General features: G+C 62.5%; 2 protein-coding genes across 3 annotated transcripts; both read right to left on the minus strand.

Annotated features, from left to right (window-relative positions):
• Positions 1 to 21,608: 21,608 nt before the first annotated feature.
• Positions 21,609 to 59,023, minus strand: LOC106500479 (zinc finger protein 91-like). The gene is made up of 10 exons (XM_067292239.1): positions 58,274 to 59,023; positions 57,506 to 57,619; positions 54,859 to 56,456; positions 48,389 to 48,515; positions 47,731 to 47,844; positions 46,298 to 47,333; positions 29,177 to 29,295; positions 28,359 to 28,463; positions 27,972 to 28,046; positions 21,609 to 25,556 (listed from the first exon to the last, which is right to left on the minus strand). Exons 1-10 carry the CDS (start codon positions 58,488 to 58,490, stop codon positions 24,151 to 24,153), a joined length of 4,911 nt encoding a protein of 1,636 aa, XP_067148340.1. The 5' UTR covers positions 58,491 to 59,023; the 3' UTR covers positions 21,609 to 24,150.
• LOC106500480 (uncharacterized) lies at positions 39,356 to 46,278 on the minus strand. 2 transcript variants are annotated; one of them, XM_067292107.1, is made up of 6 exons: positions 45,950 to 46,278; positions 43,924 to 44,050; positions 43,389 to 43,532; positions 42,517 to 42,636; positions 41,584 to 41,733; positions 39,356 to 40,972 (listed from the first exon to the last, which is right to left on the minus strand). In XM_067292107.1, exons 1-6 carry the CDS (start codon positions 46,043 to 46,045, stop codon positions 39,690 to 39,692), a joined length of 1,920 nt encoding a protein of 639 aa, XP_067148208.1. In that variant the 5' UTR covers positions 46,046 to 46,278; the 3' UTR covers positions 39,356 to 39,689. The 2 variants fall into 2 exon arrangements, with proteins under 2 accessions (XP_067148208.1, XP_067148209.1); XM_067292108.1 differs by lacking the exon at positions 45,950 to 46,278 and adding an exon at positions 44,583 to 44,621.
• Positions 59,024 to 68,193: the final 9,170 nt, after the last annotated feature.

The following is a 68,193-nucleotide window of genomic DNA, read 5'->3' on the forward strand; positions in this document are numbered from 1 at the left end:
GCTCTCCGCCGCCAGCACGGAGTCGAGCCAGGCCGCCACGGCGCGGGCCTCTCGCTTCCAGGCCGCCTTGCAGCCGTTGCGGGCGTCCTCGTCGGCCACGGCGTTGCCGGCGAAGAGGCCGGAGAGGTCGAACTGGAAGTGCACGGGGCGGCCGTCGGCGCCGTGGGGCACCGGCAGGTCCGCGCCCGCGACGGCCTCCAGGGCCGCGGGCGCCGGCCTCGGCGCGCCGGCAATCAGCACCTGGAGGATGCCCCTGACGTCCTTGCCGAGGAGGGAGAGCGCCGAGTCGAAGACGTAGGCCTGGGCGGGCGCGCGGCCGGCGAGCGAGGCCGGCACCACGAGGCCGACGGCGTCGAGGCGGTCGAAGCCGCCCGGGGCGGAGAAGAGCGCGTGGAGCTGCCGGGCGACCAGGCGGTCTTGCCGCACGCCCCGGGCGTCGCCGAGGCCCGGCGTGTCGATGAGGGTGAGGGCGCCGGGCGCCTCGGGGCCCTCGCGGCAGCGCAGCGTGTAGGCCCGCACCTCCGGCGTGCGGCTCTGGCCCGGGCGCCCGCCGGCGTCCTCGGGCAGCAGCGCGAACCTGAAGCCGTCTTCCCACTGCACGCCCAGCACGTGGTTGACCACGGCGTGCAGCAGGCTGGTCTTGCCGGCGCCGGCGGCCCCCAGCAGCAGCACCACCTTGCCGGGCGCCGGCGGGCTCTCGGCGCCCAGGCGGTAGGCGGCGAGGCCCTCCGCCTTCCGCAGCGGCAGGGCGTAGACGGCGGGCTGCCGCCCGGCCAGCGGCGCGCTGCCGGCCAGGTAGTCCCGCGTGGCGGCCGGCAGCGGCTCGCGGCCGGTGCAGAGCGAGGCCTCGGGGCCGCGGGCGCTCTCGCCGCCGGCCCCGCACAGCGCCGTCACGCGGAAGCGGTAGGGCGTCTGGGGCTCCAGCCCGTCCACCCGGCAGTGCGGGCTGGCGCCGCCCGTGCGGCGCTCCCGCCAGCCGCCCGCCGCCTCCGCGCCGCCCTCGGCCCGCTCCTCCCGGTACTCCACCCTGTAGGCCTCCACGCGGGCGCCCGGCCCCACGGCCGCCGGCGCCGCCCAGCTCAGGGCCACCGCGTGGGCCTCCTCGCCCGAGCGCACCGGCTGCCCCGGGGGGCTGGCCGGCAGCGTCTTCGTCGGCAGGCTCTCGTCGCTGCGGGCGCTGCAGCCCGCCCGGCTCCTGGCCGCGTAGCGGAACAGGTAGTAGGTGTTGGCCGCCAGGCCCGCCACCGTGAGCGTCTCCGCGCCGCCGCCGGCCTCCACGGCTCGCCAGTCCCTCTGCTCCGCCGTGCCGTACTCCACCCGGTAGCCGCAGACGGCGGCCCTGCCGAAAGCACCGGGGCACAGCGCGAGCCGCACGCTGTCGTGCCCCACGGGCTCGGGCTGGCAGGGCAGGGGCTTCGCCGGCGGCTCGAAGTCGCTGCTGACGAGCACGCCGGCCTCGTAGAGGTAGATGGTGGCGCCGGGGTGGCTTTTGTCCGGGACGGAGGAGACGACGAACTGCGTCTTCCCGTCGTCTTTGTTGACAGCAGCAAACTCGGAGAAGGCTTTTGCCAGCTCTCGTACCTTCGTGTAGATCTCAGTCTTCTCAAACCACTGTTTGGGGTCTCTTTCCTCGGGAGCTGGACCCGCTGATGGGGGGTTAACATGAGACTTGGTGTAACGAAGCCACTTATGTAAATCTAATAGATGTGGCTCTTCTTCCTCCAAGGAGGTGAATGTGAACGACGTGACAAAGTCTTTTGTCGGATCAAGCACTATTCTCTGCAACTCACTCCGTGAGGACACCAAAGACACATCCTTAAGGACAGCAGTGAATACCTTCATGAAATTCATCTCTTGCTCCTTCGCATCAAGGAATTCATTGAGTCTCTGAATGTTGAAGGGCGAGTTGCCGATATTGGTTAAGATCTCTGCCAGAGCCCCTTCTTCCTTGCCTCCTCCGCGGATGGAGGGCAAGACCCCGGCCAGCTCCTTTTGGAAAGCCTGTCGGTGCTGCTTGCAGAGATCTTTGAACTGCTGCAGTTTCCTCTTGATTTCGGGGAAGCTGGCGGCCACCGGGTTCCTCTGCAGGTCGTTGCACCGCATGTCCAGCTCTGTCAGTTGCTCCAGGGCAGTTTGGGCATCAAAGACCAGGGCCAAGCTGATCTCGCGGACCAGGCGCGCCGCTTTGGAGTCCAGCTTGGTCAGGGGGTACAGCCAGACTTTCACAGGCACGGCCTTCTCCCCGTTCGCTCCCAGCATCTTGGGGAGGGCAGCATAAACTCGCATGGCATCTTCGTAGGTAACTGGGTTGCTCTCAAGGGCAAAGTCACCGTGAAAACGGCAGCTAAATTTTTCAGTGAACGATTTGTCTTTTTCATCCATTTTGACTGATGCTTCCCCTTCTATTTTGGTCGCTGGTATACCACTAATGGTGAGCTTCAGCCTCCCCTGTATCTCTTGAATATTTTCATTTTCGGAAACTTCCCGATCAAACACAAAGAAAGCCTGTGCCCCATATAGCACCGCTATAACCACGTGGGTGGCTGTGCCTTGGTCAAACACATCAGGGTAAGAGATGTTTTGCCGCCCCAGTTGGTTCATCGTCAGCTGCTTGAACTGTGTCGTGGCTGAGTACTGGAGGGTGACCCGGGCCTGGCGCTTGGAGCTCCTGTTATCCCGTAAATACTCTGCTGAGCCACTCACTTCCACCAAGCCAGAGAGAAAACTGACTTGCAGGGATGCCTTGATATCGAGGGCAGAGGCCTTGTCCTCCATGGAATCAGATGCGATGATCTGAAACTCTGTCTTGTTCTGCGATCTCACATCCACGTAATTTCGGAGGGTGTCCAGATCCCACAGGGTGATACCTGGAATATGACAAACAGACACGTGCAAACACCTGCAGGAGCCAAAATGCAAGAAATGCTGGGATGATTAAGGGCCAAAGAGCTAAGGGTGGGATGTGTGCCAGGGATCTGGGTGGCTGCACAGCCCCAGGGTGCGTCCGGGCTGCTCATCCAGGGGAGGAACAGGGCCAGCTGGGTGATCGGAGCCTGCGCGGGACGAGGAGCTGCCTCCTGCTGCAGGGGCCGCGTATCCCTCAGCCACACGGGAGCAGAGGTGGCTTGGGGCAGTGTCCACGCAGTGCCATGCTGCCGCAGGGGCTCCCACTGGCAGCACCTCAGCCCCACATGCTCCTGCCTGGGGTGCCAGCAGCAGTGGGAATCACGCAGCCGGAGGGGCTGAGCACTCCGCTGGCACAGGAAGGGCCGGAGCCGTGGCGGCACCGCGACCTGGGTGATGCTGCGAAGGGGAACCGAGCGCCTGCCGTGGTGGAGGGGTGGGATCTGCTGCCGAGCAGCGGCCCTACCTGGGATGAGGAGCTCCTTGCGGCAGTCGTACAGCATGCCCAGCTGGAAGGGGCGTCCCAGCGTCGGCATCTCCACGGCGTCGTCTGCTTTGGCCATGGCTGGCGCCTAGTGCTCTCCGCGGGGCCTGTCGTATGCGAGAGCCGGGGTTGGATGCAGCCCTGCCAGCACAGAGAGCTGGCGTCAGCCCTGGCCGAGGAGCCGCTGTGCAGGGCGGTCGAGCAGGAGCTCATGCGGGGCCTGAGCGTGGCTGTTGGGTCCCCAGAGCTCTCCCTTTGCACCCACATCTCCTCCTGGCTCCCCTCAGGCCCTCCTCCCTCGTGCCTCCCAGGCACCAAAGTGCAGGTGCAGCAGTTTTCAGGGTGATTGGAGTAAATCTGGGGATGCTGCAGTCCTAGGGAAGTGTCTGATGAGTGGCAAGGGTTGTCCCCTTTGCCGATGGCCTTGATGTGCCCCTGCCTTGGTGTCCTCATGGGCCACTGCAGTTTGCGAGATGCACTGTGCCTTTGGGAGCTGTGCCTGTGCTGGTGCCCATCCTGCCCGGCGTGTCCCACTTCCTTCATGGCTCTTGGTGACGGGTCCAGTCCCCAAGGGTCTGCTCCCCCCTCTTGTCCCTCCTGAAATGCTGCTGCCTTTTCCTTCCCCTCCTGCAGTCCCAAACCTTCTCCTTTCCGCGGTCGCTTTGCTGACGGTTGAGGAAGGCTCTCAGTCAGGACACGGTTGCTGCATATAGCCCCATGCTCGTGACCCCAGTCCCGCAATCGTCCGGCTGACGGTCTCCCCCCAGGGACCCCTCTGCCCTGGTCTACATCCCTCCCCGACACCCTCAGACAACCGTTCCCACTAAGCCTGCAAGGCGCAGAGCCATCCTGGCAGAGCGCCGCGAGCCACTGCTGGAGCCGCCAGCTGCCCTTCGCCTCTGCAGCTGGTCACCAGCTCCATGTCCGGCACAGCCCCCTTTAGCTTGGCCGCCCCTCGCGCCAGCAGCCCCAGTTTCTCCTTGGGAGGTTCCCCAGGTGGGTTCATGTTATTTAACCTGGAGGGGAAAAGCCAGAGTACTAAAAGCCAGTGAGCAAAGGACAGTTTCAGTCCAGTCCTCACAACTGCAAGATATAAAGCCCCTTCCAGCTCTGCCGTCTGGGAGCCAAGCACAAGCATAGCTCGGTACCTTGCTGCTGCTGGAGGGTGGCAGGTCCACGCAACTTCTGCCTTCAGAGCGTGGGCTCTGCTCTCCGTGTGCTGCTGCTGTGGTCAGAGAGAAATTGGATTTATAGAGCAACCCCTCTATTTATAAACCAGTTTCGGAGTCTCTTGTACAGTCATGCAGTTTTCTATTTCAGTTCCCAAAAGGGCTAAATTTGAGGGGTTACAGCTTGCTTGCTCAGCAGAGACCATGCATAAGAATACAGGCTGGAATTTTTTTATTGGAGCTGTATGCTCCGGTCAGTGGTTTTCAAAGTACAGTGCAGCAGAAAACTGCCCTGCAGCATCTGCGTTACATGAAAAGAAATACAGGCAAAACTTGGTGAAGAGTCAGAGGACGCAACAATATACTGAAATTGGTGCTTTTCAATATTAGCCTGTTCCAGCTGGGATGGCAGCCCAGTGCTGGGACTCTGTCCCATGCCCTCGCAACGGTGCTGGGGCCCTTCGGGGTGCCCTGGCTCCCGGGCCGGGGGAGCACACCGAGGCTGTTGCTTGAGTGCATGCAGCCGTGAGGTGCGCTCAGCAATGCCCGGTGCATGCTGCGTGCTTGGAGCACACCTCCTGGCTCCAACCCCACAGGAACGTCAACCCCGGGTCTGCCTGCGCTGTGCAAGCAAGCCTGGAGAGGACACAGGCCAGCTGGCTTAGCAAAAACGGAGCCCATGGGTGCCGTAGCCCAGGAAGTGCATGAGTACACCAGAATGCATGAACACTATGAAGACCAAGCTCCTCGGTCTATGCAGAGACCAGCAGTGCTGTAGTGCCAGGCTCTGTTTCCTATTAATCCTTTGCATTTGGCTTCTTTGCCCACTACCAAGCAGGGAGCTGCTGGTGGGTGATGATCAGCTCAGAGTTCATCCTTCTGCACGCGAAGGTGGGATGAGCCCCCCTCATGCACCACCTCGCATTTCTCCGTGCTGGGGCCCATCTGCCATTCGAGTGATGCTCGGTCTTGTAGGGCCACTCTGCAAATCACCACGGTTGGTCCTCATCCTTGCCTTCGTTCTCCAGGCCACACCAGCAAACTTTCCTACCTCTTGCGAGGTCATTTAAGGAGATAGTTAGCAGCCCTGGCTCCTGCACCCACCACAGGATCCCAGGCACCCACCTCCCCAGTGTGAGAACTGGCCCCTTACACTTGTCCTCCATTTGCTGTTTATAACCAATCATTAATCCATACCTGGACCCATGACTTGTACCATGGTTGCTTAATTTCATTAAAAACTTTAGGCCAGAGATGACATTAAATACCTGTGGAAGTTCGAGCAATCTGCATCAGCTGGATCACACTGGTCTACACGTGTGTTGACCCTATGGAAAACGCCAAGAGATATGTAATGCAAAACTTCCCTTCCCCAATGCCATGCTGAGTGTTTCCAGGTAGACTGTATTTATCCAGGTACCTGCTAATCCTGCACATGATTATAGTTTCCACTGATGTGTCCCTCACAGAGGACAGGCTCATAGGATAGTAAGCAGGTTGCACACATATGCATTGACAGCAGGGGATAACCTGACTTTCCCATCACTCTGTAGCCAGCTTGTCCCGTATGTCGGTTGGTGGGCCAGGCGCGGGGTCTGACTATGCTGGGGATCCTGGTGCGGCCTTGCTCATGGGCCTCCAGGCATCATCGTGCGCCGTGACGTCTCCCTTTTGGGCAGGCAACAGGGTGACTGCGGTGCATCCCAGCCAGAGCTGGGAAGCCAGGGAGAGCCCAGGAGGGTGAGTGGGGTGGAGGGAGCGATTTGGAGAAGGGATCGGTGCTTGGCCCATGGAGGGTGGAAAAAGGCGACAACAGGGCGAGATGCAGAAAAGCTCATTTAGGATTAATGATGTGGATCTTGCGCAAGAGCTGAGGGGAGTTAGCAAGAGAGGACAGGGATAGAGAGTCCAAGAGAGATGAATGGGGAAGTGAAAATAAGAAATGAAATTCTGCACTAACCTTATCACATGAGCTGCTCACACATCCCCAAACCTTGCTCTGGTAACTGCAACATTAGCACTTCAGGATCTCCTCGCAGCCGAAGTGCAGGGGGCATCTTGGCAGGGCACCAACTGGACCGTGCCCATCTCCATCCCTTGCCTCCCTCCTTTCCCTCGGCAGGAGCTTTGCAACTTTTGAAAGTTCCCTTTAGTTTGGTCCTTTGGGTTTCCTTTCTTGCAAGAGACTTGCCTTTTCAAGTTATTTTCCAGGCAATTTAGTCCCAGAGTGCCCTACAACATCCTATTCCCTGAGTTGTTTCTGGCGTTGCGCTGGGATGTTCCACTGCCACAACCAACAACTTTCCAAGGAGCAAACGACAACTATTTCCCCCACAAACACAGCTTAGAATAACTTTTTGTATCAAAACCTCCAGCATGTCCCCTTGGTTATGGTCCCAAGAGAGGATAAATGTTTGGATGAAGATCTTCTCCAGGCCTTTGCCTCCCCTCCTTTGCCTTTATCTTCACTCAGCAATCTGAGCTCTGTTATCCCACCACAAGCCCAGCAAGCCTGCAATGCTGGAGAGGTGCCGGTGGTTGGGAGTCCCCTGGGAAATTGCACCACAGCACCTTTGCCAAGAAAATGAAATGCTGCAGGTAGCAGCCTGCCCTGTCTGTGGTGGCTCTGCGACATCGTGCATGCTCTGCCCTGGCTCGCTGGAGACTCTCTGCTGATCTGGCAGGGCTTTGGGGTCGTTGCACTCCAACGTCAGCTGCAGTGAGAAGAGCTGGAGGAGACAAAAAGGCCTGACTGGGGAGAAGGAACTGGGACATCTGCTCTTAGGACTCCCACCTTTGAAATGGTGGTGGCCTGAAATTTAAGAACAGACCCAGCTTCAGGAAAAAGTATTCTCCCTGGGTGGCACCAAAGCCTGCAGCGCTGCTCTAGCGCTGCTGGCCCCTTGGACCAGGTTGGTCCTGTGTGCACTGCACCAGGCTGCCCTCGCAGCCAGCGGCACCGTGGCACCACGCTGAGCTGTCACCGGAGCAGCTCAGAGGTCTGCGCTGCAGAAATCCCCTTCAGACAGAGCACTTCCCTTCCAAGGACTCAGGCAAACCCCACTGCCAACGGGCTCAGCGCCCCACAGCAGCCCGGCCTGCAGCACGTGGGACCGCGCTGCCGCGTCCCCGTGGGAAACCAGACCTCACCCTGGACATGCATCGCCGGCGGGGACAAAGGGACTTACCAAACCGCTGCTCCCCACTCGGGTCCCAGTGATGCTCGCTGGAGTTATGAATGGGGAGGTGCCCAGCTCCCAGGTTGTTCCAGTAACAGGAGAAAAAAAGAAAAGAAAAGGAAAAGAACAAATCAGGAGTAAGTGGAAAGTGGACCCTTCCTCTAGGAGCATTGCTCTCCCTGCCTTTACATCCCCATCCCCATCCGTCCTTCCCCTTGTGTTTTAGGCTGGTCTCAGACTGCCAGTTGCAGCTGGCTGCTAGCACATGTTTTTTTAATATTGTGTTGGAGCGGCTCCCAACAAATGCGAGCGGGCTGCATGTCCCGCTGCGCCGGGCGCTGTGCGAACACCAGAGGAGACGATGGGCCCTGAGGCATTGAGCTATTTGATGGGGGAGGAGAGGCGTCAAATAGATGTTTGAATAAAGTGACCATTTGTAAAGTTGTTAGTTTGTTAGATTTAAACGCTCACATACATGAGTTTACCTTGGGAATACTCTCTGGTTTTTCTCTGCAAACAAAATATCATCTGTCTTTATTGCCAAAATCAGAGCCAGTAGTGGCAAGCGAGCCCTCCTGTACCCACAACGAGCGCAGCAGAACGGGATGAACAGCCGGCACAGAAGCGGGCGCGGAGCAGCTCCGGGGGCATCACGATCCATCCTCGTCCTTTGCACCAAGTGTGCCTGCTGGTGATCCCAAGCAGACCTGGAGTGCCGGGCTGAGCCTGAAGCAGCTTCACCTGCACTGACATCTGCACACTTAACTATACACATGTATGCATTTAAACGCTGGAACAACTTGTTCCAAAGTGCCTTATCGGTTATACCTGGGTAAGTACTTCTGCTTTAGCCAAATCCTAACAAACTTTCCTCCCTACTTGAGGAGCTAGCACTCTGGTAAGCAGCACAGGCAGATTTTCCAAAAAGACCTAGTGAGAGTTTGCCCTCCCTGCATGGAGTGAGAGAAGGGGAAGGCTCTCCGGTAGATGTTTCAGCCAGCAGTTGCCAGTCTTGACGCAAGAATCAGAGACGTAACAAAATTTCCGGAGGCAGAGGAGAGGAGAGGAATCGTGTGTCCTCCTCTGCAACAGCCCCCAGGAACACAGAAGCTGCAGCGCCCAAGAGCAACCAGCAGCAGCCAGCACTTGACCCTACCCTTGCCTTTGTCATCCCATTTACTTATTTGCTGTCATGAAACGATCAAAGAGGGACATGTTTATTAACTTGAACTCTGGATGAAGGCCTGTCCTTGAGGAAAGCGTCCAGCTGCTGAATCTGGGAGCACAAATTTTACCTGTACGAAAGCAGAGTGTGGCCAGCACCCTCTGAGCAGGGTCTTCTCCTCTCTAGAGAGTGGCCCTGTGGGAATCGCAGTCAAACCCCGTGAAGGCTGTGCTCGCCGGCTCCTGAGCAGCACGCAGACGGGCGCCTGCTCTGCACTGGCCCCGGACGCAGGAGAACAGAGGCAGCACAGCAGGGCTGCATGAAAGCCCAACACGTGTCCTTTGCAGATGGGCAGATTTCTCCTGCCTTAGGGTCCACCACCATGGCTGATGTGCCTGGGGTTAAAGATGTTAATGGAAACCTGCTCACTGCAAACTCAGCAGTCCTGCTTGATGGACACCGGAGCTCAAGCTGAAGAGGGAACCTGAAACCTTAATGCAATGTTCAGGAAAACCTGACCTAACAGTACAGGGACATTTTAAGACCTTCACGTAAATTAGAAAGTAGAAGTTTATCATCAAAGAAGGAAGTTGCCAGAGATTGGAAGGAACTGGAGTTCATTATGGAAGAGCTGCAGAACAGGATCATGTAATTTACAAGAAGTGAGAAAAAAACCCAGCAAGAGGATGAAAAGGTGGCAGAAAAGACTCTGTGAGTGGAAAAATCAGCTCTAGTGAAGAAGCTTCTCTGGAGATGCCAGCAGAGATCTACTAGTGAGCAAGAAAGCTGGGCCACATTGGTGGGTGTGATGGGAACATCGAGTGCCTGTGGCTGGACGCTTTCCTCTTGTCCTGGAGGTTGCACACACATTTCCACGCTGACATACACATGGAAAAGGGTGGCCAGGTCCCCTGTAGCTGTGAGAAACATCCTATAGCCCCCATGAAGTTAACCAGCTATGCCTTCAAATCAGTGAGTAGGTTCCCTCCTCACACGTGCCAAATCCTACTGCAGGGTCCTGCAGACGGAGAGCACACGTGGGCGTGCAGGTCAGAGCACGGCTGGGCTCCACATGATCGTTTTCTGCTGCTGAAGATCTGAGGGAGAAACGATGTCCAAGGTTATCGAGTTGTGTGTGTGCATCTGCCTATGCACACATGTATGCTCATGCACTTTTGTGAGAAATTACTTTGAAGGTCAGCGAGCCCGGACCCAAACTGGAGGTTTGTGTGTGTCCATGCAGGGCCAACCAGCTCATCCCATGTCCTCAGGCTCTTCTCTGAACGTACAAGCAGAGCACAGCCAAAAGCAGCGGCCCAGACGGCTGGGTGCTACGGCGGCGCCAGGTCTCAGCACGGCAGCCAGCTCCGTGCTCAGCCACTGGCTCTGCAGCCGCCAGCCTGCGAGGGGCAGCCAGACCCCAAAGCTGCGTTTCCCAGCTCTGTGTCCCTTTGCCATAGCTCCTGTGGTGTCACCTTGCCTTGTTCACCCTGTCCCAGGACCAGCACTGAGCAGAAACAGCTCGTGAACACTGCCTGAATTCTTTACTTCTTTACCCCAGAGGAGAGTCTGGTCTCAGGTCTTCTGGGAATATGTTGATAGACCCAAACCTGTAATCAGCCCAGACAGGCACAAGAAGCTGCTCCCCGGACCCTTGGTTGGCAGGCAGGATGGACGTTGCTCCTCCTCCCCAGAGAGAGGACCGGGGTGTCCCCCCTGCCCCACGTGGTGAAGCTTTGCTCCAGAGTCCACGGCTGGACACCTGTGACCCAGGCGCAAGGCTCAGCCATGAAAGGAGGGCTGAGAGAGAGGATTCAGGAAAAGAAATGCTTCCTGGAAGCAGGGAGTGTTTCGCAGCAGCAGAGCTGCTCACAGCCTTTGAAGAACATCAGGCTCTGACCTGGAGAATTAACATTGAGAGCACTGGCACGTCGCAGCTTGGCCTAAAGCTATGGACAGCATAGCTCAAACACGCTATTTTTTCGTGCCAACCCTGGTTAACAGCACTGCTGGGCGTCGAACCGAAGGGTCAAATGCTGCATGACCGTTTCTGCAGCCTGGCCGTGTGACGGTGGTTGGGAAGCGCACGCGCTTCCAGTCTGCCATGCACCCAGGTGCAGGAAGGACCTGCATTGGAAACAAGCCTCCTCCTCTCGGAAAGCAGCACCTTTTCCTCCTTCCCCTGGCCCAAGCAGGGATGTTGCCTCGGTTCCCTCTGTGCCTCCTCGCTTCCTTCCAGCCCTCCCTGCAGCATGAGCCAGCCATGCCCGTGCAGACCCTGCTTTTATGGGCCTGGCCACCTCCTGGCCGGGCATCGGCAGCCAGCCAGCCACCACCTGGTTCTCCGTTCTGCGGGAATCACTGCCCTCCCACCAGGATTTCCTAGGCCAGCATCTCTACATTTTGGAGAAGTAAAGCTCTGGTATCTTCACTGAAAATGCTCACCGCTATAAATTTTGTTCTGATAAGTTGGTTACTTCTTTCTTTCTTTTTCATTCTGAAAAAGCAGCTCTTTGCTTGCTTAACTAGGACTAGATTTTTTTTAAGGCTCCCCCCACCCCATACACACACTCTTCTCTTTTTGACAACACCTGTATTCAGGAATTCAATTTTTGCCAAGTGCGGCCTCCTACTCACAAGGAGCAGCTCCAAAGTTCAGATATCTCATTTCAGTCCTCCCAGTTGTGAAGAGTCCTTAAAAAACTTTATGATGAGCTTTGGGCTGCCTCGGGACCTTGCTGCACCCCTGGTTTGCCTGTGACTGTGTGAGCCGCCAGGTCCTGGAATGGCAGGATACGATGCTTCCCCGGCACAGGGGCTCTGCTTGGCGTGAGCCCAAACCATGTCCCCAACGAGCAATGACTGCTGCACCCCGCCGTCTCTGGTGCTCCCCTATGTCCTCCTCCAGCAGCTCTGGGCTTTCTCATGCCCCAACCCTGCTGCTCCGGCAGGGTTGAGCGGGGAGAGCGGGAGGAGATGGACGATAACGCCGTGCTCCCAGGGGAAAGGCGCTGGGTCCTGCTCGCCCACGCCGTGGGTTTTCCTCCAGGGAGGCTTCAAACACACACAGAGGCTGGAGCCTTCTGCCATGCAGAAGGGCAGATGGGGAGAAAGGAGCTCTTGGCAGAGGCAACGAGAGAGGTACCGAGGCTCGCAGAGCCCTGGAAACCTTCTGGGAGTGAAGCTGGGAAATGGGCCGTTCCTGGGGCAGGGAGGGGAGCTGGACTTGTGTGGCTTCATGGACTGTCTCCTGGCAGCTGTGGCCTGATCACTGCATCATCCAGAGACTTGGCTCACAGCTTACGTCGACATCCCTGTCATGCTGCAGGGAATGCAGAGGCCCTGGCTCATGCTGCCACAGCGCTCCAGGGACAGCAGCTCTCCGACCAGGAGTTTGAGATTTAGGGGGGGTTGGGGGGGGTGAACCATTTCCACGCCTGGGTGCAGGTCTAATGGGGCATTTGTATTCGGGGAGCGAATTAACCATCTCCATAGACGCGGCCATGACCTGACTGTTAAGAAAAGCAATGTAAAAAAGATTCATACCCTGAAAAAAAAAAATCACACCTGTCTCTTGCCCGAGTCGCTGTTTTGCAGATACGAAGCTCCGAAGCTGCCTGTGGTACTTGCAGCCTTCCACCCACCCACATGACTGGCATGCAACCTGGGTGCCTCGTGCATGGCCGCTGGTCCGTGCAGCTGCCGGCGTGCGCTCGCTCCTCACCCTGCCTTGGTACGTGCCTGCCGCGGCTGGGTTTACTGCAGCTCATTGATGGGGAGGGAACGGGCTCAGCTGGGGAAGGAGTTTGCAGCCCGGCCCTGGCACCTGCCCATGCCCCTGCGGCCTCCAGCCCCTGGCTTTCCCATCGCAGCCCCGCTCATCTCCCTTGCAGACTGCAAACAAATGAATTGGGGCACAAGCTGAGCCCAGACGTCACCCAAGAGGTCATTCTGGTGGGAAGCGGGGTATTGCACCCGGGGACCCCTCAGCACATCGGTGGTGTGCACACCGGCCGGGCTCCGCGGGGTCCCACCGTGGGAGGTTACTCATCTGAGGGCTCATGTGCCTCCTGCCGAATCTGAAACGAGCCAGCTAAGCAACTTCCCTGCAAAATAGGATGTGAGCCTGGTTCCCAGTTGAGCAGTGTGTGCATAAGCGGAGTCTCTGTGGGAAGCTCTGCTGTGCAGCGGCAGCAAGGGGATCCAGGAGCCTGTCAGGGGGACGGGGACAGCACGCGGGTGCAGCGACGTGAGCGAGCAGACACAAGGTACGGTGCCATCCGCGTGTCCGAACTCAGCTGCGGGTCTGGGGGAGAGGCTCGTTAGACTGAGAAGGGCGCAGAGATGTCACCTGCTGGCGGTCCCGGCTGCCGGCAGGAACCGCTCTGGGAGCTCCATGTGAGAGCCGAGACTGTCTGAGACGACCGAAGGGTTTTTTGTGGCCAACCCCAGGTCTTCCAAGGAGCCCAAAGCTTTCCCAAAGGGCTGCACTTGGCTGCTGGGAAAGTCCTGGGATGCCGCTGGGGCCGCGGGGCTGCACAGCGCCCCTGGGGTGCAGCCGCGGGGGCTCTGCAGGGAGGGCAGCCATGGGGCAGGATGGCGCGGGGACCTGCAGGCGCGGCAGGAGTGCAGGGACCGCGCAGAGAGACGGGGAAAGAGGGACCAGGGGAGATGTTACAGACACGAAAGCAAGAGAGAGGGGGACAGAGGACTTAAATATCCCCACTGTGCTCCGGGCACTCGCCTGCTCCCACGAAGCTTGTGGTGCCGTTCGCTGCTGTGCAAAGGGGGAACCCCTGCCCGTTCCCCAGGGGGTCCCTACGGGGTGCAGGACCTGGGCAGGGACCAGCAGAGAGATCTGGCAAAGGAGCAAGGCCCTGTGAGGCATCGCCAGCTCCCTCCCAAGCCCTGGTGTCTGCCCCCAAGCCGTCTTCTGAACAGCTTGCCGATGGCAGGACACGGGGATGTTCCTCAATGGCAGCAGGGACTGCTGGCCCCTTGTCCATGGGGATGCAGGATCCTGCTCCCGCTTGGTCCCTGAGCTCTGCTCAGGGATGCTGCTGTCCTGCGGGTGGGTAGGAGCAGCCAGATGGGCAGGGGAGGCTCCCCCCAGCCTGCACCCGGCGTGGGACGTTCCCCAGGCAGGGGCAGAGCAGGGCCGGGAGCGTTCAGGCTCGGCAGGTCACTGAAATCGCTTCTCCCACCCAGGGGAGAGCTCAGGGCACGTGCACAGGCACCAGGCTCCAGCCTGAGCTTGCACCTTACAGGAATATGATCTGCAACAGCCACTGTGAAACCCCTCCACTCCTGCAAGGGACATGCTGGGCACAGCAAGGGACATCAGGCACTGACTAGTGCCTCTGGATGGGCCCATGAGGACACCAAGGCAGGGGCACATCAAGGCCATCAGCAAAGGGGACAACCCTTGCCGCTCATCAGACACTTCCCTAGGACTGCAGCATCCCCAGATTTACTCCAATCACCCTGAAAACTGCTGCACCTGCACTTTGGTGCCTGGGAGGCACGAGGGAGGAGGGCCTGAGGGGAGCCAGGAGGAGATGTGGGTGCAAAGGGAGAGCGCTGGGGACCCAACAGCCACGCTCAGGCCCCGCGTGAGCTCCTGCTCGACTGCCCTGCACAGCGGCTCCTCGGCCAGGGCTGACGCCAGCTCTCTGTGCCGGCAGGGCTGCATCCGACCCCGGATTTCGTGCACGACAGGCCCCACGGAGAGCACTAGGCAGCAATCATGGCCAAAGCGGATGACGCCATGGAGATGCCGGCACTGGGACGCCCCTTCCGGCTGGGGATGCTGTACGACTGCCGCAAGGAGAGCCTCGTCCCAGGTAGGGCTGCTGCTCGGCAGCAGATCCTGCTGACCACTGCCACGGGCGCTCGGTTCCCCTTTGTGGCATCACCCAGGTCGCGGTGCCGCTGCAGCTCCAGCCATTCCCGTGCCAGCGGAGCGCTCAGCCCCTCCAGCCGTGCAGCTCCTGCTGCTGCTGGCACCCCAGACAGGAGCACATGGGGCCAAGGTGCTGCCGGACGTGGCCCCTGCAGCCCCTGCAGCAGGAGGCAGCCCCTCATCCAGCACAGGCTCCGATCGCCTGGCCCAGCCCCGTTCCTCCCTGGGACGAGCAACCTGGATGCAGGCTGGGGCTGTGCAGCCGCCCAGGTCCCTGGCACATGTCCCGCCCTTAGCTCTTTGGCCCTTAGTCATCCCAGCATTTCTTGCATTTTGGTTCCTGCAGGTGTTTGCACGTGTCTGCTTGTCATATTCCAGGTATCACCCTGTGGGACCTGGACACCCTCCAGAAAAATGTGGACGTGAGATCACAGAACAACACGGAGTTTCAAATCCTCACATCTGACACCATTGAAGAAAAGGTCTCCACACTAAATATCAAGGCATCGCTGAAGGTCAGCATCCTCTTTGGTCTGTTTAAATTGGAGGGTTCGGCAGAATACCTGAACGATGCCAGGTGGTCCAGACACCTGGTGCGCGTCACCCTGCGGTACTCCACCACGACGCAGTTCAGGCAGCTGACGATGAGCCACATCAGCCGTCACAACATCTCTTACCCCGACGTGTTCGATCGTGGCACGGCCACCCATGTGGTCACAGCCGTGCTCTACGGGGCACAGGCTTTCTTCGTGTTTGACCAGGAAGTTTCTTCCTCAGAGAGTAGAGAAGAGACAAAGTCAAATATGAAGCTTTTGGCTGAAAAGTTACCGGAATTTAGCAAAAAGGGAGAAGGGTCTTTCCAAATGGATGGCCTACTAAGAAGACAAGCCAACCAATGTTCCTGTACATTTCATGGTGATTTTACTCTTGATAAAAAGCCCGTTACTTACCAAGAGGCTTTGGACGTGTACGCCGCCCTCCCCAAGATGCTGGGAGCGAACGGGGAGAAGGCCGTGCCCGTGAAAGTCTGGCTGTACCCCCTGACCAAGCTGAACGCCAAAGCGGCATGCCTGGTCCGCGAGATCAGCTTGGCACTGGTCAACGACGCTCAGTCCCTCATAGAGCAGCTGACAGAGCTGGACATGCGGTGCCACGACGTGCTGATGGACCCCGTGGCCGCCAGCTTCCCCGAAATCAAGGAGAAACTGCAGCAGTTCAAAGGCCTCTGCAAGCAGCACCGACAGGCTTTCCAAAAGGAGCTGGCCGGGGTCTTGCCCTCCATCCGCGGAGGAGGCAAGGAAGAAGGGGCTCTGGCAGAGATCTTAACCAAGATCGGCAACTCGCCCTTCAACATTCAGAGACTCAATGAATTCCTTGATGCGAAGGAGCAAGAGATGAACTCCGTTAATGCCATCATCTCCCTCTTCAAGGATGTGGTCCCTGTAGTCTCACAGAGCAAGTTACACGAGGCTGTGATCAACCCTCAGAGACAGTTCGTCGTCTCGTTCATGTTCACGTCCCTGCAGGACGAGGAGCCTTATCTTTCACATTTCAACGCCTGGCTTCGCTCACGGGGTTCCTGTCACGGTGTGAACACAGGCAACCGGGGCCCGGAGCAGCCGCGGCACAGAGAGTGGTACGAGCAGAGCGAGATCTACACAAAACTACGATGCCTGGCAAAAGCCTTCTCCAAGTTTGCTGCTGTCAACAAAGACGACGGGAAGACGCAGTTCGTCGTCTCCTCTGTCCCGGACAAAAGCCACCCCGGCGCCACCATCTACCTCTACGAGGCCGGCGTGCTCGTCAGCAGCGACTTCGAGCCGCCGGCGAAGCCCCTGCCCTGCCAGCCCGAGCCCGTGGGGCACGACAGCGTGCGGCTCGCGCTGTGCCCCGGTGCTTTCGGCAGGGCCGCCGTCTGCGGCTACCGGGTGGAGTACGGCACAGCGGAGCAGAGGGACTGGCGAGCCGTGGAGGCCGGCGGCGGCGCGGAGACGCTCACGGTGGCGGGCCTGGCGGCCAACACCTACTACCTGTTCCGCTACGCGGCCAGGAGCCGGGCGGGCTGCAGCGCCCGCAGCGACGAGAGCCTGCCGACGAAGACGCTGCCGGCCAGCCCCCCGGGGCAGCCGGTGCGCTCGGGCGAGGAGGCCCACGCGGTGGCCCTGAGCTGGGCGGCGCCGGCGGCCGTGGGGCCGGGCGCCCGCGTGGAGGCCTACAGGGTGGAGTACCGGGAGGAGCGGGCCGAGGGCGGCGCGGAGGCGGCGGGCGGCTGGCGGGAGCGCCGCACGGGCGGCGCCAGCCCGCACTGCCGGGTGGACGGGCTGGAGCCCCAGACGCCCTACCGCTTCCGCGTGACGGCGCTGTGCGGGGCCGGCGGCGAGAGCGCCCGCGGCCCCGAGGCCTCGCTGTGCACCGGCCGCGAGCCGCTGCCGGCCGCCACGCGGGACTACCTGGCCGGCAGCGCGCTGCTGGCCGGGCGGCAGCCCGCCGTCTACGCCCTGCCGCTGCGGAAGGCGGAGGGCCTCGCCGCCTACCGCCTGGGCGCCGAGAGCCCGCCGGCGCCCGGCAAGGTGGTGCTGCTGCTGGGGGCCGCCGGCGCCGGCAAGACCAGCCTGCTGCACGCCGTGGTCAACCACGTGCTGGGCGTGCAGTGGGAAGACGGCTTCAGGTTCGCGCTGCTGCCCGAGGACGCCGGCGGGCGCCCGGGCCAGAGCCGCACGCCGGAGGTGCGGGCCTACACGCTGCGCTGCCGCGAGGGCCCCGAGGCGCCCGGCGCCCTCACCCTCATCGACACGCCGGGCCTCGGCGACGCCCGGGGCGTGCGGCAAGACCGCCTGGTCGCCCGGCAGCTCCACGCGCTCTTCTCCGCCCCGGGCGGCTTCGACCGCCTCGACGCCGTCGGCCTCGTGGTGCCGGCCTCGCTCGCCGGCCGCGCGCCCGCCCAGGCCTACGTCTTCGACTCGGCGCTCTCCCTCCTCGGCAAGGACGTCAGGGGCATCCTCCAGGTGCTGATCGCCGGCGCGCCGAGGCCGGCGCCCGCGGCCCTGGAGGCCGTCGCGGGCGCGGACCTGCCGGTGCCCCGCGGCGCCAACGGCCGCCCCATGCACTTCCAGTTCGACCTCTCCGGCCTCTTCGCCAGCAACGCCGTGGCCGACGAGGACGCCCGCAACGGCTGCAAGGCGGCCTGGAAGCGAGAGGCCCGCGCCGTGGCGGCCTGGCTCGACTCCGTGCTGGCGGCGGAGAGCCGAGACCTGGCGCTCACCAAGCAGGTGCTGGCGGCCCAGCAGGAGCTGGACGGCTGCGCGCGGGAGCTGCCCGCCCGCGTCCAGGCCGGGCTGGCCAAGCTGCAGGAGATGCGCGCGGCGGCGGCGGCGCAGGAGCAGCGCCGCGACGAGGTGCGCGTGGGCAAGCTCTTCCCGTGCGAGGCCGGGCAGAAGGTGCCCGTGCCGGCAGAGCTGTCGGCGACGGGCGCCCGTGCCCTCAACTGCCACCACTGCAACTACACCTGCCACGTCTCGCACGACATGAACAAGCAGCAGTGCGCGGCCCTGGACCGCGGCACGGGCGCCTGCGGCGCCTGCCCGGGGCGCTGCTGCTGGTACGTGCACCTCAGCCAGCCCTACCGCTTCGAGTACAGGGCCGTCGCCGCCGCCGAGGACGAGGACGGGCCGCTGTGCCCCGACGCGGTGCCCGAGGAGCTGCGCCGGCAGTACGCTGCCCTGGAGGAGGACGTGCGGGCGCTGGCGAGCGCGGCGCGCGACAGCCTCCGGCGCCTGCAGCAGCTGGCCCTGCAGCCCAGCCCGCTCTCCTCGCCCGACCGCGTCGACCTGCTGCTGCGCACGGAGCGCGAGGAGCTCGGCCCGGGGCACCGGGAGCGCACGGAGGCCCTGGAGGAGGCGCGGGCCGCGCTCGAGCTCCTGGCGAAGGTGGCCGGCGAGGAGGCCCTGCTGCCCCGCACGGAGGATTTGTTCGAGAAGGGAGACCAGCCGGGAGCCCCCGCGGGGCAGGACTGAGAGGCAAGCCGGGACCCGGGCAGCCGCCTCCAGCACCCGCCGGCGCAGCAAGCGCAAGGCAGCGCCGGCTCCGTGTGCGCCGGCTGGCGGCATCGGGGCGTCTTCACCTCCCCTTGCTGCTAGCGCAGAGCTGTTTTGCAAAGCCCCCGAGTCCCGCAGGCGCCGGACGGTTGCGCCGCAGCGCGGTGACCCGACAGCAGCTGACGGCCGCTCGCACCTTCTTGCTGCAGAAAATCTGCGCCGGCTCTTTGCGCCCCAGCAGCGCCCTGGTTCTCCGAGGCCCCTCTGCTCCCTCTGGGGCTGGCCAAGTCCTCGCTGGGTTTAATCGCTCGGAAGAGCTCGCCGAGCCTGCAGGCGGACCCGGACAGGGCTTCCAGCCCGCGGGAGCTGCAGAGCTGCGCCACGGCTCTCAGCCAGCTGAGCAACGCTCGCACGACCTAGGCTACGTGGAAAATCACCCAGACTGAGACATATCCCCATGCTGGGTTGCCCTAGGTGCCCAGATGGCAAAATAAACTAGACCGTAAGTAATAAACCAGGGATTTCTGCCTGCTTCGTGTAGAACAGGGAGCTGCCCCAGTGCTGGAGTATTAAAAGAAGAGCTCCAATACGAGGCTGGCCCTGCCTTGAGCTCTCGCTTTATTAGGTCTCCTCTGCACGGTGCAATCGGTTATTTGCCCACCGCCGCCTGCCCGTTCCCTGCCTGTTCCTCCCGCAAGCTGGGCTTCCAATTAGCTTTTGCAGCAGTCGTTTTACAGCTCAATAAATCCAGGTTTGCTCTGTGTCTGAGTCTCCGTTGCTCTTCCAGGCCTGCGCTGCCAGGTCTCGCCGCCGCGGCAAGAGCAGAGGTTTGGGGCACCCGAGTCCTGCCGGTGCTCTGCTCCCCGCTGGCTGTGGGGGAAACGCAGGCACCAGGTCACATGGAGACACCGGCATTTCGGTGGCTGAATAATCTGCAAGCCAAATTAGTGGGGTATTGGCACCTCTGGTTCCCGTGGTAACACACAGATCCAGCTCATACCGCTTACGCTGCCCTTCTCAAAAGCTTTTATAAAGGTGTCAATACTTAATATTCGTACTCAAAGATTGTTTAGTGCAAGAACATCTCCCTGCTTAGACACCGAATTCCCGACAAGCTCAGGAACCGCGCGTGGCTCCCGGCACTGCCAGCTGCCCGCGGCGTGTGGCTGGGATCGCTGCAGGGCCCAAATGCACATGCACACTCACCAACACACATGTGCACACACACGTGCACACACACACACGTGCACATATGCACACGCACACAAACACACACACATGCGTGCACGCACACGAGCCAGACCTCCCCGAGCCTCACTGCCTTAGAAACCTCAGAAATCTGCTCTAAAAATGGCTTGCTTTAATCTCCCGGCAGTTAGCACTAGCAAGCTGCCTGCTCCGCAGCTAGAACAGAAATGCAAGAGCACGTTTCCAAGCCTCGCTTCTGAGCCGACCTCACGATTTTGGAGGTCACATTCACTTTGACAAACCCTGGTCCAAATGGCCGTGGTGATTCACCCACAGCACTGCTGCGCTTTAGGTTAAAAGCACAGAAAGTGCTGAGTTAGGAGCCACTGAGAGTGACGTTTTATCTGGATGCAGCTTTGCCATAGGCTTGGTGTCCCCCATCCACCGCCCCAGCTCCATCTGCCCTGCGCCACGGCAGTATGGGCCAGGATGTCCCCAGCCAGGTACGTGCCGCAGTCCCAGACAGATGGGAGCATCCGGGCAGCAGCCAGCACTGTCTGAGCAAACACTGCCACATGACCAGCTCCTAATTCCCCTTTGCTCCGGCCCGGGAAGCTCCAGCTGCTGCCCTGCCGCTCCCGCAAGGAAAGCGGGTTGTGACGTGTTCAGAGATGCGATCCCGGGAATTACCGCCCGGATGCAAGTGAGACGCCTGAGCAACCGGCACTCTGCAGCGCGCGAGGCCGAGGACCGTGGCCTGCGGCGTGGGGGGCCGCGGTGCCCAGATCAGCACCCGATTTTCCGAGGTTCTCAGAAAATCCCCGTCCTTTTCCAGGGACTCCTGGCATTCCTGAGGACCTGGCCCTGGGGAGAAGCCGGCAGTGCCCAGATGCAGAAAAGCCACCCGCCTCCCCGGCCGCTCAGCTCCGTCCACAGCTCAGCTCGGGGGAGGCACGGGGGGAACCACCTTCCGCAAAGGGCCACCCAGCTCTACACAGGCCATAAAAGCAGGCAGGGTGCTTAATGCTGAAATAAAGCAGAAACAGAAGACACAGGAGAAAAGACAGACACTGAGCCCAACGGTCCTCGCTTCGTAAGCCCGGCTTCAGCATCCAGCGACACCCCGGGGAGCAGGAGGAGGGTGGCGGGCTGGACCCTCAGCACCAGCAGGAAGCAAATTGCACCACGCAAAACAGCTTCCTTATATTTGTTTTCACCTTTTATTAGTTTCTAGATTAGAAAAAAAAAAGAAAGACAGAAGAAGCTATAAATACATGTGGTCCTTGCTTTGCTGCATGACAAGGGCTTAAGGAGAAATTCTCACACGTGTTACCTATTTGAAGAGCAGTTCCTAGCCCACAGTAGTACTAGTAATAATAATAATACTCAGCAGTCTCGTAGCCAAGCACTTTATATCCTCTCCAAAGCACTGTACAAACAGTAGGTAATTGGTTAACCCTCACAATACCCCTGTGAGGTAGGTACAGTAAGTATTACTATCCCCATTTTACAGATGGGGAAACTGAGGCAGAGAAGTTGAGGCTTGCCTCGAGCCGCACAGCAAGTCAGAGCAAGCCAGAGTTTCAGCTCGGGAGCCCTTGGTTCCCGCCGCCCGCGCAGGGCCTCTCGCCTCCGCAGCCTCTCAGCAAATGGCCCTACTACCACAGCAACAACAGCAAGAGGGAACAGTAGTTGCCCGGGAATAAAAACTACCATCCGTGGGCCCTGCCAGCGGCACCTTCGCCAACTGACTTCGGCAGCGCATGACCGCGAGCCAACGGCCGATGGTACAAAAGACTAATTTCACACAGAAGGACGTTTCCAAGGTGTACAGCACACACAACGATTAGTTTGCTATATAGCGACAGGAACATCATGCACAAGAGGTCAGCGAAGAGTCCTTTCCAGGCAGCCCACACGGACGTTACCAATAAATGAATCGATCTGCAAACTATTTCTTCGGGGAATTGCACACACCTAAGTCTGGCAGGGCAGAAGGAAGAGCCCTGGCCCAGCTTATCCTCAACCCTGCTCCTCAAATGCCAAGTCACAACAGCCCCAAACCCTTGTAGCAGCAGCCGCCGTATGCAGAAAAAGGAACGGCCTCGTGTTGGGTATTTCCCAGCTTCAATGCTGCCGGAGGTCATTTTTAGCAGCAGGATGCATGTTAGGGAGGAATAAACCCCAGGCAGAAGGGGAGTCTGACAGCACCACACGCCGCCCGGCTCCCGCTGCCCGCGAGGGCGGGAGCATCCCGCGGCCATCGAGGGGCTCGGGACCCACAGCCCCGGCCCTTGCTCCTCGGCACGCGTCTCCCGCGGGGGCCGGGCAGGACCCCGCTGCAGCAATGGACCCGTGCGGGGGCTTGGCGAGGAGCACGCTATGGGCAGTGCTCTCCTGGGCGCTGCAAACCAGCCACTTCCCGCCCGGGGATTTAGCACAAGCCGGCAAAGAAAGCATGCTGAAAGCACAGCGCGGTGAGAGGCGACCCTCACCCTGGCACCTGGCCACTGCTGAAGACCTGCTGCAATTCCCACCTCCATCCCAGCAGCATGTTTGCAGCCTTTGCTCTGCGGCTTGGCTCCGCCAGGAGCAGCCTGCCGAGGGCGAGCCGGGTTTCCCCAGCCCCGTCGGCAGCCGCGGGCTCCGGCAGGCTCCGCCGGCAGCCCGGAGAAGGCACCCGAGCACGACACTGGCACGAGAGCGTGCAGCCCCCAGGAGCAAAGCAGAGCGGGAGCAGCTCAGCGGGGAGGTTCCCGCTGCGGGGCAGAGCCGGGGCAGGGGCACCCCGGGGAACGCGGCCGACGGAGCAACGCCGGCACGGAGAGACGGCGGCAGCCGAAAGCACCACCGCACGGAGCTGGGACAACTGCCCCGTCCCTCCGCGCTCGGGACACACAGACCCGCGTGCCGCGGGCAGCGCCGGGCACCAGAACTGCCGAGGCTGCCAAGAGCAAAAGGAAACCAGCTCCCGCTCACGGGAAGCACCATCGCGAACAACTCTGCCCGGGAAGGGGAAGGACCGAGTCGCGTTCGGCAAGTTATTCATCCGACAAGTCTGGCGTCTGTGCATCTGTGATATTCACAAGGAGAGACGACAACTCTTAGCTTTAAAATTACCCCTGTCCTAACTAGCAACTACACTGAAGCCCCTTTATACAAGACAAGGACTAGTCCGTATCTGTTAGGTTGTGGACGATCTCTCGGGGGAGTCATGGAAGCCCCTCCACAGGAGATGCCTAAATCAGACCTGCTGCAGCAGCAGGGAGAGAAAATCCTGCAAGAGAAGAGCCCCATGTTGGCTAGGGAGGGCACGGTGACCCAAAGGTCTTCTTCATTCCTATCTATTAGAAACCTTTTGAAAGAGCATTGTAAAGAGCATCAAAGGAGACAGCGAACTCCTAGACGAGGGATGATGCCTCCTGCCACAGTCCCGGGTGAACTCGGGATGGTGGCAGTGCTGGTGGGAGACCGGATCATGAGCTCCACCGCAGGACACTGCTTCGAGTCCCGAGCCTCGACTCGCCCGGTGTGCTTCTATCTCACAAGCTGTCGTTGGGCCAAGCTGGAACGGGACGTTTCTTCCGGTGCCTGCCCAGCCAAAAACCAAGCAGGGCTTCAGCTCTCCACTCTTGACAGCTCTTCCCTCGGGAAGCTGTTGGCACCAGCTGGGACAGCAGCCCGAAGCCACCCCAGAAACCCGGGGCTTCACCGTAACGCACAACACTCGGCTCACCCTGAGAAACCGTCAGCCTTCGTGTCGCAAAAACAGTCTGCCTGATGCCTCCCCGCTCGCTCCCGAGCCTGGGACCGGGCAGGAGACCCTGCAAGCACCAACCCTTGCGTTATCTTTGGCATACTTCAGGGCAAGGTTGAATCCTTGATTTCTGTTTTGGTCACGGAGTGTGTCACAAGCGTGTTTGTATGTGCTTTGGGGACGCGTGGCTCGTTTGTCGGCTTGTTCTTCAGCACCGCAAGCTCTCCAGGGCAGGGCCCTCGTATTCGGCCAGCACCACAGGAGGTCTAAGTCAGAAAACTATTGTATCGTTCTTTCTCCCTCCACTCCAGCTCCAGGCATGAGCCGCAGGGAAATCACAGAGCTCTTTCCGCTGTTGCCAGCCCCTCCTACTTGTATTTTGACAAGGCTTCCAGCGGCATCTGGATTTGGGTGCAGGACATGAGGAGCGGGTGCATGGGGAGGAAGGGGTTGAAGGACTCCCCGTCTCTGTAGCAGGACAGGATCCTCTCCTCCGTGTGCACGCTCTGATGCACGGTCAGCTCCTTCTTATGGCTGAAGATCTTGCCGCACTCGGTGCAGGGGTAGACCCGCTCCACTGTGTGGGTGAGGTGGTGGGTCCGGAGGTTGCCCTTGTACTTGAAGCTCTTCCCGCACTCCAGGCAGGTGAAGGGGCGCTCGCCGGTGTGGATCCGCTTGTGCTTCATGAGCGTGGTCTTGAGGTTGAAGGTCTTGCCGCACTCGGGGCAGACGAAGGGGCGCTCGCCGGTGTGGATGCGCTGGTGGGTGATGAGCGTGCCCTTGCGGTTGAAGCTCTTGCCGCACTCGGTGCAGGTGAAGGGCTTCTCGCCCGTGTGGATGCGCTGGTGCTTGATCAGCTCACCGTTGTGGCTGAAGCACTTGCCGCAGTCGGCGCAGGCGAAGGGACGCTCCCCGGTGTGGATCCGCTGGTGCCGCGTCAGGTCGCCGTTGCGGCTGAAGCTCTTCCCGCACTCGGAGCAACCGAAGGGGCGTTCGCCGATGTGGATCTTCTGGTGCAGGATGAAGGTCTTCTTGGCGCAGAAGCCCTTGCCGCACTCGGCACAGATGAAGGGGCGCTCGCCACGGTGGATCTTCTGGTGCGTGATGAAGTTGGCCTTGCGGTTGAAGCTCTTCCCACACTCGGAGCAGGAGAAGGGCTTCTCGCCCGTGTGGATGCGCTGGTGCAGGATGAAGGTCTGCTTGGAGCAAAAGCTCTTCCCACACACGTTGCACTCGAACGGCTTTTCCCCCGTGTGGATGCGCTGGTGCCGCATCAGGTCGCCCTTCTGGCTGAAGCTCTTCCCGCACACGGTGCAGGTGAAGGGCTTCTCGCCCGTGTGCACGCGCAGGTGGGTGATGAGGTTCCCCCGGTGCTGGAAGCTCTTCCCGCACTCGGTGCAGGTGAAGGGACGCTCGGTGGCCTGGCTGCGCGGGCGCCTTGCCGGCTCGGTGCCGGGGGCCGCGGCGCTGCCCCGCTCGCAGGTCGGTGACGGTTTCTGCCCCGCGTTGCCCGTCGGCAGGACGGACGCCGCTCCCTTCTCCAAGCAGAGCCCTGCAGGCTTGGCGGCTGCCCGCAGCCCCTCGGACCCCGGCGGGCCCCACCGCAGCTCGGCCGCGTCGCCCTGCGCCGGTTGCACAGTCCACTGGCTGACACGGGGCTCCGGCCGGAGCGAGCCCCGCGGAGCCACCTCCAGGCTTTTCACCAGCAGAGCCTTGTCCGGCTTCATGTCTTCCGGCTCTTCCTTAGGCTGCTTCTGGCTGCCGCCTTCGCTACCTGCCAAGAGAAGAGGGAGCCCCGTTATTACACGCCGCAGGCAAGCGATGAGAGCCGAAAGCAAAAAGCTGAGGAGCCGCAACTCCTGGGCACCGTGGCACGGGAGCAGGGCCCTCCAAGAGACCCACGCGGCCAAATTCACCCCCCGCTGCCGCCCCCGGGACGTCTCCAGGATGCATCGACCCATGCTGGGCTAGCAGAGCTGCATCCCCATGGTGCAGGCACAGCAGGACCACCGTGGTGTCTGGGCGGCCACAGGGATTTTCCTACTAGCTTCCCCTCGGTGACCAGAGCGGCTGTTCCCTGGAATGCTGCTTAGTTTAAGTCTAAAAGTCCTTTTTTCTGCTAGGGCAGGCACCTCCAAAGACGCCAGGAACAGCGCCTGGGCTCGACAGGAAGCTGCACGTGATGAACGAGGGCCAGGAGGACCACAACGACATTGAACCCAGCGGGGAGCCAGGCTGGGGCTCTGGGAGAAGAGAGAGAAAGCAGCAGGGATTTCCCAACACGGAAGTTGGGTCCCCGGTGGCTCGTGACCTAGGGACTCAGTGCCTGCTGGGACCACCAAACCACGTCGCTGCCAAGCACTGGCTGGCTTCCTTTCAGCTCCATGCATTCACCACTGCTGTTTTCCTTGCAATCTTCGTTCCCAAATCTTTTCCCTTAAGCCTCAAGAGACAAGCTTTTGCAGTATTTTACGGTAAAGGCCATGTGCTGTGAGAGAACAAGAAGAATCCAGGAAGTCCACAACACGACTTCTGCGCAGGCTGATGACTGATGCGAAGACCGGAGGGAATTGCTGCTGCGAGGTCCGTTTTGGGGGTTTGGGGTTGCACGCTGCCGTCTGCAGTGCGGGAGCCCAGCGCCCTCCAGCAGGTCCTGAGAAGCCCTGCGCTGCGGGGAGCGGGCAAGGATGGTGGCGGCACCTGGTGCTAGCTGCCCTCTCTGGCATCACGGGCACGTTCAGGTAGAGCCCAGCGAGGCGCTCAGACCGCTGCTGCCCCGTGCAAAGTGAGCTCAGCCCGGGGAGGCTTCTTGGATGAGCAGCAGAGCAGCAGGACCTCTACCGCGGTCCATGGGACAAGCACCCCGCCGATGCGGCTGGCAGTGGGGCGGTGGCATCTCCCCATCACGCATCTCTGTCGTGTGCCTGAGGTCCACAGTCAGTTCACATCCCTGTTACCCAGGGGATGTGAATGCAAAGCACGTGCAGGTTAGGCTCGTGGAGGTGATGCACTTCACCGAGAAATATTAAAGCGCAGATAACATTGCAAACATAAAGGGGAAAAGTACATCCGAACAATGAAAAATACACTGTAGTGAGAGGTTTTCACTGTTGCACCTCTCCTTCAAGCGGGCTGCCCCTCTCTCATGTTTCATCGCCGGGTGGACTCTGTCTCCTGCCTGTACGAAGCCCTGCTGCCGCTGCAGGGGCTTGGGCTGTTCCCACGCAGTCCAGGGCAGCGCTGTCCCACGCCAGGGTTGCTCTCTTGCTGCTGGTGGACGTTTGACATCCCACACTCACCGCGTGGCTGGCCCTGGAAGTGTCTCCCAGCCTTCGCGGTTCCCTGGTTGTGCCGGGTCCCGTTACTGCAAGTGGCTTTGCTCGCGAGGAGCGCCCACGAGCACCAGCTTTTCCCTTTAGCCGGCTGCTTTGTAACTGGCCTGCTGGCTAATGCATCGTCATCCGTGCATCACCCTGCGCTGAGGGAGACGGGTCACTTGGGTGATAAACACTTCGCAAAGGAGTCAGCACCTTCTGGTCCTAAAATGCTTTTGGGGGGTGAGGGGCAGACCGCCCGACAGGCCGGCTTGCCTGCCAAGCGCCTCCGGTGCACGGACTTCTCAAGCCCAAATCTGCAAATCCCAGGGTTGTGCCACGCCACCTTGCGGCTACCGTCACCTGCTGGTACCTCCAGGCTTCGGTCCCGTTCAAGGAGGCGGCTTCCTTCTCTTCCCATCGCCCAAAGCTTACACCATGGGGACTGGGGACATCGCCACCTCCCTCCTCGCTCTGCAGCCCATGGCACCACCAAATCTAACGTCCCGTTTGGTAACCATTTCCAGCAAAGCCTGGCTGCCTGCCTACACTGGTTGTAGGCTGCTTCCGTTAGCCTCCGAAAACCTTCCCCAGGTCCATCAGCAGCCGACCGAATCCCCTTGAGTGCTGCCTCCAGCCCTGATCTCTTGGACGCCGTAAGGACATTTCACTCAAGTCAGGCCCCCAGATGATGCTTTAAGATCAGCTCCCGCAGAAGTGCGATAAAAGCACTTCCAGGCCGGGCGAAGCCATACGGGGGTTTGCTGGTAGGGGACAACACGGCTCGTAGCGCCGCCGGCCAGGCTAGGCGCCCGCGGGTGGTGGGGCGGGAGGTGGGCACGCGCCGGGGACCCTGCGCCGCGGGAGCCGCTCACCTGCGCCGCGCCGGCGCCCCGCGCACGGCTCCTCGTCCGGCTCCACCTTCACGATGATCTCGGGCTTGGCGTCGCCTGCGGGCGGGAAGAGAGCGGCGCTACGCGGGGTTGCGCGCGGGGCGGCCGGAGCCGCTGCGGATCAGCTCCCGACCTCGGGCACGGGGAGGCTGCGCGGCGGCGGTGGCAGCAGCAGCGCAAGACCAGGGGCAGCCGGCTCCTCCTCGCCCCCATCCCCGGTGCCCTCTGCCGAGCGCCTCCCGCCCTGGCACATGCTGCTGCCAGGGGTCCCGGCGCGAGCGGCATCCGCCGATTCACCCGCCGGGAGCCGGCAAAGCACCGGGACCCCCGGCTGCAGCCACCTGCCCCCCCGCGCCCGGCCCCACGTACCAGCGGAGGCGTCGGGGGGCAGCTCCCTCTCCGGGCAGGGCCGGCAGAAATCCCCGTACGAGTCGTCCTCGGGTTCTGCTTTAACGACAACCTCCGTTTTGATCCCTGCGGAAGGACAGAGGCAGCCCGTGAGACCCGCTCCGGGGACGGCTGCCGGGGGCCGTGCTCGTGCCCGGCGCCCTGCCCATGCCGACGTGGCTCCGGCACACTGCTGCTGGCTTCCCAGGTCTCCAGGAGCCTGGATCTTCCTGTGATCCAGGCGCCTCGCAGCAGCCAAAGCGCCTGCAGCCCCGGGAAACGATGCGCGAGCTCACCGCACGCTGGGGATATGACCCACGGCGAGGGAGCTTTCTGCTATTTGCAAACAAAAAATAAAATAAAATAAAAAAGAAAGGCTCTTTTCCCGCCGGGAGGGCATTCCCTGCTGCTGCAATGGCACCAGGTAGGTGCTGTCCTAGCAGGACTCGGCTCCCACCCTGGCTCGGGAACGGCTGCAGCGGGCGGCAGCGCGCCGGGAGCCTGCGCCCGGCCTCGGCCCGAGGGCAGGATGTGCCCCCTTCCTGGCAGCCCCGCTCCGAAAGCCGGGTCGAACGGCTCGCGGCACCCTCGCTGCTCCGTCCCCCTCGGCACCCGGCAGCACGTGCTCCGGACGTGCCGTGACGCCTCTGCCGCGATGCGTCCCGCGGTGGGACGAGGAGCTGCCGGCCCCCAGCATCCCCTCCGGCACTGCAGCTCCAGCGATGCCTGGACAGGCGCCGAGGGGACTTGACGGCTCCCGACCCTCCCCGGCGCCCCAAAACCATGCCGCCGGCGCTCACCGGTGCTGGGGTAGCCGGGCACAGCAGCCCTTTCCCCCAGGTCCGGGGGATACCCGATGTACGACTCGTCCTCCGGCTCCGTCTTCACCACGATCTCGCGCTTCACGGCAGCCCGGCACCTTCCTGGGGAAGGAAAGTCGCGTTTGGGGTCGCCGGGCGATGCAGGCAGCCCGGGGCCAAAGCCCCGTTCGGCGAGGGGCGCTGCCGCGTGCTCCGCGCTCGCGCCACGGCCCTGTGCTGGGCACATGAATCCGGGCACGTGCAGCCTGCCGGGCCGGCAAACCTCGCCGCCTGGAGAAGGCAACGGGCCCCCGGGCACGCACAGCCCTGCCGGGCTCCGGACGGCACGAGGGCAGCTCAGCCCTGGCGGGTCCCCGTCCCCGTCCCACTCACCTGCGCCGGGGGCCTGCGGCGTCCCGCGCTCGCTCTGCCGCCGGGGAGCCCCGACGCACGGCTCTTCCTCGCGCTCCGTCTTAACCGACACCCTGGGTCTGGCGTCCGGAGCATCTGCCCAGGGAAAGAGCATCAGCAAGAGGCTGATCCACGGGGCTTGCAAAAGAGGAGGGCAAAAGAGTGCTGCGTCTCCGCGGACCGGGGGGGGACACCTGCGTCACGGCACGGAGCCCAGGGCCGCCGGGGCTGGACCTTCACGCGCAAGAGAAGCGCAAGGTGCAGGGCGGCCCCGGGGCGCAGAGCGCGCGACCGCCCCGAGGAGCTGTCAGCACCTCACCTGTGCTGCCGGCGCCGGGGATGCCGCCGAGCGTCGCTCCCCGGAGACCCCCCACTGACGGCTTCTCCTCCGGCTCCATCGCGCCCGGGCTTGCGGGCTTCCCTCCGGAACAACCTGTCCGAGGGAAAGCAAAGTCTCGCGCCACCTTCCTCCACTCCCGGGGAACGCCCGCAAATGAACTCCCGTGCCGTAGCGACATACGGCCCCAAAGACAAACGGCTGGGCTCAGCTCTTCCAGAACCATGCAACCGTGGTAGATTTAATCTCTCCGGAATTTGGCGCGGTGCCACAGGGGAGCCTTCAGACGAGGCAGAGCTGTGCCGAGCTGCCAGGGGAAGGAGCGGGGCAAAGAGAGACGCAGGAGACTCTCCCGCGAGGCAAAACCTCCGGCCGGTTTGGGCCGCTAGGAGCCTCGCTCGGGATCGGTCGACCTCAAACGCTTTCGTTAGTGGGGACGCAGCGACGACGCCTGCTAGCAAAGCACGCTCGGGAGACCTCGTCGTGCAGAGGAGGGGAGGACCTCGCTCTGGAGGCGCCGAGGGACCTTGCGGCTGGCGTCGCTGCGGCGGAAGAACGTGTGACGGGACAAAGCCCAGGTCGTCGGGGACCCGGAGCGATCAGCCCAGCTGCAGGAGAAGAGCTGGGTGCTCTAACCTCTCCCAGGACAACCCAGGTACCGGCGCGACGTGGCCCCGAGGAAGGACAGTGCAATCCCACAGCTGCCAGGAGAAGCTTTTCCGGGGCTGATGGGGACGTTTCAAGCCCCTGAGGAGGCACTGGACAGTTTTGGTGCCCCACACTTGCGAAAGAGGGATTCAGACCAAAGCCAGTGCGGAAAAGGGTTGTTCTTCACCCAGGGGAGAAGAGCTGGAAGGAGCGCGAGTCCAAGACCAGGCAGGGGGACCAGACTGCTGCCAGCACACGCGTCCGAGGGCAGACGGCAGGGACAGCGAGGGGCTCAGGGAAGCGCCAGCAGCTACCAAGCGTAGTCGGGAGCAAAACAGCTCCCGGGCCGAGGAGAAAGGTGCTGCAGGGGGCTGAGCGGCCCAGCTAGTACGGAGCCAGGCGCGATGCACACGCAGAGATGTTCCTGGCCCGGCTGCCAGCGCCCCTGACATCTAATCCCAGACCTTCGCTGCACCACGCTTCCTCTTCCTGCCCCGTTTGGCCCTGCACACGCGGCAATTAAAAAGGAACCTCAAGCACGATATGAACCAGCAACCTCACAAAACGCTCTCTCTCGTTGCTCATGAGGCACCCCAAGAGCAGCTCCCGTTTGCATGGTTTCCCCTCCTGTCCTCTCCCCCACCACCACCATCCCCTCTGCAAGGCACTAGCTGTCCAGATGAGGCTCTGCGCTCCGCGGGGCACCAGGCGCTGCCATCCCATCTGTTTGCAAAACACTCCGCACCCATCAGGCCCCAGGCAAACCCTGTAATCTCGGAGTGACAGCAGCTGGCTCGTCCCTTCTCTCACTTCCAGCCCCAGCTAGTCTCCGTGCTCCCTCTCGATCTTGATTTTCCGCAGTCTCTTCCTGGTTGCTGCCACATCCTGATTTAACTGTGCGGCGCGGAGCTTATCCTTCCTTCCACCCCACAAACGAGGATGGTGAGGAGAGCTGGGCAGAGCCCAAGCCCAGGGCAGCGCCTGCTGGCTGTGCTGCTCCTGCCTGCCCCAACCGGGTCCCACGGCCCGGACCAGGCCAGTGCTCCAAGCAAGCGCGATTAATCTCAGGAGCAAAGCTGGGGGAACTCAGCAATGCTCTGTTCACTCTTTAATCCACCCTTCCACGAACACTCTGTCAAACACTACCGAACGGGCATAAAAGGTTACAGGCAGCATCCCCCAGGCACCAGCCGGCTTCACCGCGCCTCGCTGCAAGCTCCCGCTGCAGCCCCGGCTGAACCACCGCGGCAGCTCCGGCCTCTCGGAGAGGAACAGGTGCTTCCCGGGATCTTCGCCTGCCTGCTTTACGCACCCCTTCGGCAGGCGTGAGCCTGCCCGGGAAGCACCTCTTCCCCCTGCCAACGATACAGAGAGCCGCACAGCTGGACCCAGCGGAGACAGGCAGGCAGCTCAGTGAATCGCACCGGCGTCTCCCGCGCATCCCTCCCGTCCCGCCATGGACTCAGGGGCTCCCCAGGACCAGCCGTGGCTGTCGGGAAGAGCAGCCGGCGGAGAGTCCTGCAGCGCCGGCCCGGACTGCGGCACGGGCCCGTTGGCCGAGGGGAAGCTGCAAACCGCCCGACTCGGCCAGGCGCCGCTGGGCCAGGCTGCGGGACGAGGCCCGAGCCCGGGCTCGGCGGCCGGGGCGGCTGCAGCTGGGTGCAGCGCTCTGCTGGCAGGAGCGGAGCGTGCAGCGGGGAGGCGTTTGGGTTGGCTTTGTTTTTAAACAGGAGAGGATTTGCTTTTGGTGGGGCATCTCCCAAAGGTGCCCTGGGGCTCCCGTTCATTGCCTTCTGCCAGCACTACCACTTAAGTGAAGGAATGCAAAACTAGCCTCATCCTGGTAAACCCCATAAGCAGGGGGGACCCTCCGGACAGGGAATTTAACAGGAACTTCATTAGAAGCCAGCTGGAACATTTCACAGATTCCACCCCTATTTACCTGCACCCTTTGGAACCACAAATTGGTAATTCTGCTGCTTCCCAGCCCATCTTCTTCACTCCTCCCAGGCCCCTGGGGAAAACACGCTCCTAAAGCATATCTGCAGCCAAGACATAACCCAGTTCCTGCCCAGCTCCTGCCTTTCCTCTCCAGGCTCTGGAATTACCAGGGTCCTGGAAAAGAGCAAAGTTCATCTTTTTGCTTATTACCCGTGGTTAATGCTGATGGTGTATGCCCACAGCTTTCCACGCAAGTTCATAAAACTGAACACAGACGTTCCTGCACTCTTACGCTGCAACTAGAGCTGCTGGGTGCACGAATCAAGAGAAGATGGGTAGCAAAAGCTTTTGTTAAAGTGTCAGCTTGCGTTCAGGACACTGCCCAAACCTGACTCTAACAGCCAATTAAAAAAATAATAGCTAACGAAACAAGCCCAGCACTCACAAGCCACACAATAAGAAGTGCCATTTTGTTTTATTAGGGTTCATTTGTTATGTCTTATAGTGGACGCTCCACAAAGAAGAGGAGCATCCCTGGTTGTGGGACCTTGCACCGGCACCCACCCAGCCCCCCACGAAAGGAATCGCCTTGCTCGCAAGGAGCAGAAGGGTCAGGACCTGCATGTCCAAGGGAGGCGCCGGGGGGCTCAGAGGGGTCTAGCGAGCGGCACAGCCTCTGGCCACCGGCACCACGGTGCTGCGCGCTGCTCAGCAGCCCCGGATCACGCGGATGCTCTGGGCGACACCCGCATTGCCCAGGGCGGAGAGGGAAAAGGCTGCCCGCGCCCTAATCTTGCTCGGCAAGCAGCGCTAGAGCTTTGCCTCCTCACCCTCCTCTGGGGCTGCAAAGGTCAGTGCAGCCTCCTGCCCCCCCGGCTCTACAACCCTGCCCAGCCCGACCTGCAGCGGCACCCGCGGAGCTGCCGCCGCCGCTGGAACCGGACTTTGCAGGGGGCGAAGCCGCGCAGCGCCGGGAGCAACCAGCGAACAACCGCGTCGACGGCGGAGCGCGGGCAGCCGGGGCAAGGCGAGCTCGGCTCCGGCCCCAGGCCCTGCCCGCAGCCCGGCCCGGGCGGCCGCCGAGACCCCGCCGGGGCGGCGGAGCGCACGGTCCCGGCCCCTCCCGGCTCTCCTCCGCTGCGCACCCCGCGCACGGTGCCACCACCCCCCGCGCACGGCGCTGCGCACCCCCATCTCTCCCCGGTTGCCCCCCGCGCACGGTGCCGCCCCCCCCCTCCGCGCACCCCGTGCACGGTGCCGCCCCCCCCCGCCCCGCTCCGTACCCCGTGCACGGTGCCGCCCCCCCCCCCCCGCACCCCGCGCACGGTGCCCCCCCCCCTCCGCACCCCGCGCCCGGCTCTCACCGGCGGCGCTCAGAGGGGCGGCGGCGCGGGCATCGCCGCCGATGGCCGCCGACCGCAGGAGCGCACCGGGGCGGGCGGGCGCACGGGGCGAGGCAGACAAAGGGCTCCGGTGCCACGGTGCATGCCGGGAGCTGTAGTCCGCCCGCCCCGGCCCCGCCGCCGCCGCCGCCCCGCCGGGAGCGGGCTCGAGGCCGGGCTGCAGCCGCGCCGGGGCTGCCCCGTGCCGGCCCGGCCGCCCCGTCGGGAGCGGAGCCGGGGCCACCGCTCCGCCCGGTGCAGCGCCGGGGCTGCTCCCGCGCGGCCCTTTCCCGGACCGGAGCCGGTGCCGCAGACCCCGGGTCACGGCGGCAGCCGGGGGCCTTGTGGGCGCGTGCAGGGAGGAGCCGGTTCAGCCGGGCTTGGGCTTGTCGGGAGCGCGATTCCCAACGGAGCCTCCTGCAGGAGTCCGGCTTTGGCATCGGAAGCCCGCTAGACCCAAGTCCCCGTGGCCTTCGTGCCTGCTGCAGCCGCCCTGAGCAGCCCGTGGGAGTGGGCAAGGGGCATCTCCCCTCCCAGTCCCAGCCTGGCAACCTCGGGCTTTTACGGATGCATCTCCTCAAGGGCACCCATTTCCCAGAGAGACCCCGTGCAGAGGTGCTAACGGCGCTGTTTGGGACCAGTGCGGCTGTTGGGAGTGGGGTAGCCATGTACATCACGTGGCAGCAGATAAAGCTGGGGAAGGTGCATTAGTGGGGTGGTTGATGAAGCTGTGAACAGCTACCGGGCTTAGCCAGGGAAGGCAGGAGCGGCTGGAGATGAGGCTCAGCATCTCCTGCTGAGCAAGGCACAGGCTATGGAAAAGGTCTGCCTGAAGCTGCCTGGGGCGCGCGGCTGGCCCCTGCCAGGCTGGCTCTCAGCCCCCAATGTCTGCTCACACACATCGGCTTTCTCTCCTCACTCATTCGTGTCCTCTCAAAATGGGAAAAAACAGCCAGGAAGAGGTCAGGGCTACCCCGTCAGCACAGAGCTCAGCAGGGCATTCAAGGAATGTCCTTGCCGTGGCAGCGTTTCTTTGGCCTTAGTCCTGGGCAAGGTGCCTTGGACATAACCCTCTTGGGAGAGGGCTCTGCTCCTGCTGCCGTCCGCAGTGGGGTGAGGAAGGGCTGTGGGTGGCAAGGAGCAGTTCCCCTCTGGCCGCGGTCTCTGCAGCATCCGGCCGCCTCCGCAGGGCGGTGGAGCGGGTAAACCAGGCCAGGGAGTTGCAGTGGCTGCACCGGCACCATGCTCTGCCGCCCTGGCCACCGGCCCAGAGAGCCTGCAGGCGGAGCAGCCCTGCATAGCTCACCCCATCCAGGCCGCGGCTTCAGCTTTTCACTGCCACCCCAGAGCAGAATCCAGCTGGGGGGGGTGGAAATGCGATGGGTCAATTCACCACTGTTGTAGCAAAGACGTGACATAAGGGCAAACCCTTAAGGGTGAGGTTAGTTTATCTGTGGAGCAGTTCTCGAGGAATACCGTGACCATTCATTGCTCACAGACTTTAAACCTTGCCCGGACATTGCTCCCACCAGCCACCCATGGGCTGGATGGGGGCTGGGGAAATGCTCAGACTGGCTATTAAAAAGTCCTTCTCATCCTAATGTCTGTTGACCTTCCATAGCCAGTTTGGCTGTCCTGGCTCCTCTCTTACTCTGGCTTGAGCTCAGCACCCTGCAGACTGGCCTTGCCAAGGAAGACTTCCCATTCCTCCGTGCAGAGCATTCCCACACCCCCTTCACCCAGGGAGCCCCAACGCACAAGCCTCTGCCGCTGTGTGTCCCTGAGTTTTGTGACCTCTGCCTGCTCCCTGGGGTGGAGATGGGCTGTGACATCCTCACACCCACCCGTGTTCCTCTGTCCTGGTGGCGGCTCGACACCAGCTGTTCGCATCTCCTCCCCAGACCTGCTCTCCAGGTGGGTAGGAGGTGGCTTCATGCCGGTAATTGTGCACTTGCTCCATTCACCTCATTACGTGCACACGCTCCTCAGCTTGAAGCTGAAACCGGGATGCTCTCCTGAGCAGCCAGGGTGCCTGTCGGCATGTCACAGATGGTGCAGAAACAACTGGATCAGCTTGGGAAGGTGGCACATTCCCAACCCAAGGGCAACAGAGACCAAGAAGTGACAGGGAGCAAAGGGGAGACAAGGGAAAATGGGGAAGAGCTTGCAGAAAGGGGAACGGTCAACCACCGTTGCAGAGGCAGGAGCACGAGCAAAGGGAGCAGGAACAGGGAGAGAAGATGCCAATCCTGCCGGTGCCGCAATGCCAAACGTGGATGAACCTTCCCATGAGCTCCAGGCTTCTACATCTGCACACTGAGCCAGGTTTCATGAGCTTCAGTTCTCACAAAAGCGGAGCTGGGACTAAGCCTGGCACCACGTGGGTTGCACCAGCTCCCTGCCCGGCTCGGGCGCTGCTTCACGCTGGCGCCCGTCACCTCGCTGCAGCGCGTGGCTGCTCCTCGCCCTGCCGCTGCCGCCGGGGCTGGCCCACGGATCTGCCCCTCTCCGGGGCGACTCGCTCCGGGAACGGGCTGCAGTGCCTTGGCAGTGAGCAGTGCAGGAGTGAGGCAAACGCTACCACAAGAAGGGCGTTGCGGGGCCGGCACACGGGGATGCAGAGAGACGAGGAGCCCTCTCGGGAGCACGGAAGAGGCTGGAAAGCAGGACGGGCTGGAGGGGCTTGGGGTGATACAGGGCCCCCGTCTCCTCCCCCCATTCCTGCTCTCCAGGTCACAGCCCAGGCTCCTCCGTATCCCTCTCCCTGCACGCTACCCGGGAGCAATTGCTCCTGGCACTTTTCTTGGCTTCTGGGTTTATCTGGAGGGGTTAGGAGGGGATGGGAGATGCAGCTGCAGCTACAGCATAGCAAACGCGTCTCAGACTCAGTGCTGAGGGCTCTGGGGGCCCAGGGGCAGGAGAGGGGACCTGCCAGGCATCGCGGGCTGTGCCGCGGTGGGAGCCGGAGGGGGGGGCCGAGCTGATGGCCGACCTCGCTTGCCTATGTCCTTTCTATCCCGCTGCCCGGCACTTGCAACGAGATCCCGGCTGCAGGGCACGAGGGCACTCGGCTGCTCGTTGCTTTGGCAACGGTGGAAAAGGTTCAGAAAAGAGCTGCAGGAACGACTGGGAAAGCTGCGCTGGGCCCAGATCACTCAGCTCTCCTAGGACAAGGCTGGAGACACCCAGGGACCTTCACTCAGAGAGGTTTCTGGGCGCAGGCGGCTCTTCCACCCCCAGCCCCACGCCACGGACCAGCAGCTACAGCCGCAGAAACGGAGGCTGGAAATGGGATGTGGGAGGACGATTGACTGGCTTCTCCCCAAGGGCCGGTAAAGCAAGGGGGAACATCTGGGGAAGCAGCCAGTGCCGGCAGCACGTTACAGGCATGTGCGGGAGGTGCTGCTGCAGGTCCACGGCCACCAACGGTGCCAGTCCGCAAGGTCCGCGAGTCCTTTCGGAGCTGGAGCCGCAGGCAGTGGCAGCACTGGTCTTCTCACACCACAGCGTTTCAGGGCCAGGACCTGCAGCCTGTGGCCGCCTGCGCTATCACCGGAGCCAACAGGAGCAGCACTAATAGACCAGCGTTATCCTCTCTCGGCTGCGCTGCGGAGGAGGGCAGCCACACACGCCACAGCCCCTGGGATGAGGTTATCTTCATTTGTGCTGTTTCTGCGACTGCTCGCTATTCTACCACCAGCAAAAAAGAAAATGACGGTGTCACCTGCTGTACTTGCTGATATTAGCAGAGCACGGGTCGGCAGGGAGGGAGCAAACGTCCTCCGCCGTGACGGGAACTCGTGCAAGGCAGTATCGCGCTGATGGCGCCCTGCCTGCCGGTGCTGCTGTGAGCACCGTCCCCCGGAGGCAGTAGCCTCTGCCATTGCAATTCCACTAATGCCGAGATTTGTGAGGTCTTTGTTGGAGATGTTGCATTACGTGAAGTCTATCAGCGGAGCGTGAAAACTGCAAGCGTGGTCCAGCTAAACAGATGGCGTGTCCTGGGTCTGGCCGCAGCCTCCCGCATGCAGAGCTGCGGCAGGGGCAGCTCCGTGGCCGTGCCGCGGGACACCGCAGGGACGGGGATGCGGGGGCCGTGCCGTGCCCAAAGATGCCCGCTGCGTGCAATGGTGTCTGCCGGCAGCAGCATCCCCCTGGGGGCATGGTGAGGACCACGGTGGCTCCGCTGAGGGCACCGTGTCCGTGTGGGGCAGGTGTGGGGATGCCAAACCTGCTGCACCCAGCAGCAGCGGGAGACACGGCCGTGATGCTGGCGCAGCCTGGAAGCACTGCTTTTCGCCTCCCAGCGTTTGGGAAATAACTCGGGTTCCTGCTCCAGAGATCCTGCCTTTTCCCTTCATCTGCTTCCTTCCTCCAGGCCAGCGCTCAGTCTTCGCTGAGTCCCAAAGTCCCTCTGCTTTCTCTCCGTTCGTGGAGGCTTCTGCTTCGTGACGGGGAGCAGGATAGCGTTGAGCATCCGCTGCTCACCCCAACAGGCAGCTGATGGTCTTCCCACCCTCTCCTCTCTCGGCGGGTGATGCCGATACCATCGCGCAGAGGAAATCCCGGCCAGGCGCCGAGTGAGCCCTGCCAACCCACTGCCACGACCAGCCAGCTCCTTCCACTCGCTGCCGCCGTGCCACCGAGAAAGCAGCCCCCAGACACGTGCCTGGAGTCCCGCCGCTGCTCCGACGCACCCCGCTGTATTTCTGAAATACTTACGTTTTCCGAACATTGCCCGGCTGGAGGGAGGGTCGGAGACTGACACAAGCAGTGGAGGCCGTGGTAGGACTCCGGTCACACCCTGCGATGGACAGTCAGCCTGGTTTAATTTTGGTTCACCGTGACACTTTCGTAAGGCCGCGCCAGAACGACTTTACTCCGATGCTTACAGCTGCTCTGCACTCGCGGCTCGTGAGAAGCCAGCTCCGCGCGTGACAACGAGCTGGTGTCACAAATGACAGACGGCTGCAGATTGCAACCGGTCTCGCAGGGAAGCGTTTATTTTACCCAGTCAGCTCCGCCTGTACAGCCGCTGCCACCCGGACCCAAAGCTCAGCCACCGTGTAGGACAGCAGAGAGGGAAAATGGGAACAAGGCAGGGGAAATAACTTGGGAGACGCAGCGGAGGAGCGTGGGACAGGGGCTGGCAGCGGGCATGGACGAGGCAGGGCTCCTGGAGCAGAAAGGGGCCAGCACGGGCGCTCGCAGGGCAAGGATTTGCCAACCCACCTCGCCTGCCCTCCCTGACCGCCAACGCCGCAGGACTGAGGCTGCCCGCGAGCTGCTTTTCCTCCTCCGCTGCACCTTTAGTTTTCCATTTGCAGAAGATGCCTCCCTGCTGCTTCCCATCGGGTCTCGCCGCATCGCTCGTTCTGCTCCCCTCACCGTACCGGACAACACAACGCATTGCTTTGAGGGCAAACTACTCTTTGTCTGAGTAAACAGCCACGTTCCTGCAAAAGGGATTCTATTAAACTATCGGAAAACACAAGTCAGCCTGAAAATTAAATGACACGATGCCCCATGACCGCAAATGCGGAAACGGAGTCTAACACTTACCCTGGCAACAGGCAAAACAGTATTATGTAGAACTCAAGAGAAAAGCCACTGGCCCCTCCAGGCCAGAAACTTAAACCAGGTAACAATAATCCCTAAAAATCTGAGCAGTCCCCTCCTCCCAGGCACTACACGTTATTTCAAACTAAATAACATACAAAGTAGTTTAGAAAACGAATACAGCAGGTCCCACAGTAAACCAAAGTCCGGAAAGAAGCGCATGCCCCAGGACTCCTCACTCCTTTGGGTCCTCCTGGGTGGCCAGGATATGGGCACAGATAGCATCCCTGATCTCCCGCGCCTCTCGGGAGCACGTGCTCGTGTTGATGGGCGCGCTCTCGGGCTGAGCGAACCGGTTGAGCAAACCATCCGTGTCCTGGGACCACTCCGTGCAGAAATACTCGCCCTTCGCCTCGCAGATGTTGTGGAGGGTGCAGCAGGCCACGATCATGCGGATGGCGTTTGCCACGTTGGCGTCCAGCCGGTTCTGCAGGCAGCGCCACCGCGCCTTCAGCCTGCCGAAGGCGTGCTCCACGACCACCCTGCAATTGCTAAGCGTTTCGTTGAATTTCCGTTTCCCGGGGCTCATGTGGCCGTGATAAGGTGTCATCAGCCACGGCAGGAGGGGATAGGCAGGGTCCCCCAAAATAACCGTGGGCACCGACACACCGTTGATAACAATGTCATTGGGAGGGAATAACGTTCCCGCTTGTCCAAGCATGTATATGCCTGACCTTGTCAGCACTTTGGCATCGTGGACCTTGCCAGTGCTTCCTACGTTGGTGTTCATGAACCTGCCCCGGTGGTCCACCAAGCCCTGCAGAACCAGGGAGTAATATCCGTTGCAGTTTGCATATTCGTTGGCTCCTTCCGGAGGACAAACTATGGGAACGTGCGTTGCATCAATGGCCCCTGCACAGTTTGGGAAACCCATTTTTTGAAAGGCGGCCCTTATCTCAGGAACGTTCTTCATGGCCACCACACGTGGGTAAACCACCTTCAGGATTGCATCGCAGACCTCCATCACCACCAGCCCCACCGTTGACTTGCCCACACCGAACTGGCTGGCCACAGAGCGGTAGCAGCCCGGGGTGGCCAGCTTCCAGATAGCAATGGCCACTCGTTTCTGCACAGGGATGGGCTCCCTGAACTGCGTGCTCTGGCGGCGGAGGGCCGGGGTGAGCTCCTCGCAGAGCTCCAGGAATGTCTGCTTCCTCATGTGGAAGTTCTGCAGCCACTCCTGGTCGTCCCAGGTCTGCAGCACGATGTGGTCCCACCACGCCGTGCTGGTCCTCTTGCTCCAGAAGCGCCGGTCAACGCACGGCGACTGGGCAGCGATGGCAGCGTTCATCATGTCTTCCCAGTCCGCCATGAAGGTGTCATCGTCGTCTTCCCAGTTCAGCGCCCGCCGACATCTCAGGAAGGCCCGGAAAGCCATGAACCGCCGCTCGGCGCGCCTGCCCCACAGCATGAACAAGTGGCTGGCCATCAGGAGCAGCTCGTGTAGCGGATCCCTGGCTTGGACCACCAGGAAGAAAGGACAGAGGTGAGCAGAAGACAGCATCGGGAGAGCCTCAAGTCACAGCTGCTAAACTCTGCTTTCACCCCGGGGGTCACGGAGGAAGCACAAGGCATCGCATGCCGGTTCCTAGAAGGGCAGGTGTCCGTACTCCAGAAACATGGTTTATGGCCCAAAAGGGGCCAGGCAGCCACAGCTAAGCAGCAGCAAGCACACTTTGCTCCTCATGCCGGCAAGCGCCAGGACATGAGCGTACACGCCATGCAACAAGCCCAGGAGGGGCTGGGCAGCAAACAAGACTGCCTCAGAAAGGCAAGTCCTCCATGGGACAGCGCCAGCTGGATTTCTGCTCCTGGGCTCCACCACTCCCACGGCACTAACACCTTTTATTCTGGAAACGGGCACGATGAGGCGTACTGAACAAGAGTTCTCACGCCCTCACCGAGGTGTGAACCTGCACAGACGCCGCTGGGCTGGGCGACGCGCCAGGAATCACACCACCGAGCTCCAGCAGTGGCCCTGGACTTGCTCAAGGCACACGGCAAAGTGGCCGGTCCTGCCTTGGCAGCTCTTCCCACGCTGCACGGCCACTTCCACAGGCATCACTCACCCGTGCAGGAGGCGTTCAGGATTCCTCCGTTCCTCCTCTTCCCACAAGAGCTGCAGATGAGCGGCTCGCCCTGGCCGTCCCTGGCGTGCCGCTCTTCCCCTTGCTCCAGTTTAGACACCAGCGTGGGTTTGGGGCCTGCAACGCCGGCACCTGCGGGGGAGAATCGCCCTCCCTGTCACCGCAGGAGAAGAGCAGCTGAGCGCCGGGAGCGGGAGCAGCTGCAGCCGGCTCGGGAGCCGTGCCCCGGAGCGGGAAGCGTGCAGCCGGCGCGTGCACAGCGGGACACACGCATGCACAGCTGCCTTCCCACGCCTGGCTCCCCCAGCGCTGTCTGCACACGGGCACCCGCACCGATACCAGCGCTGCCGAAATCGCCTCCACCCTGCTGCCTGCGCGGGGAAGACCAGTCACCCCGCAATGCACCGCAGCCCATCTCGCAGGCCTGGAAACTGGGAGATGCCCTGCCAGCTCTGTGCCAGGCAGCCGGGCCAGGATGCGCAGTGTGCACGTGGGAGCCCTCTGCCAGGGCGCAGTGTGGACGGGTGGGGAGAGCAGCCCCGCGCGCGCCTGCAGCCTGCAGACACGGCAGCGCTGCAGTGCAGACACAGCCCGCGGGGCCAGGCGGTGGTGGCACCCTCCGGGCGAGGGAGCATCCTCCCCGAGTCCCAGACATCCGGGTTCTCACTCCGGGCTCCGCCACAGACAGCAGCACTAAGCCATGGGATTCTGGGGCTGGCATTGAGACAGGACCTCAGGTGTGAACCCCCCCTCGCCTCCTCCCATGCGAATGCGCATCAGTGCCCGTTGAGCTCTTGCTGGGATTTCAGCAAGACTTTTCTGCATGCCCTTCCCTCAAGCTGAACTGCACATCCGATTTTCCGGAATTATGAAATTTTCACTGTCTGCATGACTGCCTCATCAGGAATCACTCACCCATCCAGAGAGTATCTGGCATTCCCCCATTCCTCTCGCCCCAGAGATCTCGGAAGTGCAGCTGTTCCCCTCGCTCCAGTTTAGACACCAGCGTGGGTTTGGGGCCTGCAACGCCGGCACCTGCGGGGGAGAATCGACCTCCCCGTCACCGCAGGAGCGGAGCAGCTGAGTTCCGGGAGCAGCCGGCTCGGGAGCCGTGCCCCGGAGCGGGCAGCGGGCAGGCGCATGCACAGCGGGACACACGCGTGCACGGCTGCCTTCCCACACCTGGCTCCGGCAGGCGAGCCAGCCCACCGGGCTGTGCTCGTGCCCGGCCCTCCCAGCGCCATCTGCACACGGGCACCCGCACCAATAGCGGAGCTGCCAAAATCGCCGCCACCCTGCCGGCTGCGCGGGGAAGACGAGTCGTCCCACGATGCACCACAGCCCACCGCCTAGAATGGCTCCCATCTCCCATGCCTGGAAAGATGGGGAGATGCCCTGCCAGCCCCGCGCCAGGCGGCCGGGCCAGGACGCGCAGTGTGCACGTGGGAGCCGTCTGCCAGGGCGCAGTGTGGACGGGCGGGGAGAGCAGCCCCGTGCGCGCCTGCAGCGCCGGCAACCTGCGGGGACGGCAGCGCTGCAGTGCAGACGCAGCCCGCCGGGCCGGGCAGCAGTGGCACCCTCTGGGCGAGGGAGCATCCTCCCCGGGACAGGGACACCTGCGCTTGCTCTGGGTCCCTGCACTAGCTCTGCTTACACGAAAGGCTGACACATACGGGATGCTGAGCCCGGTCCTCCCTCCTTTGCCGAGATGGGAACCGGTAGCATCCCTACAAGGGCTGGGATTTTGCACCTGCATCAGTGCCAGGGTCTCTCCCAGGTTCACTCACCCATGCTGGGGGTGTCCAGGCCTCCAGCCCGCTCTCCCCAGAGATTCCCCATTCGCAGCTCCCCACAGAGATCCTCAATGCGCAGTTCTTCCCCTCGCTCCAGCTTGGACAGAAGATCCAGTTGGGGGCCTGGCGTGTCTGCTCCTAGGGGAGGCAATCGCAGCGTCCTTCACCTTGGAACTAGGCACACTTATCAACAGGCCCTACACGGGACGTTCCCCTCGGCAAAGCAAGTAGCAAAGCACTTCAACACTGCACACGCAGCTCTACGTTTATCCCTGTGCCCTATTCCTCCACCTCTTCCCCTCCTGGCTCGGGGTTCTCAGCGTCCCGGGACACGCACACCTGGCTAAAGCCAGCCTTGGGAATGTGAGCAGCTGTCCTGCCTCAAAAACAAACCAGCAGTGACAGCTGCAAGCGCAGGAGACAAAACCCCCCTTTCTGACAGCCTTCCCTGCGCTCCCTGTCCCAGCAGGCCTACCAGGAGATATCCCATCCTTCACGGTCTGAGGACAGCCAGGAAAAACCCTCTCACCCAGTGAGGCGACCAGCTCGTAATTCTCCCTCATCACATCCCAGTAAAGGTCCTTCTGCCATTCTGCCAGCTCAGCCCACTCCTCCGGGGAGAAATAGATGGCCACGTCCTCAAACGTCACCGGGACCTGCAACAGCAAAGGGCCCCTGCTCAGCACCCCCCGGCCGGAGAGCTGGACCCGGCAGCGAGCCCGGAGGATTCCTGCCGGCAGCCCTAAGGCACGGCCTCCTCGAGGGCTGGCAGGCAACTTTCCCTGTCCCCAGACCCGTCTCTCAGCCCTCCCTGGCTGTCCAAACCGCTAAGCTTCCCCTTGACGCTGCTACGGGGCACAAACAGCTCCAGCACACGGAAACCTCGGGGGCGCTGAAGACACCTACATGAGGGATAAACGGGCTTCCCTCGCGGGACCTTCGCATCGCCGCCCGCCGCCGGGAGCTGCCCCGTCCCTTCCCGAGCCCCCGAGCGCCCTCCGAGCGGGGGAACCGACGGCGAGCGATCGCCAGCCCCGAGCCCCGAGGAGCCCCGAGCCGCAGCGGCGCCGGGCGCCGTCCGGAGGGCAGAGCGGGGCTCCCCGTGGGGGCGGCCGGGAGCGCGGAGAAGGCAGCGCCGGGCGGGTTGCCGGCACCTCCGGGCGCCCGCAGCGCCGGGCACGGTCTCACCTGGGCGCAGCCCGTGCGGGGCATGGCGGGCGGCCGGGACCGGGGCCGGGACCGGGGCCGGGGCCGGGGCCGCGGCAGGGAAGCGGCCGCCCGGCGCTGCCCCTCGCCCGCCCCGGCTTCGCATGGACGGCGCCCGGCGGCGCCCGCTCCGCCCGATGGCCGCCGGCTCGGGAACTTCTGCCGGAGACGGCGGACGGGCGAAAAGACAAAGCGCTCGCTCCGCCGCCGAGGCATTGTGGGAGCTGTAGTCCGCCGCGCCGGGAGGGCCACCGCCGCCCGGCACCGCCGCCGGTACCGGTACCGGCAGCGGCACCCCGCGGGCAGCCGCCTCCTCCGGGCGCGGGGATGCGCCGACCCCACCGGGGCAGCGGGGCGGGATGCTCCGGGGGGCACCGGGGGCTCCCACACCGGTGCACCCGGGTTTGCCTTTGCCCGGGGCGGCAGGGAGGGTCCCTCGCTGGTCCTGCCCCCCGCCCGGTGCCGCCGGGGCTCAGGCAGCAGCAGCACAGCCCGGCCCTGCTGCCCGTGCCGAGCCGGGCTAGGGAGCATCCCGGTGCGGGGGGACCGAGGGCAGTGCAGGGACCCCGCTCCCGGCTCTCCCGGGCGGCCCTCGCTCCCAGCCAGGCAGGTGCTCCGCCGCACCCGGGAAGGGTGAGCCTGAAGACCCGCGGGTGTCCTATGGGGCTCTTCCCGGCAGCAGGGCCAGAAGGCACCAGGGAGCGGGAGGTGGCCGGGCGGAAGGGAACAGGTCCGGGCCCCCCAGCCCTGCTCCGCACCCTCCCGGCACCTGGCTCTGCCCAGCTGCCCCGGCCGAACCCGACGAGGCAAGAGCAGGGCACCGGGCTCAGCACTGCAGGCAGGGCCGTGCCCTCAGCAGGGACAGGGACCGGCTCTGCCCCCGCGCTTGAAGAGTCTGCGGGGACGGTACAGGGACAGGACAAGCTCTGATCCTGCACACGAAGCAGCCGCAGGAGCCCCAGACACGAACGCCTCGGCCACGGAGGGCCCACGCGTGGCAGCCGAAGGAGCCCCCCCATCCGCACAGCACTGCTCGGGGGAGACGTCACAGGGCAGGAGGCCGTTCAGAGCCGCAGGGGAATGGGCCGCGGTGGGGGGCCCGGGTGCTGCCCGGCCCCCAGTCCCATCCAGCCCACCTCCTGCCCTCCAGCACCCAGGACGGAGGGAGGAGAAGGCACCCCTCCGAAGGGGAAAGCCAAGGGCAAAAGCCGTCTGAGCAGAGGGGACTTGGCCCCCACCGACAAGGCCTAGGGCACTGCTCTAACCTCCCTTTAGCGCAGCCAGTCGGGGACTCAGAGCAGGACCAGGTCTTTCCACCTCTGCTTCAAAAGATCAGACTCCACACTCACGTAAATCTCTTCTGGCTTTAAATATAAGCAACGACAACAAGACAACCCCGGACAACTCCGTGAGGGCTCCTGGGAGAACACTGCCTTCCTGGGCATGCAAGGGGCAGCGCAGGTGTGGAGAGATGAGGTAAACGGGAAAATGCCCTGGAGAGATTTGTTTGAGGTCTGAAGGTGGTGAGGAGAGCGTGGCTCAGAGGTCCTGAACTCGCCAAGGCCCTGTAAGGATGCATCAAATACCAGGGAAGGTCACTTCTAGCAGCCAGCAAGCCTCACGTCCCGCTGCAGCCCTCAGGGCCCCTTCGCATGCAGGTAAACTCCCCACCCTTGTTCAAGAGCAGCCCCAGCTACTGCTGGAAGTCCGGCGGGTTGTCCCCTGCCCCGTAGGTCACCTCGTCCCCCTCTCCATGCGCCTGTTGGTGCAAGAGCAGCTTGCTTTTGGAGCTGAAGCCCAGCTGGCACTCGGAGCAGGCAAAGGACTTGAACCGCCGGTGGAGCTTCTTGTGCGTGATGAGATTGGCCTTGTTGCAAAAGGTCTTGTCGCACTGGGCGCAGGCGAAGGGACGCTCGCCCGTGTGCACGCGCTGGTGCACCAAGAGGTTCCCGCTGCGGCTGAAGCTGCGGCCGCAGTCGGGGCACTTGTGGGAGCGCTCCTGGGTGTGACTGCGCTGGTGGATCATCAGGCTCTCCTTCCAGCTGAAGCTGCGGTCGCAGCGCCCGCAGACGAACGGTCGCTCCTCGCAGTGCGTGGCCCGGTGCCGGCTCAGGCTGGCCTCGTCCTCGAAGCGCTTCTCGCACTCGGGGCACTTGCGGAGCGCGGCGCCCGCGTGCTCCTTCCTGTGCGCCTGCAGGTTGCGCTTGTGGCGGAAGCTCTCCCTGCAGAGGGGGCAGACGTAGCTGCCCTTGCCCGCGTGGCCCGCCCGGTGCCGCAGCAGGTCCCCTTTCAAGCAGAAGGTCCTGCTGCACTCCGTGCAAGCGTGGCGGCTCCTGCCCCGGTGCTTCTTGTGCGTCAGGAGGTTGCAGTGGTGGCGGAAAACCTTCCCGCAGGCCGTGCACTCGTACGAGGGCGCCGGGCGGAGATGCTCACGCTGGTGGGCGCTCAGGGTGGCCTCATCCTCGAAGCTCTTCCCGCAGGTGCCGCAGATGAGGAGCCCTTCGCTCCCCGCCTCTGGCACGTCCAACGGCTGCTCCTTCCTGTCCCACCCTGAGAGCTCCTGGGGAGCATCGCCTGCCCAGGCCCTGGGCTTTGCTTCACACCAGCTAGGGCAGAGCTTGCGGCACTTGATCGCCAGCCCCTCCGGCCCCCCGTCCGGAGATGCACACGGGACCCAGTGTCTCTGATGGTCATTCTCAGACAGGTCCTCTTCAGCGGTCACGTCCCAGCCAGCTGTCGGGAGCGGAGGCAAAGAATCACGGTGGGAAGGGGAGAAAGACGGGTCCCAGAGCCGCCACCAGGCACAAACCCACTGAAGTCACAGCGCATTTAGCACCGGTCCTCGCCTGGGCGCAGGGGGAAGTTCGTGATGCAGCACCTGCAGCCTCTCCTCACCCGCTGCAAAACGGCCAGGGACAAACCGCCCCGGGGGGGGCCGAGGCGAAACAGCAGACACGTGGCACAAAAGAGAGTCAAGATTTCAGACAGGGCCTTGTGGGGGTCCGGCTGGAGCCATCTCCGTCTCACGCTACAGTCCAGGGCTCCTATCTGCGACTCACTGCAATTGCACGGATTTTCCACTCTCATCTCCCTGGGCCACTCACAGCGAGGGAAACCCAATGTCACTCACCGATACCAGAGGTGTCGGGGACTCCTCTGTCCCGCTCTCCTCGGGGGACCCCGCCACATGACTCCTCCTCTCGCTCCATTTTGTGGACGAGCTTGGACTTGGGGTCAACAGAGCCTGCGTGGGAGAGGGAAACACTTTGGCATCCCCTGGGGCCGCCGAGAGCGTCACAGTCGGCAGAGGAGGCCGTGGGGATGTGCCTGGTGGGGAAGGGGGCTGCAGGACCAGCGGGGCCATCCGGGACCCTCCGGGGCCACCGGCTCAGCCCCAGTAGTGACCCTGAACGTGGGGCGGCTGGGGAGAGGGAGCAGTGGGGGCCAGGGTACCTGGAGCGGGTTCCTGCTCCTCACACACAGGGGATGGACTCAGCAAGCCCAGGGTGGACAACTGGCCAGCTGCAGCCCCGCTCTGTGTGGAGAGAAGGCAGGTTGGGCTCTGGCTGGTCACACCTGGCCACCACCTCCCAGGCGAGCCGCAGGCCAGCAGCGCGCCTCTGGGACGGGCCCGCGTGGACCACGAGCGGCCGAGCCACCTCCGCGCAGGCTGGTCCGAGGGGCGCCCGGCGCCGGCTGCAGCCCCAGCGGCTGAGCCGCCGGACGTGCTCCCGGCCCAGCAGCCCTGCCGCCTTTGTGCCCTGCCTCTAGCCAGGGGTCGTCCTTACCCAGGCAGGCCACCAGATCATAATTGTCCATCATCACCTCCTGGTACAGCTCCCGCTGCCATCCCGCCAGCTCTACCCACTCCTCCGGGGAGAAATAGACGGCCACATCCTCAAATGCCACTGCAGCCTGGAAAACAAAACCGGGCCTGACAGGACCTGCGGATCCAGCAGCACCTTCATCGCCCGCTCGACACCAGGGTGAGGGGCGTCCCTGTCACCCCCCTTCCCCACACGGCTGCTCCCGCTCTCCCAGCCCCGCTGCCAAAGGAGAGATGGAGCCGGAGCTTGCTACCCTTCCCGAAACATCGCTGCCCTTTGGCTGCCCGGATGCCCTGGTGATGAGCAGGGCATGGCCGGGGGCTGCGATTCCCTAGAGCTCGTGCTGGGGAGGAGCAGGTCTCCCCCGGCCGCCTTGGCTGGGCTCTCCTGAGTCCTGGCCCCAGCGTTCAGGTCTGCTGCAGGCTCCCAGCTCGACCCGAAAGTCACCAACCGCCCGGGCACCCAAAGGAGGGTGGTGACGGCCAGCCTGCAGGGCTCCGCGCGAAGCGTGAGCCGCACAAGCCCAGGGCTGGGCCACGGTCATGCTGCTGACCACCACCAGCCCTGCCTGCAGTTGGAGGGTCGGGCATGGTCCTTCCCAGCGTGGGCGCCCAGCACGCCCACCCAGGACAGGGGACCGAGTCGGTGGACGCAGGAGGGCCCGGGGACGGGGTGGGAGATGCTGATAGCGCCCAGGGTGTGCATGCTCGGAGAGCTGGGCCCCTCCTGCTCCGTCCCCCGCCACCCCCGGGGGCTGCACGGCGTGCTCCCCCCCCCCCCCCCCCCGCAAGGACACATCTCCCGCTGGGACGCTGTCCCGGTGCGGAGCCGCATCCGAGCTGTGCCCAGCTCCAGGGCAGAGCCCGGCGGCCCAGGCAGGGCTCCCCGGAGAGCGGAGCTAAAGCCGCCCGGCGGAAAGCGGGGCCGGGAGCCACCGAACCGAGAAGCAGGAGAGCGAGGGAGGTGGAAAAGGGGGGGGAAACTCCCGCCTCGGCCCCGCAGACGGGCACGGCCGGCCCGGCGCTGGCGGCCCCCCCCAGCCGCCTCCCTCCCGCGGAGCCCCCCGGCCCGGCAGCTCCGAGCCGCGCAGCGCCGGGGGTCCCGTCGGGGCTTACCCGCTGCATCGCTACCGCGGGGCCGCGCCGGGTCCGGGTCCGGGTCCGGGTCCCGGTCCGGGTCGGGCTGCGGGCGCAGGGCGGCGGGGCCCGGCGCCGCCTCCCCCCGGGGGGGCCCGGCACGGAGCGCGCCCGCCGCTCCGCTCCGTTCCGCCCCGCGATGGCGCCGGCGGAGCCTCGGCCGGGGCGGAGCCCGGAAGGACACGGAGGGGGCGGGACGCGCCGCGCGGGGAGCACCGGGCGCGGGGAGCACCGGGAACCGGCACCGGCAACGAGGAGCACCGGGAACTGGCACGGGGAGTGGGGAGCACTGGGTACGGGGAGCATCGGGAGCAGGCACCGGGAGCGGGGAGCACTGGGAACCGGCACCGGGCACGGGGAGCACTGGGCACGGGGAGCATCGGGAGCAGGCACCAGGAACGGGGAGCACCGGGAGCCGGCACCGGGCGGTGGGAGCATCGGGCGCGGCGGGACACCGGGAACGGGGAGCACCATGCTCGAGGAACCGGCACCGGGCTCAAGGGAGCATCAGGAGCCGGCACCGGGCGTGGGGAGCACCGGGAACGGGGAGCAGCGGGTGCAGGGAGCCGACCCCAGCGTGCTCCGTGCGCCCCGACGGGACCGCGGCCGCGGGGCTCTGGCCGCCTCCCCGGGCCCTGCTGCCAGAGCCCTGCTCGTCCCTCCGGGCTGCGGCTGCGGGCAGGAGCCAGAGCAGACCCAGGCTGGACAGCATCTCCTGCCTGTTTGGAGGGGAAGAGGGGACCGCCCGTGAAACCAGGAACCCCCAAACGCGGCCGTGTTCCCCTCTACTGCTGCAGCTCTGGGGGGGATTAGTGTCTGCAGGGCATTTTTCTGCCGGGGGCTGGCTGTCCTTCCCCTGTCCTCAGCAGCGGTCTCATCTGCGTTTCGCCGGGGCCACCGGAGGCTTGTGGCCATGGGTGCGGGACAGGAGCGCTTCGTGGATCTGGATGGACTCGCCGAAGGTCCCCGCAGGTGAGGAGAGGGGCACTGCGTGGGTGTGCACGCTGGTGGTGCAGCAGGTCCCCCGCCGCGGGGGGAAGCTCTGCCCACGCTGCCGGCACGTGGCGGGCCCTTCCACCGCGTGGCTGCGGCTCCGCTTCCAGCTGATGCTCCTGCTGCACTGGCTGCAGAAGAGGCAGGTGCCAGCACGGGTCCTGCAGAGCAGCATTAGTGCGTGGGCACGCAGGAAGCTCTTGCTGCACTGACTGCGGGTGCGTGGGCGCTTCTGGGCATGGGTGTCCCCGTGGTGGGTAAGGTTCTCCTTGGTCAGCTCCGACCGGCTGCTAAAGCCCTTCCCGCGCAACCGTCAGCAAGAGAGCTTCCTCCAGCCAGCGTGGGCGGCTCCTCCACCATCTCCCTCTGCCCATGCTCAGAGGCTGCGACTTGCCCCTCTCCAGCGAGGCTTGTGGTCAGCCTTGTCCTCACAGCTCCCCTCTGGCCATCCTTGAGAGTCTTTAGCTGGGGTGACAGCAAATGGTTTCTTTTTCCCCACAGGGTTCCCCCGGTGCCTTGACCCTTTGCACCTGACCCGTACCAGCCTGGTTCTGGGCATCGTCCAGTGGGGCTGAAAGCACCTGGGTTTTGGTCCCCGAGTACTGGTGGTCCTAGTTTTGTGGTGCTTTCTCTCACTTTGCTCTTCCCACCAGAGCCTTGGCTTTGGAGCCTGGAGCGTCTGCTCATGAGCAAGACACCCACAGCGCTCACCGCAGCCACAGCGCCCTGCCGTCCCGGTACGGGGTGGGAGGCCCGCTGCCTCGCCACGCACCTCCCTCCGCAGCCGGGGGAGGAACAGGCCCCTGAAAGGTGAAATCAGCTGGTGCATTTTGGTCACTGACTTCAGGCCGAGGTTTCCGCTGACTGCTGGAGCCCGGGGGCTCTCTCGGACACAGTGTCGACGCAGATCCTGCGTGGGTCCCACCTCCAGCTCGAGCTCCTCTGTGCAGCACGAGCTAACAACAGCAGTCCTGGGCTGGGCTGCAAGCCATCTCCAGTGACCCGGTCCCAGCCTGCACCTGCAGCCCCTGGGGCACAAACACGTGCCCACCGCAGACTGCTGCTCTGCCTCCCCCACCGGAGCCCATTGCCAGTCCTGGGCAATAGCTTCCCCACACAAACCCAGCTCTGGCTCGGTGCTCCCAACCCCTGGAGGGAATTGAGGGACACGGTGGGGCACCAGTGATGCACCGAGAGCAGCAGGGAGGCTGCTGCCTGCAGGACAAGCACACGTCACCGCTCACGCAGGTCTCCCGGGAACACTCCTCCGGCCACGCAGGTCCGTGCCCACGCTGCCTTTGCAGAGAGCTCATTTCTCTACCCACACCAGACGCTGCAGTTAGACCTAAGCCTGACTTGGCCAGTCTCCAGCTGAGCTGAAGCTGCATTAGCATGTCTCCAAGCCACAGGGTCTGCAGAGGGGATGGATGCATTACTGCGGGCTTGGCACCATACTAATGCCATCGCAGGTCTTTCAGTCAGCCCCGGGTACAGCCTGAGCGAGCAGGCTCCTGCCTGCAACATGCTACGGAGATGCGTGCTACCCTGACAAGGTTTAACTCCCTTTAACAGTCTCTCTAGCCGCATCCTCATGGGCTAAGCCCACCCGAGCAGGCAAGCTGGAGCTGCTCCCACTGTGGCCGAGCCACAAGCCAGCCCTTTGGACTCACCTCCATCCTTCAAATCTGCAAGCGGCACTATGATGAGACTTCTTCCAGTAGCCCTGTGCTTCATCCCCACGATCCCCCATCTATGGAGGAGTCCTCACGGTCTAGCCTGCCCACAAGCAGCAGCAGCTAGGGCTCACATAAAGCTAAAGAAGATATATTGGCATCTGGGGGGGGGGGGGGGGCAGCATTAGCTGGCAGCGATGGTCACACACACCGATAGGCACCAGCCCCCCAGGTCGCAACCCACTGGGAATCAACGCTTCCCCAGAGACAAGGTGAAAGGATCCAGGAAAATCCCGTCAACCTGCAACTCTACCTGGTGCTAGTCAAGGCCAGCTCCCACCCGTGGCCTTGAAGGGTGGGCGAGCAGCCAGCGAGGGCGACAGGAGGGAGGTACATGCACCGTGGGGTCCAGCACAGGGAGCAAGGCCCCGGGACACAACCCTACCACCTCCAAATGCTCCACCAGACCAGAGCTAGGAGACATCCCACTGGGGACATCACTGGGCCTGGGGACATCACTGGGCTGGCTGCTACTCCGGGGCGGCGCGGCAGTGCCGGTGCCTGCGGTGAAGCACAGAAACAGGCAGGGCAGGCAGGGACAGCATTTGCACTCAGGCCAGAGAAACGCTGATGGCAAATGGCCCTGACTGGTCCCGGAGCGAGTGGGACAATATCCCAGGCCCGGCGATGGAGATCTGCCAGGTCTGGCGGCTGCAAAGCAGCTCCCCTGGGCGATGCCGTAGACAGACACGTCACCAGCCGGCATGTGGGCTGCGCCGACGACGTGCACTGGCCCGTCTGCAGGAAAGGCCAGCGCAGATGGTGGCCTGGGCGCCGGAGCACGGCAGGAATCACTGCTAGCCACGTCCTTGCCACCGCTCCGGCTAGCTACCGAAGCCCCAAGGAAAGCATCCTCCCTTCCCCAGTGCAGGGGGCAACACCACGGGCAGGAGGGACAGGGCTGGCGTCGAGCAGAGCTGGGCACTCATCCTGCCAGCAAGGTCTCACCCCTGCAGGGATCTGTGCGCCCAAATGCCCACAGAAATTCAGGATTTACAGGAACTCCAGCAACTTCCCGAAAGGAGCAGCCCGCCGGGCACACGCTGGGCAGGATGGGAGCCGCAGGACGGGAGCTTGGGGCCGGCAGGGTGGTGCTTGGCTGAGCCATCAGGAGCCTTAGTCCTGCCACCAGCCCCGAAGGACGCTGAGCGCCAGGCGCTGGGACGGGAGCCGGGACAGGCAGGAGGGCGGCAGAGCAAACCAGGCGGCAGCAATTCACCGGCCACCCCAGGCCGGCAGCACCTGCAGCGCTGCAGACCGGGGCAGGTTTGCTTTATTCCGTACTTTATAGGTCTGTGTTTCTGCCCTGCACACGCGCACATCAGGTCGGGCAAACATCCCCGTTCCCCCGAGATCGCGCTGCAAAACCAGGAACGCACGAAACCGCAGGGGACCCCAGCAGGACCCGCAGCGAGGAGCTACCCCGGGGCAGCGCCGCGCTTACGACCGGAGGATGTCAGGACTGAACGAGGGTAAACGGAGAAAACAACCACGGCAGCAGGACAAACACAGCAGACCCTGTTTTACAGGAAAGCCCTTGAACTCCCAGGTCCCCGCAGATGTCCCAAGGTACGGCCGGACGGACGCAGCCGCCAAGGCTTTGGGGAATCTCTTCAGGACCACCGCTGGGAGCTCCAGCACGAGGAGCGCGTTTGCACCAGGGCAAGGCAGGCGGCCGGGAGCAGATAGGAAGGCGCGTGGGCGACTCGTCCGAGCCGAGGGCAGGCTGCTGCAGCCCAGCTCGCCCGGTAGCTGCGCTGCAGAGGAGCCTGCGGCTTCGATGCGCCGCTTCTGCTTCCGCCGAGGTCTCTTGCAACACCCGCACGGCAGAGCCAGGACCAGCGTCCCTCCAGCTCCGGCATTGCAAGCCGGGTGCTGCCGGTTGCATCACTCAAAGCTACCTGCAAAGTCCAGGCGCCTGTTGGAGGCAGAGCGGGGTGCAGGGATGCCCCGGGACAGGGCTGCGATGGTGAAAGCAAGCCCAGGAAGGCAGCGTATGGGACGTCAACCTCAGGTCTCCTTCCAGGTAAGCAGGCTGAATCCAGCTGCAGGCTTTGCCGCCAGGGTTACGAACCCAGTCCCGGGAGCTGGGGCTGCCCTGGGGCTGACAGCACGGGCCTGGGAAGCACGGCCTGCCTGGGACGCAGCTCCAGGGAGAGCATCCCTTGCAGAGGGTCTGCACCCAGGGAAGCACCCACAGCTCAGCCCAGGACGGACCCTTGCTGGGGCGCAGCACGGGCCCCTCCGAGGCTTCTTTCCTCCTGCTCCCTGCAACCTCCCTGGGTCTCCGTGGTCGCTCGTGGCCATCCCTGCAGTCTAACCTACAGCATATTAACAACACCCTAAGGATTCCCCATCTGCCCGGGGCCCCCGGCAGCCCCACGGGCCCCCGCTCACGTCCTGCTCCTGCCCGGCGCCCGCCCGCCCGCCCCTCTGCCAGGCGGCGCAAGGGGGGGGACGGAGCAAGGCGCTGATCAGAGGAAGGTGCCGCGGGATCGGTCCCTGCGCCCCTCTGTCACTCCTGCTCTATGCGAGGCCACGGCGCGCGCCGGCCGCCAGACTAGGGCACGGTGCTGGGCTCGTAGCCGGAGCAGGCTGGGAGCGTGCCCTGGCCGGCCTCAGCCATGATGGCCATTTGCACGGCGCTCTCCGTCTCCAGCAGCCTCTCCCAGTGATAGACCAGGCCGTGGAGCTGGCACCACCTCATGGCGGTGGACAACCCCGCCAGGGCCTCGGATGCTGTCACGCGGCTCCCAGGGTCTGGCTCATCATCATCGTCATCGTCGTCGTCCTCCTCCTCCTCCTCGCCATCGGCAGCCGCGGCCCGCCGGCTCTGCCGCGCCAGCCAACTCTCCTCGCCGGTCATCTCGCCCACGGCCGGCTCCTCCGCGTCCACGCCGACAAACTCCAGGAAATCCTGCTCGCTCATGAAGGGCGGCCGGGGCACGTCGGCCAGCGGGGGCAAGTCGGCCTCCCCCCGCTCGAAGGGCACCAGGTGGAAACCAGCTTTCCGGAAGCAGCTCTGCACCGTTGCCGGCTGGACCAAGCTCCAAGCCTGGTGCAGGATGTAGATGGCGTCCAGCAGCGTCAGCCGCCCGGCGATCTCGGCCGCCCGCCTTGCCTGGCCCAGCTCCGGGCTCTGGAGCGCCCTGGCCAGCACCAGCGCCCGGTAGTGGCCTTTCAGGTTGCAGATCACACCCATGTCCATGGGCTGGGTGATGCTGGTGGTGTTGGGAGGGAAGTAGACCAGCTTGATGTTGCGCAGCTTGGCCTTCAGCTCGCAGGGGTGCGCGCTGCTGTGGCCCACGAAGAGCACGATCCGGCGGCGCTCGCGGCGCAGCTCCTGGTCCCACTGCAGAACCCACTCCCGGAAGATGCGCGCCGTCACCCACGCGTTGGCCGAGTTGGCGTAGGCCACCGGCAGCGCGCGCAGGTCCTTGGGCAGGCAGCGCGGCCGCCGGCTCTTGCCCACCACCAGCAAGCGCCGCTTCTCGGTGCCGGTGTGGTTGGCGCAGCACAGGATGGAGATGCGGTCCTTGGCCTTCCTGCTGCCCAGCAGCTGGAGGTCCTGGGGCGCGTGCGCCCGGTCCGGGTAGCTGCGGTACAGCAGCCCCGTCTCGTCCGCGTTGAAGATGTTCTCGGCGCTGTAGCTGGCTAGCAGGGAGGGCAGCACCTCGCTCACCCAGCTCTGGGCGCCGCTGATGTCCGCGTCCTGCTTCTCGCCGTGGTGCCGCTTGAAGACGATGTTGTGGCGGGTCTTCCACCTGCAAAGCCAGCCGTCGGTGGCCTCGAACTCCCGGCCGGAGTTTAAGGCCAGCTCCTGCGCCTTGGCCTTCAAGATGGGTCCCGAGAGGCGCTCGCCCCTGGCCAGCGCCTGCTGGAACCAGGCGAAGAGCGCGTCTTCCACCTCACCGCCTTTGCCCTCCCGCTTGCGCTTGCGCAGCGGGTTGGCGTTGGTGCGCCAGTCGGCCAGGATCTGCTCCCGGCTCCGGCCGATCCGGCCCGCCTGGCTCTTGGAGATGCCGAAGAGCTTAGCCACGCTGGAGAGGGAGGCCGACGGCAACTCCAGGGCCTGCAGCAGCTTGACCCTGTCGGCCAAGGAGAGCTCCTTCCTCTTGGAAACCACGGTGGCCGTGCAGCAGGAGATCTGGCGCTTGGAGGAGTCCGCTGCAAGAGAGGTTTCCTTTTAGGCTCCGGGGCCACGCACCATGCCTTGCCCGAGGCTGGTCCTCGGCCCCAGGAGGGCTCCTCGCTGGCAGCCCTCGCCCCCTCCCCGGAGCCTTTCCTCCCCCCTCCCAGCTCCTGCCCACAGTGCCTCCTGGCACGACCCCGGCAAAGCACTCGCAGCCCTCCTGGGAGGTGGTGAATCACACTGACCCCATTTGCGAATGGGGAAACCGAGTCACGGTGCTGCTCAGCCACAGAGCTGGGATTAAAAACAGAGATCCGGACTCAGCCGCCTGCGCTGCAGCCGTGAACCTCCAGCCTCTTCCAGCACCGCGACGAGGCCCCGGAGCGCCGGTCTCCCTGCCAGCCCCCCGGCAAGGCACTGCTCTCCCTGCGCGCGTTTTTGTTTATTCGGCTGGCCAAGAGAGAGAGCTCCGCGGCTGAGCCCAAGGTCAGCTCCTCGGCTGATAAGGGCTGTTGTGAAGAAAGCTGGAAAAGCCTGGAGGCCTGCCTCTCCTTTCCCTCGGGAGCCGCTTTTACGCCAAGGCTTCACAGCCAGCCCCTGCCTGTGCTGCGTCCCAGCTCTGCCTGCGCCCATCTCCTGCCTCTGCGAGTCCGACCCAGATCCGGACCCGCCGGCTGGGCTTCCTGGCCTGGCCTCGGACCTGCCTCGTCACTACGGGCTCGCTGGGTGACCGCTGGACTGCGTGTGCCCTGACCACTGTCTCCGGCCCTGATCCGGACCCGGCCGTGCCGCTCTGCATCCCGGCTTCGTGTTGGTCAGGTCACTGCTCGCACCGGCTTTGTCACCGCGCTCCGCTCTCGGCTCACCTTCCCGTGCGGAGCAGCCGGCCCTCACTGCTCCCGGACACAGCGCGAGGGCAACTTGCAAATCCCTGCGAAATCTGGTCCGAGAGCTGGACAGAGGCAACTCACCCCTGCTCCGCAGCGAGGAACACGGCCGTCGGGGAGGAGCGAGCAGCTGGGGCCAGCTCCGACCTGGGAACCGGGCTGGCACGTCGGGGGCTGCAGGCCCGCGCGTGACCCACCTGCGACGGGGGCCGTCTGGCTCTCTCCCACACACTCGTCCGAAGGATCCCCAGGATGCAGATCTTCCCCTCGCTCCAGTTTCAGGACAATCTCCGGCTTGGGGCCCGCCGAGCCTGCTCCGGGGAGAGAACCACAGCCGCGTCTCCGCTGCGCACCCGGCGCTGCGAGAGCTCCGTGCATCGCAGAGCGCCAGCGCCCCGCGCATTCGAGGGCTCGGGCGCTAAAGGAGACCTGGCCACCACGGCTTGCTCTGGGCGTTTCTAAGCCCCCCGGGTCCCCACGGGAAGAGGGGGGGCCGTCTCTGCCCCTCAGTTCCCCGATGCATCACCCAGATGTCCCCCTGTCCCGTGCAGGCAACGCCAGCACAAGCCTTTCTCCCACCAGCCTCCCACTCCTGGGGGGCCGTGGGGGGCTTCGTGCCCAGGGCAGGGGGGCACTGCCTGGGGCGGAAGGAAAGCCGTGGGCCACCCTGGCCGCGTGGGGAGCGGACGCAGCCCCTGCAGCACCCGGCCCCTGCCCTCGCTCCCGAAGATTCGCCCCTCCACCACGTTCCTTACCGCACCTCGTCTTCCCTGCACCCCCCTGCCACCCCCTTTTCCTCTCCCCACTGGCCTCTGGCTCTTTCTCACAGCCCTGCCTTGGCTTCTTCCTGGAAGGGCTGTTTAACAACAGGCCCAAATATGCCCCAAACAGGGCCAAAAGCGGAGAGGAAACCTGGAGTCGCTGGATTTCGGGCCCTGTCTGTGGGGGGGACGGGCGAGACTTACCCAGGGATGTGATCAGTTCATAGTTCTCCATCATCATGTCCCTGTAAAGCTTCTTCTGCCGCTCTGCCAGCCTCCTCCACTCCTCCGCAGAGAAGTAGACGGCCACATCCTCAAAGGTCACCGGCTCCTGGAAAACAGGCTGCTCCAGCTCAGCCCGTCCTGTCCCGGAGACCCCAGAGCCGGGGGCTGCGGCGGAGCAGCCAGCGCCTCGGGGCATCGGTGTGTCCGTCTGCACCAGGGCTCAGTGCACCCCACCGAGCACCTGGGTCCCAGGGGAGCCCCCGGGAGCGCGGGGGCAGCGGGGCTGGGGGTCCCGGAGGCCGGGGGAGCCGAGCCGGGGCGGGGTATCCCCGGGAGCCGGGGCAGGAGGCCGGGAACGGCCCCGGCGCGGGGACAAAGGGAAAACGGCGGAGCCGCGTCCCGGGAGCCGCCTCCGGCCGCAGCGGCCCAGACAAAGCGCTGCGACAGCGTCCGGCTCCCGGCACCGGCTCCGCTCCCGGGAACCGGCACCGACACCACTCCCGGCACCGACACCGCTCCGGAGCACCGACCCGCTCCCGAGCACCGGCTCCGCTCCCGGCACCGCCCTCGCTCCCGGGCCCCGGCTCCGCTCCCGAACACCGGCACCGCTCCCGGCCCCGCTCCGGAGCCGCCCCCGTTCCCGGCGCCCCCCGGCTCCGCGGCCCGGCCCTACCTGCAGCCCGGTCCCCGCAGCCATCTTCCGCCGCCGAGCAGCGCCCCGGCCCGACCCGGCCCGCGCGGTCCCGGTGCCGCCGGTGCCGGCGCACGAGGCGGGGGCGGGCGGGAGCAGGCGCCGCCCGGGCCGGGGCGGCAGCGGCAGCGGCAGCGACAGCGGCGGGGGGGGGGGGGGGGGGACGGGGACTCGGGCGCCGCGCTCCCTGCCCGCGACAGCGGGGACCTCGGGGATGCTCGGGGTGCCGGGTTATCGGGGGACACGGGGCACTGGGGGTGCTCGGGGTGCCGGGGGTGCTCGGGGTGCTGGGGTGCCAGGTTATCGGGGGACACGGGGCACTGGGGGTGCTCGGGGTGCCGGGGGTGCTCGGGGTGCCGGGTTATCGGGGGACACGGGGCACTGGGGGTGCTCGGGGTGCCGGGTTATCAGGGGACACGGGGCACAGGAGAGGCCTGGGCTGCAGGGGCTGCCAGGGGGCAGGGGTTATCGGGGGACACGGGGCACTGGGGGTGCCGGGGGTACCAGGGCTGTCGGTGGGCACGGAGAGCCAGAGCAATGGGGGTGCACGAGCTCTCGGGGCAATCGGGAGGTGCCTGGAGGTGCGGGGTGCAAGGGCTGTGGGGTGCCAGGGGTTCCCGGGGTTCCCAGGGGTGCTGGGGGTGCCAGTGGCTCAAGGCGGCAGCGGGGCCGGGGTGCCTGCGGCCCTGGGGTGCTGGGGGCGCCCAGGGCACAGCCCTGCTTGTGGCAGGCTGGGAGCTGCAGTCAGTTCCCCCCTTCCCGCTTTGGCAGTGACGCTTGTCCCATAACCCAGCGGGAACCGCTGCAGATGGGGGGGCCGGGGCCCCCGCTCCGCCGGCCCCTGCCAGCCCCGGAGACCGGCAGTGCCATGCACAGCTGAGCCCCGGCACCCAAATGCTGCAGCCCCCCCCTCTGTGCCTGGTCACCACGGATGTGGCACCCTGCTGCTGTGGCACAAGGGCACCCTGTGATGGCTGGTCCCCCTGCGCTGGCCAGAGCCACCCCTCTCTGCTGCTCACCCATCCCCAGGCCCAGACACACTGTCCGTGATTTCCAGGGCTTGTGGATACAGGCAGGAAGGGCAAGCGTGGGGCTGGCAGCACCCGACCCCGCTCCCGGGCACCCCGCTCCCGGGCACCCCACTCCCTGGACACCATGCCTTGAGGGGGACCGAGGCCCCAGCTGCAGCGAGCCCGCAGGACATGTCCTTCCCGGAGCTGGGGTGCAGGATCAGCAGCATCGGTGGCAGAAAAGCATCACTTAATAAAGCTGCAGGCCAGAGCAGGAGGCAGGTTCATGCAGGCCGAGATCGGGGACCCCTGCGCCCCCCCCAAGGGCAAGCGAGGCTGGTTTGCTGCTTCCCTCTTCCCTGTCGCCTGCAATTCTGCAATGGGCAGAAGCCGGCTGCGAGGGGAGCACTGCGCCCGTGGCATCTCCCGGCACGCGCATCCGCGGAGACGGGAGGGGGATCCGGCGCTCCCGGTGCCCTCTCCCGGGGACAGGGACGGGCCTCTCGCGGCCCGGCGAAGGAAGGACTCCAGCCTTGTCCCGTCCTGCCGTCAGCGGCAGACTGAGCTGCGCCAGGGCGCAGAGCCCGGGGCCGGCAGGGCAGCGGGGGACGTGCCCGTCCCTGGAGCCGGTGGCAGCGGCTGGAAGCTGCAGGCCGTCCTGATGAGGAATGTTGCTGTCGAGTGTCATCAAACAGGAAAATAAATCACCTTTTGTATATAGGTCAAACGTCTAAAAACGTTGCCTCGGAGGTACGTGGAGAGTAACGAGGAGAGAATTAACGAGCCTGACATCCCCGAGGAAACGGGGAAAGTCAGCACAGCGGACCCAAAACCTGCAGCGCTTGCACTAACGAAGGGGGAGCAGAAACACGTGCAAACGCCCCTGCTCCCCGGGAGGGCAGCGAAGGCACGCGGCGAGAGAGCAGCGGCTGGCGCCGGGGCTCCCGGCGGAGTCGAAGGGGCTCCGGGACGAGCGGGACGAGGAGCCTCCTGCGGAGGCAAGGGGCAGGCACGGGAGCGAGAGCGAAGCCGCGGCTGGGGAACTGCTCTGCAGTCACCCTGCAAACTCCTGCCTGCCACCGGCAGGACACTGCTCCTGCCAGGCGGGGCGACAGGAGCCGTCCTCCGCCCGGGATCACGCGGCCTTCAGCAGGCTCTGGGCCGCCAACAGAGCAAAGCACAGAAATAATTTGCACAGGCAGGAAAAAAAAAAAAACGAAAGGTTTCCCTCTCATTAGAGTCAGGGAAGGTTTGGGAAGGAACAATTTTCCTAGAGGTGTTGTGGCTGTGCGGGGGTTGAAACCTGGATAAATGTAATGCCATGCGCTGGGAGAAAAGCTGATGAGAAACGCTGCAAAATGCTGAGTTTCAAAGAGGAGCGTTTGAACGGGACAGAGCAGACGACGCGCTCTCCCGCCGAGCCGCCTGCGCGTCGACCGGCCCGTGTGCGGCCGAAGGCGACAGCACGCAGGGCACTGCTAAAAAACAGGATATAAAACCGCACCGCAAGCAGATGCACAGTCCTAGCGATTACTCACCCTGTGCAATCCCCTCTCTTGACGTTCCAAGCGCTAAATTAAACTAACCCCTGAAATCATAAATCTCAGGTTGGTGAAATATAGCGGAAGTGCCTTCAATAAACAGCTTTTCGGGTATCTCGCTCCCAGCAGCTTTCTCTGGCCTTGCAGCCAGTTCTGCATCTCCCCTCCGCAACCTCTCCAGCTTCTCATTGCTTCCACGTGCGATTTAAATGCCAGGGAGGCCACAATATTAGGAATGAGAAAAATAAAGCAGCCCGGCTGCGGCAAGGATCGGCACCAGCACGTCCGCGATGGCACCAAACCCCAGCCAGGAGGCCTGTCATTGGGGCTGGCTGTGCTGCGAACGGGCCTCGGCACTGAAATCCGGGGCTCGGATTTTCTTCTTCCTAACCTCAGACTTGAGTGTTTTTCCCCCCACAAGAGAGAAATGCCCCAGAGCAGAGAGCCGGGTCGCCTGGAGTGCGGGACGGAGTTGGCGCTCCCTCTCCCAGCCCCGCGGCAGCAGCGCGGCGCCGGCTGCATGAAGGGGGCAGAAAGGGGCCCAGCCCCAGGCAATAGCAGCAGAAGGATAACGGCCTTGGACCCCCCCGCACCAGGGAAGGCTGCAGGTGCCGTAAGATCCCACCCGGAGCCTGTCCGAGCATCCCCATCAACCGGCAAGTCCCCGAACCGAGCTGCTTCCCGCGTCCCTGTCGCCTGCCGCGTCCCCGCTGCAGCCCCGGCTCTCCCAGCCTCTCCCCGCAGGAGAGATGCTCCAGGCCCCCCATCATCTCAGCAGCCTCCGCTGGACTCGCTCCAGCAGCTCCCCGCTGCAACCCCGCAAGGCCAGCAACTTCTTAAATGTTTGCATATACAGATATATCCTTGAACGCCGCTGCCTTCCCTGCCCGGAACAGCCCAGAAAATGCCAGTGCCAGCGTCGACCTTTTGGGAAGCAGCTGGCTGTGCACGGAGGAAAGAAATCCCCCGTGGGGCCAGGGCTGCCGCAGAGCCGCGTGGCTGCGAGAGGTGGAGCCGTTTTTTCTGGAGAGCTGCAGCTGCAGGCGGAGACGGAGGAGCCCGGCGGGCATCCGGGGCACGGCGCAGTGGGGCTGGGCAGCCCGGGGGCACGGCGCTGGCCGGGAGCCCGCAGCGCTCCTCCCGGCACCAGGAGCCGTGGAGAAATTCCCGGAGCGGAGAGAAACCAGAGACCGAACCCGGCAGATGGGGAAGCCGCGAACACCCCCAGTGCCAAGGAAACCACCTCCCCGCCGTGCGGAGCGCGCGGGAGGTGTGAAGAGAAGGATTTTCCTGGCACAGGGAGCCAAGAGCTGCTCTCCGCACACTGCGGCCCCCACACGTCTCTGCACATCCCACGTCCACAGGCTGGAAACCGCTGCCCTGGACACATCCTATGCGTCTTTTCCTTAATTTTTTCTGCAAAAGAAAATGGAAATTTTGCAGACAGCCGAAACACCCATGTTGGGTGCGTGCATCTCCAACCTCAGCTTCGGTTGCTGTTCTCACGCAGGAGCTCCCGGCGGGGAGCGCAAAGCTTCGCGCAAACCGCGGTGCCGGCTCGCGGCCCGAGGGAAGGTTGCCTCTGCGGGGCGAGCGCCGCGTGCGCAGGCCTGGCACCAAAACACACACACACACACCAAAAAAAAAAAGGGCATTTCATTTTGAAACTGCATCCGGAGAGAGCTCCGCGGACCCAAGCACGCGCTAACGCTGCGATCCCTCCGTCCCTCCTGGTGTTTTCCCTCACAGTAAGGCCCTTCCTTGGCTTCCCGTGAGAAATGCCGTCCGCTTCCCGCGGCGCTTGGGGTTTCCCACGGGACGAAGCCCCCAGCGGGAGCTGCCGTGGTCCCGGTCCACGTGGCTCGGCGGCGGGGCCGGGCCGCTCCGGCTAACTTACGGGCCTCTGCGTGCCGGCCTCTCCCGGGTCCCGGAGAGGCTCCAGGGCTGTTTGCTGCACAGAAAACACAGCTGCAGCGACAGCTGCTGCTTGAGCAGAGGGCTGGGCACGACGTGCGTGATGACCCCTTTCCCGGGACAACACGGGAGGCCTGAGGGCCGAGGCCCCTCCAAACACAACCCGGCGCTGGGCGAAGGGACCTCCCGGGATCCGGAGGCCCCGCGGAGCAAGGCCCAGCCGAGCAGAGGCAGCCGGGGACGGGCGCGGGGACCGGCTGCGCCCCGGGGCCGACTGCCAGGGCCCTTGTTCGAAACCGCCTCGCCCGATTCAGAACCAACATCGCTCATCGCGCGCGCGACAAACTGTGGGAAAACGGTGGTTATAAGGACAGCGGTGCTGCGCTTGGGGGTGCAGCACACCTCACCATCACAACGTGAAGAACTGCCTCTGACTTCCCTTCTAAACCAAAGCGTCTCTGTGGTCCATATGCTGCCCTCATTGCACGCTGACTACTCCTGTGCTTTGCTTTCCTTCCCAGCGGAGGATGATTTTCTTGATGGCTGACAAATGTGCTATAGCCTCTCTTCCAGAAAACCTGCTCCTTTAAGCTATGACCTGCACCATAAGCGTTTAGCTGCGCACTTCCTCACACACGTATCTCCCGAAAGCATGAACTGGGGAGTTTTATTTTCCTTGGTTTGCAACAAGCAGACCAGGCTGCTTCAGCGAGCTCACAGCACATGGAATTTAAAAAAAACAGTAGCCAGAAACACTGCATCAAGTGTAAAAAGACATATTGCAAACATTCACACTTGTATTATACCATGAAAAAGGAATAACAACCCCTCAGTTTTGCAGGCAGCCTCGTGTCTTCCCCATCTGCCACTGACCCCATGCTACAGAATTGTTAGGCAGGGTGAGAAAGTTGCAGGAGAAACTGGAGCAGTTGGATTAAGAAAAGATCATGCTCAACAACGCAGCAGTGTTTGAAAAGCATTTCCAGGCCAGTAATCAGGCTGTGCTGTGCAGAGGGAACGGATCCAGGGAGTTTTGGAAGAGATGAGAGACTCACGGGTACTCAAAGACTTATTCCATCTTGTTGAATAGTTATATTAATACAGTGCTCTGGGTGTAAAAAAGTTATCATCTGGAGCAAAAAGCTCTCATGATTTATGCCAGTCATTATACAGATACAGCCCCTCTTGCTGTTTCTGTGCCATCTTTGAGTGCGATGTAGGCAGGTGACCTCAAGTGGCTTTTTTGGGATGCCCTAGTTGTAGGTTGTATTGTCATTCCAAAATGTGCTTAGCTGCACGAGGGGGTTCGGCAGCTGATAACCAGGCCACATGCTCGGTTAAAACTTTGTGTGCTGAGTGCCAATCACACGCACAGAGGCCAGAAGAGTGAAGGGAAGCACAGGACAGTGCTGCAGTTCACTCTCTGATGTGAAAACTCATTTGTGCTTTATGACTCAAACAGAATCATGAAAAGTCCAAAAATTACTTTTTTGTGTGATTCTGAATGAATACATGAGACTGGGAGACATTTTCCCAATTATATTTTTGCAGTGAGATCGAAGCTGAAAGGACCAAGGGAATGTAAGATATGGAAGCACGTCTATCATCCTTTTCTTAATACCATTAAGACACCAATTTTGGGGTCTATACTTTCTTAGCATACAAGGCTAACAATTCTGGTGGTGACATCACTGTTAACCAACTACTGAAGGAAAAGGTGAGGCTGGATGTGATTACCCAGGGGCATAACCTGATATTCACAGAAGTGCAATCTCTGAACAGTCATTTTGCAGAGTGCTTGAATCTGTCACCCATGAAGACGCGGCAGACTCTTCCAGGTGATGAGGTTTGAAGTCTCTAAAGGATGTCTCCTCCATCTTTCTATTACACTGAAAAATCAGACATCTGACCTTTGCCTGCAGGGGAGCACGGTGGTGTCAGCAGAGTGAAGAAACACATTTCTAGGAGGACAACGGAACAAAAGAGATAAAACTTCTGAGTTCATGGAGGAGCTGCTCTGGTCTTGTGAGCAGAATGTCAAAATGCCGAGGCAGGCTTGCATCCTGCACAGGACAGTGACAGCAAAAGCCTTCCTCGGAAAGAAAACGTTAAAATTCACTTTAAAACAGTGATGGTTGTGTGCGGGGTTATGTCCTTACAGCCCCCACCTATCACACATCTGCAGGCAGCTATAACAGCCAGACAAAGAGGTGTTCACCTCCCTCCATGCAGCACCTGTAGAACATCTGACACAAAAGATATCCAGATTAGCCAAACATTAGTGAAGGGAATTAAACAAGGACATTTACTTTGCAGACAGTTATACAGTCACCAGATTCTACGGTTAGTTTTCCCCACTGAAACACCTTGCATTTGACAGTGACACTGTACAGTCCTCTTTATTACCAGACCCAGACGAGGCTTATTATGTCAAAGGCAGGGGAGCTGCCAGGAGGACCATTTGGGAGCAGAGGGGAAAGGCTTCCCCCTAACAGCGAGCTTGCAAGTTTTGTTAACAAATTCCGCTACCACAGCACCTGGCACCCAAGGATGCTCCTTTTGGAAGGATTGTTTCTCTGTACAATATACCTAATCTGGGAAAAAACATCCGCTGTGATGACCTTCCAGTACAAAAGGTCCCCTGATTTGCAGATAAAAAACCAAATATCCTTGTGAGCCCCGCCAAAATCGTTCATGACCAATTGCTCCCCATTCGCATGATTTTGGCATTGTCAAGGTTAAGACACAGCCCTTGCAAGGTCTCCTTTTCCCCGTGCTCCCACCATAGCGCATGTGTGGCAGTAGTGTGATCACAGTGGTGAGAGGACAACGTTCTGCGGAACTGGATACAGCTGTAAGGAAGAGACATAGGGTGACAGACAGTACCTGGCCCCAATTCGCAGAATAAGCAGCTCATACCCACTCTGCTTGGGGTACCAGTGAAGGAAAACAGAAGGACAATGTCACAATCTCCAGCAAAATTAGATCAATTGAATGAAAAATTGCTCCATTGTTTCAAAAACCTTTGTCAGGTATTTTTGTCTAAAGATCACACTTCCGGGACACCCACGCTGGAGATCTCAATTAACCCTTGTGTAATTAGCTTTCAGCAGAATATGAGATTTCATTATGCGAGTACCAGTAAGGAAGTAAAGGGCACATCTTGGAAGGATGCCACAGCGCATCATACTCACGCTGCTCGTACAAACGTGTCCCCTGGAAGCACAGCGCGTGCCAGAGACGTCGCAGGGTCTTTGCTGCGCCGTGACATCCGCTCTGTGGTTCGTGCCAGTCGAGCGAGACAGCTGGGAGCATCTTCTGTGGCTGGTGCAGGACGCCTCGCAAGCGAGGTTCTGACGTATCGGCAATCAGAGCACTTGTGTCAACACATCCAAAAGATGCAGGGACATGTTGTCAGACAGAAAGGCCTGTACAAAAGTCAAAGGGATTACTCTGCCGGCTGCAAAATGCGGAGAAAAACCTCACATGGACAGCTGCAAAGAAGGAGCTCTTGACCGTTCTGTCACACTTGGAGAAGACCCTGGAAAGACAGCGGCACGGCAGGCACGCTGACAAAACCCTAAGCAGCAAAGCCAATCTTCTGGCCCCTGGGAGTTTATCAAAGTTCAAATCTATGACTCATGCATATGGAGAAATTTCCCTCTAAAATTCTTGAGGGAGTTTCCCCCAGCTGTGTTACTTTATCAAAACAGTGTAGATTAAATAAATGCTCTGTTAAACTTGAAGATATCGTGTGCTCTGCAACTGTGGGCAACCACTGTAAGAAACACTGCCCGGTAATGTCCTTGTATAATTCTGCAGTGAGCTTCCTTTTGCTCTTAGTGATAATCAGTTATTCTCAGGCAATTAAAAAAATCTGGTTATTACAGACGACATGATGGGCTTTTATTGAAAAATGACAAAACTGAGACAGCCTGGACCAAGCACGAACACTGCCAGGTCTCATCAACACAGCCCAGGGTATATTCTGTCAAAGGAGAAGAGCTGTAGCATTAATCTAAACGCAGCGTAATGACTGTGATGAAAAACGCTGGGAAAAGTTGCAGCTTGCAACTGTGGTGAGTCAGAGGCATCCTAGAGTGCAGGGGTTCTTCCTAGAAGCTATCGAGACGCAACTAGAAGGCTATGCAGATCCTTTTTGTGCCCAAAGGGAACAAAGAGAGGGAAGGATTTAACAGTCTCTACACCTAAGTATTAAGAGGGGACCTGTCCTCCAGCGGGGACAACAGTCCATACTGTAAAAGGGAGCAGCTGCCAGATACAAACTGGATTACTACAGTGTGGGGCAGCCAAAGGGAAAAACATACAGTTGTGTGGAAAGGAATATGGGCCTTTTAAAACTGCTTATCCCATTTTTCCTCCAACAGCAAGGACTCTGCTAATGTCAAGTGATTGCGTAGGCGTCCTTTCAAAAACAGTCCCCCGTGCTTTAAAAGGAAACATCCCTCTGAAAAAACACTGAATCAGGGTCCCCAAAAGAAGCATAAACTCTTAAAAGGCCTGAGTAATGGAAAACTTACTCCTGAAAGAAAGAAACAGCTAGTGAAACAGATGAGGGAGTTTCCTGGGCCACTGTTATGCTTTGCTGTTCTTTTGATTACAAGCCTTTCCACTGAATCCCAGAACGGTTGAGGTCGGCAGGGATCTCTGGAGATCATCTGGTCCAACCCCCTGCTCCAGCAGAGTCACCTCGAGCAGGCTGCCCGGGACCGTGTCCGCTGG

The sequence above is a fragment of the Apteryx mantelli genome, chromosome 2, assembly GCF_036417845.1.
Source record: "Apteryx mantelli isolate bAptMan1 chromosome 2, bAptMan1.hap1, whole genome shotgun sequence".
NCBI classification, from domain to species: Eukaryota; Metazoa; Chordata; class Aves; order Apterygiformes; family Apterygidae; genus Apteryx; species Apteryx mantelli.

What these genes read in the sequence shown, in the direction of transcription:
- LOC106500479 (XM_067292239.1), bottom strand. Translation starts at nt 58,490, where the DNA reads ATGCCCCGAGGCGCTGGCTGCTCCGCCGCAGCCCCCGGCTCTGGGGTC. An exon ending in TGAACTGATCACATCCCTGG is followed by an intron (nt 57,620 to 58,273) that starts GTAAGTCTCGCC and finishes TCCCCGGAGCAG; the next exon opens with GCTCGGCGGGCCCCAAGCCG. An exon ending in GGGGCGCCGGCGCGGCGCAG is followed by an intron (nt 25,557 to 27,971) that starts GTGAGCGGCTCC and finishes TTCTCTTGGCAG; the next exon opens with GTAGCGAAGGCGGCAGCCAG.
- LOC106500480 (XM_067292107.1), bottom strand. Translation starts at nt 46,045, where the DNA reads ATGCCCAGGAAGGCAGTGTTCTCCCAGGAGCCCTCACGGAGTTGTCCG. An exon ending in CCTGGACACCCCCAGCATGG is followed by an intron (nt 42,637 to 43,388) that starts GTGAGTGAACCT and finishes TCTCCCCCGCAG; the next exon opens with GTGCCGGCGTTGCAGGCCCC. An exon ending in CCTGAACGCCTCCTGCACGG is followed by an intron (nt 40,973 to 41,583) that starts GTGAGTGATGCC and finishes TGGTGGTCCAAG; the next exon opens with CCAGGGATCCGCTACACGAG.